The sequence below is a fragment of the Dasypus novemcinctus genome, unplaced genomic scaffold (genome assembly GCF_030445035.2).
Source record: "Dasypus novemcinctus isolate mDasNov1 unplaced genomic scaffold, mDasNov1.1.hap2 scaffold_157, whole genome shotgun sequence".
NCBI classification, from domain to species: Eukaryota; Metazoa; Chordata; class Mammalia; order Cingulata; family Dasypodidae; genus Dasypus; species Dasypus novemcinctus.
The window spans coordinates 99185-159553 of record NW_026688157.1 but is presented as its reverse complement, the minus strand read 5'-3'; the positions used below and the strand labels follow the sequence as shown (position 1 = coordinate 159553).

The 60369-nt window shown below is 58.9% G+C and overlaps 1 protein-coding gene across 4 annotated transcripts; it reads left to right on the top strand.

Annotated features, from left to right (window-relative positions):
• Positions 1-11003: 11003 nt before the first annotated feature.
• PRKCD (protein kinase C delta) lies at positions 11004-42369 on the top strand. Of its 4 annotated transcripts, none has more exons than XM_058292620.2 (19): positions 14955-15176; positions 18264-18375; positions 28977-29099; positions 30230-30429; positions 32447-32507; positions 32683-32845; positions 32947-32978; positions 34547-34632; positions 34890-35019; positions 35646-35746; positions 36307-36379; positions 36566-36663; positions 36756-36929; positions 37081-37172; positions 37689-37751; positions 38803-38941; positions 39072-39260; positions 39805-39933; positions 41670-42369. In XM_058292620.2, exons 3-19 carry the CDS (start codon positions 28985-28987, stop codon positions 41826-41828), a joined length of 2004 nt encoding a protein of 667 aa, XP_058148603.1. In that variant the 5' UTR covers positions 14955-15176; positions 18264-18375; positions 28977-28984; the 3' UTR covers positions 41829-42369. The 4 variants fall into 4 exon arrangements, with proteins under 4 accessions (XP_023446284.1, XP_058148601.1, XP_058148603.1 ...); XM_058292619.2 differs by having other exon boundaries at positions 36307-36403; XM_023590516.3 differs by lacking the exon at positions 14955-15176 and adding an exon at positions 11004-11025 and having other exon boundaries at positions 36307-36663.
• Positions 42370-60369: the final 18000 nt, after the last annotated feature.

Here is a 60369-nt window from a genome sequence, read left to right as displayed (position 1 = left end):
CTCTAGCCTGGGGGTGGCGGTGGCTTCCTGTTGGGGCTACTCTGTTGGCTGCCTTTTGATGCCCTCCGTGGCTTTCCCTCTCTTTCACCCTCTGGATAACCCATTCCCCACGTTCAATTCCCTCTGTCTGCAATACCTACAGCGAGCTCTCATTTCTTACCGGAAAATGCAAAGAGGAGAGGCCACCTGCTCAGCATCAAAGGGCTTGCCTGTAGCAGCCCGTCCTTTGCTTCCTTGGCCCTCCGTCCCTTGGGAGATCAGCTTCTCTCGTACTAGCTCTGTGCTTTTGGTCAGCTTCCCTCTTTGTGCAGGGCCAGTTGGGAATACTGTGAACATAAGGACAAGGACGCTCATCAAGTGGTTCTCACAAAAGTATTAGTGACTGCTACTTGGATCACCCAAAAGAAGGTAGAACTATATAGGGCCTGGCCAGGGGGCTCTGTAGCCACAGAGGTGAGGAAGCCTCTGGAAACTTTGCCAAAGCTGTCCCTAGTCCTGTCTCCCTCCAATTTCCTTCTAGTGCCCACCATAGGCCAAACCAAGCCACTCAAAAGTATGGAAGATACAGCCTGCTGGGGTGGGCCTCTCTGCCGTAGAGCAAGGGAAGGGCAAGAAATGATTCAAGGCCAATGAGCCCAGGATGCGCACCTTCCCCTCTGTTTATCATGGCCTGGGTGAGGGCAAGATGGTCTCTGAGGACACTTGCTCTCTGAAAGCCCATGGGTCTAGGACTCTTAGAGCACAGGCACAGACACCCCTGGGTTCTGATACCAGTTCTGATCCTGTATAGCCTTCTGGTCCCTCCCCTCTCCGGCCTTAGTGTGCCTATCATCTACTCTGGAGGGGTTGCCCAGGCTGGTCCAGGAGGGCCCTGGAAGAAGCCTGATTCCTCCTTCATTTCCAGACCATGGTTCTCCAGAAGCTGCTCCCAGGAAGCTGCTGACCTCTCCTTCCCCGCCCACCTGCTGTCTTGTCCATCCTGCTGTCCCTGGTGGAGCCCACTCAGGCCTGTGCTCTCTTTTCCCTGTCACTCAATTTTCATGAGTTTGAGAGCCCATCAGCCGTGGGCCCAGGTCCCAGCCTGCGGGGCAGGGGTCTACCTTCTGCCTGGGCTGAGCAGCGTTTTCCCCCCAGGAGACCAGGAGGCCCAGCCTGGCCCTGCCCCACCTCCCTGCCAGTGTCCGGAGCATCTCCTTTCTTCTTTCCCCAAAAGGAACAGAGCCGGCCAATTTCTAGAAAGATTACAAGGAAGTCAAGCTGAGCTCCTAGCCGAGCTCCTCCCCAACACCTCCGACAAGCTCCAGAACATCTTCTAGAATGATCCAAGAGAGGCGTAGACCAAGGGAGCCCACTGAGATACGGCCCACAGGCCTCTGCAGGCTCTCTGCTCCCAACTTCCTGAACAGGTTCAAATGCACCCACTTCCCACATTAAAACATTTTGAGTCACTTTAGGAACTGAGGTTTGCTGCAATTGACAGGTTGTCTTAATATTACACTTAGCAGTCATTTAATTAAACAAGTAGGTATTTCAAGCTTCCCATCTCTGACTCAGACCCTGTGCTGTGAGATTGCAATCTATCCATCAGAACATCATCCTGTTGTTAACCCCATTTTACAGGGATGGAGACAGAGAGGTCCAGTACCTGGACTCAGGCCACACAGCCTGTGAGCACTGGGGCCACTGTCTCTGCCAGCATCTCTCTTCCCAAACCCTGGATTCTTGCCTCTGCCCGTGGAGAACCCTGGAGACTGCCCTGGGGCAGGGGGTTCAGGCCAGGGGGCTCATGCCTCATGAGAAGAACTCAGAGCTGCCCAACGGCCTGGCCTGCTGGGACCCAGCCCTCCTCCTGGCCCATTAGGGGCTTGGCGCCAGCCACAGGACTCCTCCCAGGTGGGAGCTGCAGGGCACATGGTTTACCTGCCAGGAGCCCGGAGGTAGGAAAGCAAACACCATAAATCATCAGGAAGCCCGTGTCAATATTTTATAGCTGGGGCAATAAATAATGCAGCTCCCTGGACACACCGGCCCAGTTCATCTTTCCCACATCCAACACCCAGGATAGTCTGTCAGGGCTCCTCTTGTGTCTTGTATTTTTTAAACAAATGCTTGCAGTGACCCGGTGCTGGGCATCTTTGCATGCACCATCTCCACTGCCTGGTCTTCACTCAAGCTGCTTCCTCTGCCAGGAACACCCTCTCCCCTAAGCCTGGCTAATATTCATCCTCCTCCCCCACGAGTCACCTCTTCCAGGAAGCCTTCTTTGACTTCCTAGGTGGTGCCTGCGGCTCCTCTGGCCCCCACAGTCCCTGGGCTCCCCCTATCTGAGCTTCACTTACTCTGTGTGGTCATCTCCTGGTCACTTCAAGTCTCCCTTGAGCTGTCAGCTCCGAAAGAGCAGTCGTAGCCCTGGAGCTGAGTGCAGAGGTTGTAGAGTAGATGCTCAACAAATAATGTTGAGGGCCAGGATAAATTACCGTGCGTAATCCTTGAAATAAATCGGCAAGGTGGGGGGGGGGCGGAACTGAGGCCCAAGTGGCAGTACTGGGATTGACCTCAGCTTGTCTGTCCCCAAATCGAGAGTCAGGGCCCCTCTATTTTCACTCAAGGAGGTCCTTGGTCCCACCCAGTGGGTGCTGATCCACACTGACCGAATGGCCGGGATAAGCAGGGAGAAGTCAGGGTCTTGTCCTTGGCCTGGGAACGAGGGCCCTGTGAGCCCCTTGGGCACGGGAAGCCTGGGAAAGGGGCCCATGACCCCAGGCCCCAGAGCTGCTCGGAGAAGATGCCCCCCCAGGGAGGGCTCCGGTCCCAGATGGAGGAGCCTGCGGAGGGCGCTGCGCCATGGCAGCCCAGATGCCTTCCAGCCAAAGGCACGGCGACCCTTTGGGGACGGGCCGCCTCTCTAACCAGGCCACCGCGGCCGGCCTCGTAGGAACCTGAGACGAGAAGACAGATGATCCCGTCTGCCTTCTCCCCATCCTGTGTCAGGCGCTGAGAACGAGGACAGAGAAATCAGGGCACTGGCAGCGCTTGGTGGGACGGGACAAGGACAGCTGTGCACAGAGAGCCTTGGCCGGGACCCCGGCCGCAGGCCTCGGCCGGGGGTGGGCTTCCGAAGGGAGGGCAAATGGGGTTCGTCTCCTGCCGGCTCCAGGGGGTGGCCAACGCCTCCCTGGAGCTGTCTGGAGGAGGATTCTGAGCTGCGTCACCCCAGGCTAGGTGAGAGTGCGGTTTTCAATCAGCGATGTGTGCCACGGGCACAGAGAGCGGCACAGGGCAGCACCCTTGCTAGGAGCTTGCCGCCCTCTCCCTCCTCGGCGCTCAGCAGAGTAGGAATGCAGTGCCGTTTTGTGGATTGGTTAATAACAAGGTCATTGCGGAAGATGTTTGGAGTTATCATTGACTGTGAAGACAAGAGACGGGTGCCCGTGACCTCTTTACTCTTGCATCTGCAAGAGCCAGAAAGGGAACCGGGAAGAAGAGAAGGGAAGAGGATGAGAGGCAGCAATTGAGAAGTAGGCTAGACATCCGTAAGAACTTCCTGGCAGGGTGGAGTGACCCAGAGACCAGGAACAAGGGCAGTTACAGCTCTGCCCTGACTAATCAGCAGGAGTTTTCCCCGGCAAATTCCAAAGATAAATCTTGGCAGGGGTTCAAGTGGCCTGGCCTTGTGCTGCAGGAGGCTAGACAACCCCCCTGGGCCTGGGTCAGTGCAGGGGGCACAAGGCATTCTTGGGGGACCTCCTGTGTCCCGGCTGCCCACAGCTTCCCAAGGTGGGGAGGGGAAATAGCGCAGGGACTGGACAGGGACCAGCGGGAGGTTGAGAAAATCGAGGCAGACCCCACGGGGGAGGTGGCAGGGCTAAGGGGCCCGACTGTCAGACCGCCAGACTGGCTGTGACTACCCTGTGCACCCTCAGTCTCTCATACCCCCTTAGACCCTCACCCCAAGAGATGGCACCGGCAGGGTCTGCTCAACCCTTCCCCGCTGGAGAATAAGCCTCTGCAGGGGACTCTCCTTCCCCTGCCTGCCCCTGACGACTCCACCCAGGCCAGTTACCAGCCGGCCCCACCCTTGCTCCTGTGACTTGGGGGGCAGCCTGGCTCCGTGGCTGTGAACTCTGGCCTGGCTGAGAGTGGCCTAGGCTGGGAGGCCACCTCCCGGCTAAGTGACCACGGGCGTGTCATTTAACCCCCCCGATCCCCCAGCTTCCCCTGCTGTAAATGGGGCTAAGGACGGCATCCACACTGGAGGGGCTTTGGGGGGAGCCTGTGAGGTAGTGAATGTCAAGGGGTAGCTCAGGCTCCAGCAGGTAGTGAGCGCTTGATAGGCGGGGCTGGGAACTGCCGCTCTTGCTATGATTCTAATCTGAAACCAAGTTCCCATTCTCTGCACCCTCTGCCGAGCCTGGATTCCACCCAGACTCCCAGGGGACCCCTTCCAAGATTGGTAGGCCTGTAGGCTGGGGGCCAGCGCCCTGGGCCTGCGGAACCCGGGATGCTCTGGATGGGAAGGAATGGGGCGGAGCAAGAGGGGCAGGGCAAGGCTGCCTGCAGCCCTTGGGCCTGCCCAGCTCTGGCCTGTGGGCAGAGCCGGCCACCCCAGGCCACCTATAATTTCCTTCTGGCAGAGCCCTGCAGTTCTGGGCAGGGACACCAATTTTCAGGTTTTATTTTGATGCCCAGATGGTGCCCTTGGGCTGCCAGACAGAGGCCGGGCTGAGTTCCTCAGCCTCTGAGCCCCAATTCAGGGGTTCGGGATCCCATGCCCTGCACAGACCCCCCTGTGCCTAGGCCCTGGGGAGCCTGGAGCTGCTGGGCAAGTTGACAGGGAGCCCTCCAGGGCCTCTCGGACCCAGCATGGATCCCGAGCGTGGAGCACAGGGGCCTCTCTTTGCCTGGGGGCCTGGAACCTTCCATCGTTGTCCCTCAGCTGCCCAGGCCTTGGTCTTACGCAGGAAGATGCTGGCATGACTTGCATCAGGTTGGCTTGGCACAAGGGTGCCATAAGGGCAGGCCTGGAGCCTGAGCCACGCCTGGAGGCCACACGCCCCCACTTGCTCACACCTGGTCCTCCTCCAGCCCTCCCATGTGCCCCTGCACCCTCAGGCTCTCCCACCCCTGCCAGGTCTCTCCACGCACAAAACACACACATATCCATGCACACTCTCCTATGCCAGCACGATAATGAAGGACGTGATGGGGACATCTCACGCAGAGATCCCCCATCTCAAGGCAGCGAGAGAGGTGAGGACCCCGGGAGTTGGGCTCAAGGAGGGGGAAGGAGCCCACGGGCTGTGCGTGCGTCTGGACACTCAAGGGTGTTAGCACAGACAGGCCCGCCCTGAGCTGCTTAACCACACGCCGCCACGGCTGCAGCGGCTCCCGATTCTCTTGGGTGCACCTCGGCCGGCCGCGTCTGACCCTGTGGCACGGCTGGGATGTCTCTGCGGCCCACAGAGGGGCTTCCAGGGCAGGACCAGGGCAAGGCCCGCCAGCTCTCCTGGGTGCAGGGAGCCCCAGGGTGCCAAGCCCAGCCAGCCTGACTTCCACGGAGCTGCCCTCCTTGCCCCGTGCGTGTAGAGGCCCAGGGCACAGGGACAGCCACCAGACGTGCAGTCGAGAAAGGTGGCCGAGCGCTGCCTCTAGGCACAGAGGTGCCGCCATGGGCGAGCCAGTCTTCACGGGGCCCGCTGCATGCCCGGCCCTCACGGGCTGGGGATCTGGTATGGGGGTGGTGGGGAGGGGTTGGAGGGGAGAACAGGGCCCTCAAAGGGGTGACCCTGCAGCTGGGGAACAAAGACATAGAGGGTCTTCAGGCCCCAGGGGCCCCAAGGTCGCATCTCAGTACCGTGGCACTAGGGAGCCCAGAGACCCACAGGCAGAGGTTCCAGAATCGACTGTGAAGGGAAGAAGAGCTTTTGAGGCCAGCCGGGAGCTCCCCACACATCCCCACACCTGCGCCCGTGGCCTGCCGGCCAGAGTCCCAGCAACCCATCAGGAGGGCCGAGGCTGCCCGGCCTGCGGAGCGAAGGTCAGGAGGGCAAAGGTTGTGAAGTCTCCGTGGACACACACCCACGGGAGCCTCCCATGGAGGCAAGCCTGGTGCTCCCGGAGCAGGCTGTAATCAGCCTCCAGCTCCGCCTTGGGTGGGGGGAGCCGGGCATGCCGACAGGTGGGGAGTCTCCGGCTCTGAGTCTCCACCCTGCCCCGTCTGCGCCATTGCCAGCACAGGGCAGGTCACTCTGGGCCTTGCCCTTTGGACACCGGGAGACCCAGGAAGCACGAGTATGAACAATAAAGGCCGTTTCCTTCATTGATTCATACTCATTCCTGCCTCCAGGCCCTGCTCTTGCTGTTTCCTCTACTTGGATTGCCCTGCCTTTGGCTCGTCTACCCTCCAGTTTCTGCCTGGCAAACCCCTTTGCAAGGCTTCGCTTCCCATTATCTTCAGCCCAGGTCCAAGCACAGCCCAGCTCTTTGCATGGCATCCAAGGCCACTGAAAGTGTGAATCACCTACTGACCCCTTGGGTACCTGCCAGCAAGAAGCAGTGTCCTATGAGGCCCCACAGGCTTGCTTGATTATTCCCGGGGATTGGCCTTGGACATAGAAGTTCATTACTGCCCAGCCTTTGCTTGGGCTATTCCCTCTGCTGGGAATGCCTTCCCTGCCTTCCTACCACTACCCACTAATGATTCCTTCCTGCCCCCTTCCTGGCCCACCTCCAATGGCATCTCATCCTTGGCCCTAGCACAGGACCTAGCGCACAGTAGGTACAGGATGGAAAGAACATTGAGCGACACTACGTTTGGCTCTGCTGAACCCCTTAGCTGGTAACCTGGGCAAGTCACTTTGCCTCTAGAGATGTCAGTCCCCCCAAGGTTACACTGGGGAGTTGGAGGAGATGGTTTGGAGGGCTCTGAGCATTAAGTTCTAGGAGGCTCGGATTTTATGCACAGGGCTTCAGGCCATGGAAGCTTCCCTTTCCCACCCTGAAAGCAGAACTAGTAGCAATCTAGTGAGAGTGCTTTCTGTTCCAGGCACTGTGCTGGGCCCTGCTCTTCTCTACCTTCCAGAAGCCAGTAAGGGGCTACTGATATCCTCATTGGCAGGTGTGGCCAGAGAGGGGAGCTGACATGCCCAAAGCCCTACAGAGGCCAGCCCCAAATGGCCAGTCCCGAAGAAGGGCCAGCCCCAAACGGCCCTGGGAGGATCCCCAACCACAGGCCAGCGCCTCCAGTCCACAGCCCCTGCCCCTCAGCACGGTTGCTCCGTAGGGATAGGCCCTTTTGCTAATTCCCACCCCCAGCTCTCAGGAGGTGTAGGCTTAGGGACAGCTTCTGGGCTGCCCTGAGGCCTGGGAACCCCACAGGCACATGGAAGGGAAGAGGGTGCCCTGGAGGGCAGCCACTGGGGCATGTGGCAGCAGGGAGGCTCCAGCTCGACACCCCACCAGGCAGAGGGGAGCAGCCGCCTGACCTCCCAAATCTTGCTGGACTCTGTCCTCCTCCTTCGATGGGGACACAGGCCAAAGTCCAGGCTGCCTTCTGTGCCAGGCCCAAGCAGGCTTTGTGAAACATCAGGCTATCCAAGTTTCTCAAGAAGCTGTCCTGACCATGCCCCTGTTAGAACTGACTGCTGGGCAGCAGAGCTGGCACCCACTGCAGCGCCCATCCTTTGTCCAGGGAAGGGACTGGGACCCCCTGCAGGTTGCAGGGATCCAGGACATGTGGACAAGCCAGACCCTGGCTCTGGCCTCTGTCCCCTACCCCTCCCTGTGGACTCACGCAAGCCTCAGTTTCCCTCATCTGTAGGATGGGATCAGAATACCTGGTCCACCCAGGCATAGACAACTAGACAGCACTGTCTATTTCCTGAGAGATCTGTGCAGGCTTCTGGGTTGGGGAGTGAGTGGTCCTTGGCACTTTAGGAGAACTGCTGTGCCTCCTGGGAGGAAAAGGAATGGCCGGGTAGGGGTGTCCTGAGTAGGGGAGACTGCAGATGTCCAGGCAACAGACACAGCTGACCCGGCCAGGGCGGTGATCATGGGAAGAAATGAATGGACTGAGAAATCAGAAAGGGGAGACTGAAGTACCAAGGGGCATAGAGACCTACACAAGGTTTCCCAGTGGACTGGGACCTGGCAGGGGTGAGGACCTCTGGTGCAGGTGAGGCTGGGTGTGGGAGAGGGAGCAGGAGGCCGGAAGCCCTTTCACCCTCCCTTCCTCAGAGCAAAGCTCCAGCCACGGGAGGAAAAGCCCATGTGCTCCTCCTGCGTTCCACAGCCGTGCTGTGCACTCCCACGGGGCAACCCCACCCCGGCCCGTGGGTTGGCTGCCGCCCGCCGTCACAAAAGCCCGGGGCACGGTGGAGTCCTCTGTGGGGTCTTCTCCTCTACGGTGGGTGGTTGGGTGGAGGGGGCTGAGGAGCAGGAGGGAGACCTGGAGCTTTCTGCCACCCCCTTCCCTCTAAGCATCACACACACCTGTACACACCTGTGGTACCCAGGGGCACACAAACGCACCCCCCCAAACTCAGACTCAGCAGAACACTCCCACCACAGGCCCGTGTGCCCAGCACTCCAACCCACTCACGCTTCCCCCACGTTCCCTCCTCAACCTTCCAGCTCTCTCTTCAGAATGGCACCCCAAAGCCTAGGAACAACACCCCACAAAGAGTGGGAGTCACCCACTCACCCCAGAGGACAGAACAGCAGGTTGTCCTGCAACAGGAGGGAGTTAGGACAGACATGAGAAGGAACTTCCCGGGCATCCAGGTTGTGGAACCTGAGGACAGGTTGAAAGGCTCGCTCATCTTCCTTGCCAAGCCCCCAAGCTTGGTTCCATGTCCCCCCCTGCACTCGGGGAAGCCTGGCTAGGCTGGATGTCAGAATCTGCTGGCCTTGGGGGCCATGACGAGTGGACGGCTATAGGGGGCCACCTGAGAACTTAAGAGTCTGCACTACAGCTGTTGACCCAAATGCCTACCCCCCAACCAGAAATGCCCTGGGATCACAGCCTGGCACCCATGGGCCCTGTGGGACTGGCCTGGGGACTGGCTGTGCTCTGGTCCCAAGAGCTCACAGTTCCTGCTGCCCAGGCCTGCCCAGAGCCTGGCTGCCTGCCTGGCCGCTGCGGCTGGGATGGCCCAAGTCTGTGCCCGCAGATGTCGCTGGACGGAGGCAGGGCCGGGCGTGTGAAGGTGGAGGGTGGGCCGCAGCCTGGGGGCGAGACCCCTCTCACTAGGGAGGCTCCTTCCCTGCCAACCTCTGCTGGGGTTTGGGGCAGAGCTGGGCACAGGGTGCATCTGTGCCGGGGGAGATCACAGTCGGGGGACACAGACTCGACCAGCCCAGCCGCCGGTTCCTCATGCCAGGCCCAGGGCCGGACCCTCCGCTCCCACCATCCCAGTCCATCCTTAGAGCAGCCTGAGGGTGAGACTTGTACAGAGCAGGAAAGTGAGGCTCAAGGAGGACTGGCACACAGTCCAGCTCATCCCACTGAGCCTCGGCATCATGTGGGGTTTCCGGAGAGGCCCTGGGCCAGCACAGGAGGGGGTCATAGAAAGCATGACTCTGTGGCTAGGGCCGGGGACCTGGGAGGTCCCTGGAGGAGGACCATTTGCCTGGGGCCTTGCTAGATGATGGAAGGGTATTCCAGGGGCAAGGCACAGCCTTGGCAGAGGGAGGGGGCTAGATGCCCAAGTCCGCAAGGGAATGGTGGGTCTGTGGGTAGGTGTGTTCCCCAGAGGGGGGCCCCCCACGCCCTCCCCCTTCTCCTGGAGGACCTGGGGTGGAGGCTGCTGGCAGGACCGGTGCCTCCCTCAGGCTCTGCTAGTTCAACTGGCCTAACTACTTCTCTCCAGGCACTGCCCACTGCTGGTGCTCACAGTCCTGCCAAAAACTGTTGGCAAACCCCGGGTGAAGTCTGGATCTGGGGCCTCGGAGCCCGCGTCCCAGTCCCCAAGCACCCCGGTTGCGGTGCTCATTCTCCCCATGCCACACAGCCACCTCCTCCAGAAAGCACTGATTGCACATTCCCAAAAGAACAATTTCCAAGAGGCAAGAACAGGGTGCAGGGTAGGTCTGGGATGGGGATGAGGGGGGTACACAATTATGGGACATTTCTACTTTCCTTTATAAACTTGTCTTTATTTTCCCTATTTGCTTTAATGGAAATGCATTCGTTTCCATCAGAACAGCCAACATGTGTCGTCCCTTTAGGCAGTTTCTGACACCCCCCCCACCCCCCCCCCCACCCCCCGGCTTCTGCCTCTCCTTCTCCACCCGGTCCCTCTGTCCTCGGTCTTCTCAGAGGCTCCCAACCGCGGGCAAGCTGCGGGAGCTTGGACGGCCCTCGCGCCCGAGACCCCTGTTGCGCCCCCCGGGATTTGGGCGCGCTCAGGTCTCCCCGACTCTTCCGGACGCCGCCCGCCGCCGACGGGGGGAGGGGTGGGGAGGAGAGGGCGCCCCTCGCGCGGCCCAGGTGCGGGCGCCCGCCCCGCCGCCAGGTGGCTGCCCGACCCGGGAATAGAGCCGGACCTTTTATAGCCGGTCGCGCGTCACGCGCCCGGGCTGGCGCCTCCGCCCCCGGCTGGGAAAAGCTTCCCTGGGGCGGGGCGCGGGGCGCGGGGCGCGGGCCGGGGGAGGGTGGGGCCACGGGGCCTGTCTGCACCGGTGCGGGAGAGTCGTGCCTGCGGTGGCGTGTGCGCCGCGGCTCCTGGCGAGGGAGTGCGGCTGTCGGGGTGCGAAGGGGGGGGTCTGTGGGCGGCGCGGGGAGCCCAGGCGTGCCGGCGCTGCTCCCACACTCTCCACATCGCGGGGGGCCGCCACCCAGCCCAGGGGCACCCCCGTGCCCCCAGCTTTCAGCGGCCCAGCTGGGCTGGGTGAGCGGCTTCTGTGGAGGGAGACTGAGGCACTGGCAGGCGAGGAGACCGGTGAGGCCCAGCGCGTCTGGGTGTTCGAAACCGCCGGATCCCCCAGGCGTCAGGGCCTGATGTCAGACCTGGCACGTCAGAGCAGGTGGATACGGCGAGGGGGTGGGGAGGTGGGGGCAGCGGAGGAGGGTTGGGGGCTCCTTGGGATGCCAAGCTCTTGACCGAGACTGCCCCAAAACAACAATGCCCCTCCTCCTCCCCCGAGGGGTGGGCCCTGAGCTGCCAGTGGGGGCTGGGGAGGGCAGGGCCTAGATTCGGGCCACGGTGGGTGGGGGCGGTCAGAAGCTGCCCTGTGTAGCCCCAAGAAAGCCCCGAGCCCGCACTCTCTGAAAGCACCTTCTACCCCAAGTATTTCTCAGGTTTCACCCAGACACAGATGCATTGCGGAAGGAACTTGCAGACCACTAGCCTGACCTCACCAACTCCTTGTAGTTGGTAGCTTTGCTACTAGAGCCGCAGGAGCTTGGTCTCTTCAGCCCTGTCAAGTTCATGGGGTCCCTTTTCTTCTTATCACCTCCATTCCACCCATGAGGACCCCGAGGCACAGTTAAGGACAGAGCCAGGATGTGAACTTGGCCTCTCCAGCCCTCTGACCTGGCACTTCTCTGCCATGCAGCACTGCCCCTAGGCCATGCCTTCCCAGCCTGCCCTTGCCCTCCCCTGGCACCCACTGCCCCAGCCTGAAACCCCTGTCAATGGTGGTGTGAGGCACAGCTGGAGGCTGCACCATGTCCCAAGGGCCGCCCTTACCCGCGCTCCCCCGAGTGGAGCCCTCCCGGGTACTGCCATCCCCTGCAGCTGCGCAGGTACACCGTCCCAGCTGGCCTGGACTTCCTGCCCCAGAAGCATGAGCCCAGCCTCCCTTGGCTGGGCCAGGGCTCTGGGCGTGATGGGGACGGTGCTGGCAGCCAGAGCTTCAGGGTCAGGGATGGGGGCGACAGACAGGCAGAGACAAAGAGAGGAAGCAAGAAGCAGAGAGCGAGCGAGGGGCAGTAAGGGGCCAAAGAGACAGAGGCCAGGGCAAGGACTGACTCCTGGCAGGGAGCAGGCGGGGACCCTGGTCTGCCCACAGCTGGGTGGGCGCCAGGGACAGAGGGAGGGCCAGGCCTTTTCCAGGCTCTTTGGCTGAATCCTGGACTTCCCAGGGAGGGGCGTGGAGGCTGCCCAGTGTTCATGGCCTCCGGATTAGACAGAGGCAGGGGTCAGGCTGTCTCTCTGCAGAGGAACAGCCCAGTGGGTGCTGGGGTGGGAGTCTGGACACTGCCCAGGGCTACACCCGACAGACCCGTTGCGCTGGCTGTAAACCTGGAGGAGGAGGAATGGAAAGTACCACTTCTGGCAGCTGCTCTGGGCCCAGCCCTGGGGGGGGGGGGGGAACGACACACTTATGTCCCCCTGAGGCCCTTCTGAGGCTGACAACCCGCGACTTGGCACAATGACCACAGCCATAACCCTGGTCCAGGCCCTCACTGGGTGCCCACCCTGGCTGAGGCTCTGCTTACATCGTCTCACTTAACCCTTCCTCAGCCCCTGAGATGGGTTTGTCATCAGCGCTTTTGACAGGGAGGACTTAGATTCAGAGAGAAGCAGTCACCGGCCCAGAGTCACACGCTGGCAAGTGGCACAGCCAAGGCTTGCTCCCCGGCTTCAACAGGCACTTTTTAGGTAAGTGCCAGGCAGGTTAGAGAGGGTACAGGAGCAGGCTCATCTGGACCCTGCCCGGGCCCACTCTGTGTGGCACTCAGGGGCAGCAGATCCAGGGTGCAGGGTGGCTCCAGCCAAACTTGGCCTGAATTCCCTGGACTCCACACAAGCCTGATCCCACGCAGGCCCCTGGATGCAGGGCCTGTCCCCGGAGAGAAGCACAGCTGTAGCCCTCCTTGACCCTGGCCGTGGCATAGCTTGCACAGTTTCTGCACCTCTGTACTTTCTCTGGGTGCATTACACTTTCCCTTGGAGTCTCCAGGAGAAGAAGAGCAGCTGAGGCCAGTGTGTGCTCTCAGACCCTAAGATCATGATTCTGCACGATCTTGGTGTCTAGCCTAAATCCCTCTTGCTCTTGGAACACCAGCCAAGCCCTAAAACAGTGCTTCTCGGCAAGGGGCGATTTTGCCCCCTGGAGGACATTAGGTAATGTCTGGAGCCATTTTGTTTGTCACAACTTGGGATGTGTGGCGTGTGGTGTGTGTACTACTGACATCTAGCGGGTAGCGGTCAGAGATGTGGCTAACCCTCCTACACTGCACAGGACAGCCCCCACAACAAAGGATTACCTGGCTCAAAGACCCGTAGTGCCGACATTAAGAACCACTGATGCAAAGGAAAGCATAGGCTTTGGAGATGGAGCAGACCTGGGTTTGAATCCTGCCTCTGCCACTTAAGAGCTGGGCACTCTTTGTCAAGTGGCTTCCCCTGTCTCTGAGCCTCAGTTTGCTCATCACTAAAACGGGTGTTACTAACTCACAGGGTCTCGGACTGGTCAGACCACACACACCCAGCACTGAGCCCAGGGCGGGGCACTGGGGAAGTCCCCATCAGTGTTAGCCATTGCTCATCTTCTCCCTTTCCAAGGTGAGCTGCGTGGCATGGGAGCAAAGGTCTGGTGGCTGCACCTGGAGCTCCCCAAGGGGGAGCCTGGTCTTGACCTTGTTTCCAAGTTGAGTCCCCCCTCCTGGGTGCAGAGCACCCCCTCTGCCCCCAGCTTGAGAAGAGTCATTACAGTATTTCTGTCTGTAGCCCTGACCTCCTCTCCCACCACCTGCCACCTCACACACAGGATTTGGGATCCCCCAGCCCTGGGACCTCCCCAGACAACCCTCCCCCCTACTCCCATAGCCCAGCAATTGCATCCATCTGCCCAGACTCCAAGCCAGGGACCCCCTCTTAAGGAGCGTGGCAGCCCCTCCCCCCAGGAGTCCCTCTGCCTCCCATCCACCCTCTCCCACTCCCCTGCAGCCCCTCCATCCCTCTCCTTTCTACCCCAGCCCCTCTGCCCCGTCCACTCTCCTCCAGCCCCTCTGTCCATGCATCTTCCCCAGGGTCCCCATGATTCTGTTACTGTACCCTACGAAAGAGCCTCCTCCACCTTCCCACTGCTCCGTGAGAGGACAAAAGTTTAGGCCATGGCTGGCTGCCTCTGCAGGGGCTCCTTGCCCCCTCAGGCCTCCTCAAGCACTGCCCACCCCCACCCCCACCCCCACCCCCGTTTCCATCCCTTAGGCCTCAGTTGGGAATTGCTGTGCCGACCCTCCCCTCCCTCTAGTTTTTCCCCCTGGATGCCTGAAACCCTCTTCTTTGCCTCTTGGGGAGTGACGTTTTTTGGGTGCGCACTGGACTAACAGCTTTCCGAGCTTTGGGAGCAGAGGAATGAATCCCCCTGGGCCCCACTCCGGTCCCCAGGGGAGCCGTCAGTGAGCGATGAAAGAATGATGTGGGCAACTGGGATCCAAGTCTGGCAAGGAAGCTCGGACCCCGCCGGGAACGCTGGGGAGGACTCGCAGGGGGCGGCAGGAAAGTGGCAGACAGGGGCACCCGGACAGCGGCTGCTCCCAGCCCCGCCCGCCGAACAGCTAGACGCCCCCGCCCTGGAGGCGCCCCAGCTCCGTCTCGGGGGCAGGGTTGACCAGCAGGCCCCGCCGCGGCCGCGCTCCAGCCAACAGGAAGAGACGGAGCGAGGCGGGGCGCGGGCGGGTGGGGAGTCCCGGGCGTGGGGAGTCGGGGAACCCCCGCCGGCGCGTACGGCGGGGTGGGGGCTGGTACGCGGGGTGACCCCGCCCGGGCCCGGCGCCCTCCTCCGTAAGGCCCCTCTGGGGGTCGCGCGCTGCCGGCGGGCGGGGTGGAACGTGCGGGGGAGGCTGAGGCGGGCGCTGGAGGGACCCACCCGCCGCGGGGCCGGGACCTGAGCCCGGCGGGGAGCCGGCGGGGGCGGGGCCTGCGGGGGGCGGGGCCTGCGGGGGCGGGGCCGCCGGCACCTGGGTGAGGTCGCGCCGCCCCGCCCCCCTGCACTTCCGTGTGCGGCGGCGCGGGAGCTGGAGCTAGAGCTGGAGCCTGCGGGAGCGGGGAGCCGCCGTCCGACCCCTGCCCCCGGCCTCCGCGCCGAGAGCCCGGCCCTACCCATCGGCCTCCGGATCCGCGCCAGCCGGGACCCGCACCGATCCCCGCCGCACGAGCCCCGGGGCCTCCCGGGAGCAGGACGCCCCCCGCCGCGCCCCCCGGCGCCGAGCCCCGCGCCCGGAGGTGAGTGAGGGCCCGGCCCGGGCGGGAGCGGGGCGACCCGGGCGCGCCCGCCCTCTCCCCCGTCCCCGCCTCCAGTTCCCCTTTCGGAAACCTAGAAACTGAGCCGCGGCCGGAGAAAGTCCCGCGCGCGCGGCGACCCGCTGGGGCGGCCGTCCCGCCGCCGGTCTGTCCGTCCCTCCGTCAGACGGTGGGGGCCGAAGCCCTCCTGTCCAGCTCTCCCAGGCCCCTCTGCCGGCCTGTTCCCCCGCTCCTCGAGTGTCCGTCCGTCTCTCCCCACTCTCGCTGGGGCCCTCCATCCGTCCGTCTCCACCCCGCTGCGGCCGTCCGGCCGGCTCTCCCTAGTCCCCGTCGGTCTGTCAGGCCCTCCGCGGGCCCCATCGCCCCTCCCGGGCCCCCGTGGTCCTGTCCTCCCCTGGCCCGGCCCCGGCCGGCGCCCGCCGCCCCCTCCGCGGCCCCTGCCCGTCCCGACGCCTCTGCTTTTCCACCCCGCGCCCGAGGCCAGGCCGCCCGCGGGGCCTCTCCTCCCGCCTGGGTCCCTGCCCGGCTGCGCAGGGCCACCTCCGGGTCGCTCTCCTTTCAGTCTCGGCGACTCTCCGTCTCCCAAGCTGTCTCTGGCCTGAGCGGGGCTCCGGCCTCCATCCCCTTCCGGCCCCGCCCCTCCGCCCCTTCCCCTCCGCCCCCTCCCCTCTGCCCCCCTCCCCTCCGCAGCCCCCTCCTCCGGTGGCCCTTGCCTGGCCTTCTGTTCCCAGCCCAGCCCCGCCCCTGCCCAGGCGCCGCCAGCCCCTCTTGGCCTGGTGAGGGGAGGGGGCGGAAGGGGCTGGGGGCGCCCTCCTGGCCCAGGGAGAGGCGGGAGGTGAGCCGGGTCAGAAATGCCATCACTTCCCCAACTTGTGGGGGGAGGGGAGAGCCCCACGGAGCCCCCGCTTAAGGCTGGTGGTCGGGAGTTGATAAGTGTGGTGGGGTCCCCTTCCGTCGTCCCCATGCCGAGGTGCCTGTGTCTCGGCATGTGGGGGACTGTGTTTATGTCTCGCATGTTCTTTGTCACTGTGTCTGGGAGGTGTCCCTTTTTAATGTGTGAATAGCCTGTGTGTGTCTGATTGTGTATGTGTCCTTTGCAACTGTGTATCAAGTTTTGATGTGCTCTTTGTCACAAGACTCCTCTGTTGGAGTGTGTGTCCCCGTGTGTCTGGAGGGTATTGTTTGGCCTGGTTGTGCCATGGTGACCCACTGGTCGTGACTGCATTTGAACTGTGAATTGTGGGAGCTCCGGTGTTGGGGTGCCCGTCCACCAGCCCCGTGTCTGTATGAGTGTGTGTGCGTGTGCATATGTGACCCTTCCCCTCCCTCTGCCATGAGCTGCTGGGACCAGGCTGACCTGTCACCGAGGGAGGGAACTGGTCCCTTGGGTTTCCTCCTTCCTGCTGTGGACTGTGCCGGGGTGGGGCAGGCAAGCCGGCAGAGGGCGGCTGGATGACCTCTGTGTGTGTGTGTGTGTGTGTGTGTGTGTGTGTGAGAGAGATGGGGAGCCGTTTGGATTGCTGTACCTGCCTGCGCAGTAGTGCGAGGGATCCGGCGTGTGACAGACGTGAGGGTGAGGCGGTGGAGTGGGGCTACCGTGTGAGTGTGTGACTGGTGGGAGACTCACAGTCTGACTGTATGAAACTGCAAATATGTGTGCTTGGGGTGTGACTGTGTCTGGGGAACCGAGAGTGCCTGAGCGTGGGTGTTGGTGCAGGAGGGGGTGTGACAAGGTGTGTCCCCCAGATGACAGTGCTGGGGGGGTGGGGAGCGAGAGTCCCAGCGTGTGCGCTAGCACGCGGGAGGGCGCGCGGTGTGGGCGTGCACACGGTGTGCCCCGAGCCCAGCCCTGGCTCCTTCCTCCGTCAACGTTTATCAGAGGGAAAGCCTGGGGGTTCGCAGTGTGGCGAAGCCAAGCGGTCCCGCTAAGGCTCAGCGTCCTTATCTGCAGTGTGGAGGGGGCTACTGGGAGGGCTGGAGAGCCTGTGGCAAGCTTTCACCCTTAACGGAGCGCCGGGACACACTGAGTCGCATTTGTTGGCTGCCCCTCCCCCACCCGGATTTCTGGTCCTCTTTCTCCTGGGAGCTGGAGATGGTCTCCAGCCCAGCTTCCTCCTGCCGTGTCCTTACCCCCTCCCCCCCATTCTCTCCACCACCACCCCCACTGCTTGTGGGGGGCAGGAGGGCCTGACAGCCCCCAGCTCCCGGCCCATTCAGCCCACAGAGCAACCTTCTCCCCTGGACTTGGCAACAGGGATGGGGAGAGGGGGTGGGGTGGGGTGTGTGACTGCAGGTCATCGACACCCCTGAATGGTATAGCTAATTGAAGTTTAAGTCAAACTTAGAAATGATTCAACGTACAGACAAAAAGATAAAATTTGAGGATGCCTCGGCCCCAAGGGAGTGGCGGTGGGGGTTGCCCGCTGGGGAAGGACTCCTGTGGAGGCTTGGCCCGGCCTGCAGAAAAAGCACTCAGGCCTTGCAGCCAGGACACCCAGGCTGCCTTGCTGCCTTTGCCATTTGTTCCTTTGGGGACATTGCCAGGCCTCAGTTTTTTTCAGCTGTATAATGGGCGCGATAATGTGAGAATCTCCTGAACTTTAAGGCAGAAGGCATAAAAAAGTGCCACCCTTCATTTGGCACTCCCAATGTGAGTCCGGCGCAGGACTGGGCCCATCATACCATCGGAGCCTCGGCACCACCCAGGGAGGGGTCACTAGAGTCTCCCTGTTTTAAAGATGAGAAAACCGGAGGCTCAGAAGAGTGGTCTGAGGCAGAGTGGTGGCGCCGATTGCACCCTGGTTGTCCCAAACCCACAGAGCAACCTCTGCAGCCTGAGAGTTAGGAGTGGCTTCCCATGTGTACTTGTTGGTCTCCCCTGCGACCTGGAAATGCCTGAGGGTGGGGACACGGGGTTCCCTTCCTACACCCCATTCCACAGAAGAGAAAGCCGAGTCCAGGGAGGCTTGAGGTCTCAGAGCTGGGCAAGGCTAAGCTGCGTGGTCCGGCTGGTGGGAGAGCCTGACTGGCGGCGCCTCCCGGCTCAGCGGTTCTCTCCTGTCCCCGCAGGTTTGCTGGGAACTGGCCTGGGCAAGGCAGTGGGCCTGCTTCTCCTGGTGGCTGTTCCGTGACAGCGGCGGCAGGAGCCACGACTGAGGCAGGCGGGAGCCGGGCGCTGCAGGTAAGACCGGATCCTCGTAGGTGGTTGGACAGATGGACAGTGCACAGGAGCAGCTTTCCTCCCTGGGCTCCTGCCTTTTGCCACGGGATGGTGGGTGGGGGAGCATGTGGGGTTCTTGCTGCCAGGAAGGATCTGGGGGTGGTGGAAAGAGGCAGCGACTTGCCCTGCCCACGAGGGGCTTCCTACTGGGACCCTGGCTTCTGGCCTTTCACTCAGAGGCCTGGCGCCCACTGATGGTTTGGGACAAGGAGAGGTGGCATTTAGGGGTGGACGTACCAGCTTTTCCGTGGTTTGTCTCAGGCTGTCCACATGGTCTCAGAGGGAAACTGAGATTCACCCTGCACCCCAGGGTGGCTCGGGGACGGAGTTGGCAATTGAATTGGGTCTCCCAGTTCCTGGGCCTCCCAGCTCTTGGCACAACTGAGCTCTTTTCCGTGCCCAGTCCTCCCGCCACCCCCCCAGCCTCTCTGGGGCCCAAGGGAGGACTTTAAATCCTCTTCCTCCCCGCCTCTGGGCAGAATTTCGAATTCTTTGGAAGCCTACTGTGTCCCCAGGCCCCTCGTAAAGCTAGAAGTTCCTGCCTTTGGGGCCAGCCTTGCCAGCTTCAGCCCCCATTGCCCTGAAGCCCTGTGAGTTACCCACCGAGCATCCAGACCCCTGAGAGCACGATTCTGGGGAGGGGTTGTGCCGAGGGCACTTGGACCCTGAGGGGTGGCGGGGGTGGGGGAGTTGGGGAGATGGGTTTTCTCAGGGTGTTCTCCGTGATTAACCCCCACTCCCACCCCCACTGGCAGTCAGACACCTACATGCCTGGGGACTGACTCTGAATAGACTGTGGGGTCTGGGCTCCCTGGACCTGACTCTGGTGAGGGGTTGGGGGGCCAGGAGATGAGGACCCTCCCTCATGGGGTGGGGTGGAGGCGGGACAAGGCCAGGGTCTCCACTGGACCTTCTCTTTATTTAGCATCCCCTCAAACCTGGTGGGCAGGAGGTGACATGCCCTTGGTTTGCTGCCTGAGGTCGGGGTCCCAGCCCCTCCCAGCTCTGGGCCTCAGACCCCAAGTTCAGTTCATTAGCCTTGGAGCCATCCCCCTTCAAACTCCCAAACAGTACCCACCCAGCCCTCCTAGACTTACATGTGCCCCCAGACCCACGAGTGCCTGGGAGGGGAGAGGGCCACGCCTGCCTGCCCACGTCACACATGCCCACACGTACACAGGCGTTCAGAGCCAGTCACCCACGGGCTCGCTCAGATGTGCCCACGCCGCTCGCCTGCCACTCACATGCCTGTCCGCACACCCCACGCACAGCCCGTTCTGGGGCCGGGAAGAGGATCCCCGGGCAGTGTCACAGCCCAGGCCGGCGGCCTGTCCCTGGACCCGAGGGTCAGGTTGGAGGCATGGCGGTGACAGGGCCGGGAGGTGGCCCTGCTGCCTGCCTGGCCCCAGGGCCCTGGGCTGACCAGGGCTTGGCATGGAGCGGGGATGAAGGAAGCCAGGGTCAGCTGTGCCGGCACCGTTTGTGGCGGCTGCCGCAGAGGAGGAAGTGGGCTGCTTGTGGTCCCGGGGCGGAGGTGCTCGGCAGGCGGGCGGGGGTCCCGTCGGCTGCTCTGCCCACCGCGGCGTCTGTACCTGGTGCGGGTGGGATCGTCGGGCCCTGGGGACTGGGAGGTTGGCAGGGCACTCTTTTCCTGGCAGGGTCTGTCCACTTTCCCAGGCCGGGCCCAGGGGAGAGGCCCGTCCATCTCGGGCATTTCCGGAGGCTCACTTCCTCCAGGCTGCCCAGGAAGTGGTTTCGGAGTGGAACTGGCCAGCCCTCTGTCCCTGGCTTGTCCCGCCCCCACCTTGCCTGCTGGGGAGAGCAGCATCTGGCCAGCTGGCTAGGCCGACTGGACAGGGGTGAGGGGCCGAGATCTTGAGGGACCCCTGGGGGTCCAGCAGCCCTGGTTCCTCCCTGGCTCCCAGCCTGCACACTCAGGTTCAGAGCTTGACCTCCGGGGGGCTGGCCCCTTGTGAGTGGCGACAGCTGGGCCGTGTCTCTGGAGATTAGGCAGCTCCAAGCAGCTGTATGAGCCTGGGCAAGTAGCCTTGACTCTCAACATCTCAATTTCTCCATCCGGCAAATGGGGTAATAATAGCTTCCACTTTTGCGGGGTTTTTTGCAGTAGGAAATAGCAGATAATGGATGCAAAGTAGCTAGCAAGTGCCTGGCACATTGCACATATTTATTGAGTAGAAGCAGTCACTACCTAAAGCCCTTAGGGCTCCGTTCATGGTAACTGTTCAAAGTAGGTCCTGTGGTACTGACATGGGGCATTATTTTCTGATGGGCTGGGGACTGGCCCAGTGTCACAGGGCCCGCGGCTGCAGAGCTCATCCCCCCTCGGTTCTAATTCATCAGTTCAATAGGTTCCCCGGCTGAGGAAGGCGGCCCAGGGTGGAGCAGCCGTGCCCACTCCGGCAGTGCAGCCCCCTCCTGCTCCTCTCCCCCTCACTCCCTTTCAAGGGGAGAAAAATAGATCTCCTAACAAAAGGATGCGGGGCCGGGAATGGCAGCTCCAGCCGGCCCCCGCCCCCAGGCCTCCCCTCGGCACCCCGCCCCTGCGCTGACCCCCTGCAGGACATTGGGCTCGGAGCAGCCAAGGCTGAGGGGGAGGAGGTGATGGTGAGGCCTCCTGGCAGCCTGCTCCCCTGTGGACCCCTGAAATCAGCCTTTGGGCTGGGCAGAAGGGGCAGGAATTTGGGGCTGGTGGAGACTGGGGGGGTGGAGGGAAGAAGTCTCCCTACACACGTGTGCACACACTCACGTGCTTCCTTGCAGATGGCAGCAGGTGCAGGGGCCTGCCTGCCTCAGGGATGTGCAGAAGGGCAGCCCAGCGAGCTGTGGCCTTTGCTACGTGGGCCAAGAGTCTGGGGTCTTGGGCATGGAAGAGTGGTCGTGACGGGGGTGCAGGAGGCAGGGGCCAAAGGCCAGAGGGCTGGAGATGAGTGCGTGAGGGCGTTCTGGCAGTGTGGGAGCAGGACCGCCGCGGTCATCGACCGGGCCTGGACATGGCTCTGTGCTCAACACACACTGGCTCTGCGCCCTCGAGCCAGAACTGCCCCGTGGCCGCTCCAGGAGTGGCCATCTGACCCCTGAGAGGGCAGGCAGAGGTGCCTCTGCAGGAAAAGGAACTTGGCTTTCAGGGAGAAGCGGAAGGGGTCATTGTGGCAGCAGCCGAGATCAGAGAGGTAGTGGGGGCACGCCAGGTGGGGCCTCAAAGGCCGGGTAGGAGTCAGAGGGGCAGCGGGAAGACGGGATGTTGGGCCAGGTGTGATGAGATCTGCGTTACTGCCTTAAACGACCCCTCTGGTGGCTGGGGCAGAGGGACTGCGAGGCGAGAGGAGAGGAGAGAGTAGTGAGAAGGCTGGCGCACAGCCCAGGAGGGCGATGGCCAGGATGGGTGCAGGGGCTGGGGAGAAGACAGGGTTTCGGGGAAGGCCCCAGAGGCAGAAGTCATGGCGTCCCTGTGTGGGCAGGAGGGGGAGGATGGAAAACGCCTCCCCGGTGTCCGGCCGGTGGGCATGGGAGCTGCTAGGACCAGCAGGCCTGCCTTGCACCTGTTGATGCCCCTCTGTTCTTGTGGTGAGGTTGGGGGCGCAGGTGGGCCTGGGAGCCTGGTGCTCTGGAGGGTCTGGGCTGAAAGTGGGGACCTGAGAGTCAGCAGGTGGCAGCTGAAGCCTGGGTGCTGGGGTGGACCGTGCCTGGGAGAAGGCTACCGGCCATCCCACGAAGGTCCCTGCCAAGGTGCCCATGAGGGCAGGCTTGCGGTGGCTGGGCCACTGTTTGCACAACAGCCCCGGAAGCTTTGGATCATGTCTTTGGCCATGTTGGGTAAACAGGTGTGGTGGAGCAGGCAGTGCCAGAGCCCAAGGCCGGGTCAAGTGTCCTGGCTTGGCCGCGGGGGCTGGGGGCTGGAGGGAGGTGGACCTCAGAGTCCTCAAGTGTCCGGGAGAAAGTCTAGAGGCTTGCCATCGTCCAGACAGGGAGACTGAGGCCCTGAGTGGGGCAGAGGCTGGTCTGGACACTGCCAGCTGGCCAGCTCGTCCTGCTGCCTTCGCCCAGCCTGGGTCTCTTTCCAGAGCAGGAGGCCAGAGCAGAGCACTCCAGGACTGGGGGGCTTGAGAGCCCCATTTCCCACCGGTTCAAGGACATTGGGGGCCCCTGGGACAGCTGGGGCTGGGGAGAGGGCCAGGCGTGAGGATGACAATGTGAGGGCAATGTGATGGCTTCCACGTGTCGTCGCTGTCCCCGTGCCCCACGGCAGGTGAGCTCGTTCCCATAGTAAAGGTGAGGACACCAGGGCAGCTTGGCCCAGCTCTCAGGGCACCCCGGTGAGACTGTCTCTGAAACGTGACCTGGTCTAGGTGCAGGCCCAAACTCTCCAGTTCCTTTGTGCTGCCCGCCATGGGGTGGCGACTTTCTCCCAATCTAGAAAGCGGGGAGGCGCCGTCAGAGGGCTGTCCACCTCCTGGGGACGGATGGCCACAGGCGTCGGCGGCCACCTCGCCTTCTCCGGAACACAAAGATTGCTATCAACACTCCGAAACGTCACGGGCTCCCTGTAGGAGGAGGCCTCTGCAGGTGCATGGAAAGCGGGGCCGAGGCCGTGGGCCCAGCTGCGGGAGATGGTGGGAGGGCTGTTCCTCTCGCCCCCACGCGCGTCCCCCGCCTTCCTGGAGGGTGGCCAGTTAGGGCAGTTCCGGGACTAGAGCCAGAGGGTCTCCCCCGCCTTTCCTCCCGCGGCCCCCGCGGGAGGGCCTGCCGCATTGGCTCCAGGCGTCTGGGCGGGCTGCTCGCCCCCTCTGCTCGTCTCTTTCTGCACAGTGTGGCGTCTCAGTGGCCGTCATGTGTGGGGCGCCAGGCATGGCTGCTCCCGCCCCCGCAGGTGTGAGCGCTCCCCGCCCCCAGGCCTGTGACCGCCACCCGTGACCCCTGGGCCTCGTCCTCAGCCTCCGTGGACTTCCCCTCCGAGCCCGGCGGGCGGGCGGGCGGGCGGGCGAGGCTGACCTACTCCTTCCCTTACGCACTTTGGACTTGGCTCTGGGTTAGAAGGGACTTTCTCTGCTTCCCCCTTCCCTGGGCAGGGAGGCCCAGGTGGCGACACCCAGCTGCCCTTCTCGCCCCCCCACCGCGTCCCCGCCCCAGTCGTCGCACCCCCGGGGGCTGCGTTTGGACCGCACTGGTGCTCGACCCACGCTGCCGGGGTCCTCCAGGCCCGTGGGGTTTACCTCTGCGCCTGCCTGGAGCGCTCTGGCCCCGCGGGGCGCCCTCTGTGCACGGGTCTGGGAGCGAGGCTCTCACCCGCTGGTGGCCGCGTGGGTGTCCTGGTCCTGTGTCCTGTGTGTGCCTGGACGTCCCAGCAGAAGAGAGGCGGTGGGCAGGGGTGGGGGGCTGCTTCCCCGAGGGCCGCTGAGCTGCAGAGAGCTGGGGGCGTGCCTGTGGCCGCAGCCGTGCCTGTGGCCGCAGCCGTCCCTGTGTGCGCCTGCGTTCTCCCGGGGCTCCCCACGCCTAACAGTGGGGGGGCTGCTGGGTGTGTCTGTGTGCACACGTGTGGTTATTCTGGGAGAGGCCCTGACACTCCCCCCGTCCCGCTTCTCACAGAGGCCCCTTGTCCTCACAGGGGTCTGCTCTCTTGGCTCTGCCGTAAAGGGGCCTTTGTCCCCCGCCCAGGGGCCCCGAGCCCTGCTGCGGTGGAGCCCAGGGCTTCCCCAGCCCTGGCCGACTGCGTGTCCCGGGGCCTGTGCCCGGTGCAGGGCGGGTCCCCAGGGGGTGCCGGTGGAGGTGGGTGTGGGCGACAAAGGCTGGGGCCCCAGGCCCTGCCTCCAGACCCCTGCGGACCCTCTGCTTGTGGCAGAGATGGGCGCCCACCTTCCCATTGTGGCCCTGCCCTGGCCACCCCCATCAGCGGGCCTCCCTGGCCCACCTGCTCCCAACTTCCCCTGCCTGGCCCTTCAGGGCCTCCAGCTCACTGGCTGGGAGCTCCACGAGGGCCGGGCCTGGCGCTTCTTGTCCCTGGGTGCCGGCCGCCCGGGCCTTCGGGGGCCCCCAGCCCCGCCCTGTCCTGTGCAGAGTCGTGGCACCACGTGTGCCTTTTCCTGGGAAGGGAGCCCCCGTCTTTCAGCGGAGTCCTACGGTGCTGCAACCCCAAAAAGGTAAAGCCCTGCTGCCCGGGCCCACCTCTGATTCCTTCTCTGATTTCCGGGGTCTGTGCTGGCCCCTGCAGCAGTGCCTCCTGGAGGGTGTGATGGGCAGCTTGGGCTGCGAGGGCCAAGCCAGAGGCAGGGACACTGCACGGACGGCAGAGCCAGGTCCTCGGCCAGAGAGCGAGCCCAGATGCTCTCACCGAGAGGCGCGTGGCAGGGGGCAGCTGGCTTCCCAGGGAGCGTGGAAGGATCCCCCAGGCCGGCCTTGGACTGCCCAGAGGGACACACAGAAGTCGAGGAGAGGCCCTTTCTGGCAGGGGGAGCAGCAGGTGCAGAAACGGGGCCTTGGACGTGAGGCACGTGCCCACAGGCAGCTGGAGGTGGGCTTGGGAGCCCGGCGTGCCAGCCCGAGGTCTGGGCCTCCTCCAGGGCCGAGGCAGCCCGGGGTCCTTGCTGTGGGGAGAAGGGACGCGGCGGGACGAGGGCTGCTGACGGTGGCTGAGACGGGAGGTGCTGCTGGGGAAGGACAGGGGCGAGGAAGAGCAGAGCTCTGGGGGCAGAGGCGTGTGGGGTGAGGCCGAGGCTGAGCGGAGCCCTGGGGGGGGGGGGTGCAGTGCCAGTCCTGAGAGGAGCAGGTGGGGGGCTTTAGGGAAATGGGCTGTAGCCTGAGGCCAGAGCCTCTGGGTCTCCCCCTGATGGGTCCTGGTAGAGCGGCCTGGGGAGGATCTTGCCGTACCCTCCCCCACTGCTTCTTCCAGCCCCCTGTTCCTCCTCCTGAGCCCAGTTCCTGGGTGGCGATGCCCCGTGGCCTCCTCACGTGGCTCCCTCTAGAAAGGCGCCCGGACTGCCAGCCTCCGGCCCAGCGACCACCCTCCTGCCTGCCCCGCCCGGCAGTTTCTGCCTCACCCCCATGCCCTTTCGAAGCTCTGCCGGGGCCAGCCCTGCTCCCTCCTGTTCGCGCTGCCTCTCGCTCCCCTTCACTCGCACTGCCCGGTCTCATCCTTCAAGGTCAGTGTGGTCCAGACTGACCATGAACTCCCCGAGGCAGGGTCCGCAGCCCGAGGAGCGCCTAGACCAGCTCTGCCCCTCTGTTTGCCACCTGCCTCCCGGTCTGGACTGGCAGAGGTGTCCCCTCCATGCGGTGGGCAGGGACCAGCCCTGACGCCGGGCAGCTGTGTGCGGGAGGGGGCTGCAGGCTCCTGGTGACCCACTTCCCGCCGTGTTCTCGTTGCCTTTGGGTGTTTATCTGTGCTGCTCCTGGAACATCTCTGCCTCCCCCTCTCCTTTGTCTCTCCACGTGGTGCACTGGAAAGGACCCGGACCAGTGCTACATCAGGCAGGCCTAGATCAAATTCTTCTTCTACCACTTACTGGCTGTGTGACTTGGGGCAAGTCACTTAGCCTCTCTGAACTTCAGTGTCTTCATCAGTAAAAAGCCGCCTGGGCCTGTGTAGGGATAAAGTGAGCTCCTGCAAGGTCAGGGCCTGGCATGGTTCATTGTCAGCCTCAGAAAAGGAGGGCCTTTCTTATAAGTGGGGTGCTGAGATTCACACCAGGCCCTTTGACTCTGAGTCCAGTGCTCTCTGCTTCCCAGGGCTGCCGTCCACTGTGGGACACAGCAGAATAGAGGCTGGTTGCCCACATGCAGCTGGGAAAGGCCTGGCTGGCCTCAGCTGGCTCCAGAAACTGGTCTGGAGGAGTGCCGTGTAGGGGTCCCGTCCCTGCCGCCCCCCACTCCCCCGGGACCTGCAGAGCGGCCTGAGGCTGGAGCTCGGCCGTTGGCCTGGTCCTGTTTGCGTGGGGGCTGTAAAGCGCTGGCACACCTTGCCTTGGTGCCCTTCCTTGCCCCCTGGCCTTCCTCCCACCGCTTAGCCCCTCTGCGAGGTAGGTGGGCAGCACTGCCCTGTGGTACAGAGGGGGAGCCTGGGGTCCAAGAGGCCCAGGCCCGCTGTCCAGGTCGTACACTGATGGAAGAGGGGCTCTGCCCACGGTGTTTTCACCGCCCTCCCAGCGTCTGCGTGGTACTCGGGGGCGGGGGCGGTGGTGGAACCTGGCTGGGGCCCGTGCCCTGGCTTTAGTCCTGGGAAGTTAGGTTTGGGTGATGTGGCCCTAGGGTTACTGCCGGGGAGCCCCGGGGCAGCCGTGCTGACCACGGACCCCTCCTCACGGCGCTGTGGCCTGGCTGTGCAGGTTTGGGGCCGGGACCCGAGCCTGCTGTGGTTGTGGTTTTCCTTCCAGTGGCTTCTAAGTGTGAACGGCAGCTGTTCCCACTGTGACCTTAGAGGGCGGCCCAGGCCCGGCGGGAGGCCGGGCCCCTGCTCGGCCGCACAGTCCTGGAGCTCCTACCCTGCCTAGCGCAGACCCCGTGTGCAGCTCCTCCTGCTGGCCAGGCCGCAGGGGGCACGGGGAGCTGGCCGCCAGGTGTTGGATGCAGTGGGGGGGATGTAAGCACCCTTTGTCACCCACGAGGGGCGAGGGGTGGGTGCCTCGAGCCAGAAGGAGTGGTAAGACCACCCCTCTCCAGGGCCTACCGGGTCGTCATCATGACAACCCTGCACCAAGGGAGGGGCCAGTTCGCATCTGGAAACTGAGGGAGACAGGCCCAGAGAGGCCAGGTGACCTGCCCTGAGTACCACAGCTGAGTGTTGGCCATGAGGCCGCACCCTGGCCCTCGTTTGGCCTCTTTCCCCTCGAGCCCAGGGTCCCTGCGGCGCACCTGCTCCTCCTGTCCCTGCCTCCTGCCCTCTGAAGCTTCATCCTCAGAGGGCCAGCCCCCGACTTTCACGCTCACCCTGATAGGAAGCACGAGGCTGGGCTGGGCCTGGGCCTGTGGGCACAGGCAAGGGGCAGGTGTGTGTCGGTCGGACCCTCTGCCGATGCTTCTGGACCCCCAGGGAGTGCTCACCCGGGCGCTCGAGGCCTGGGAAGCCCCAGCGAGGCAGTGGGCAGCAGGGGCTTGCTCACCCAGGCTCAGTACACGCCCACTGCCCGCTCAGGCCTTGCTCTCCACTACCGGTGGGCACACACCTGTCTGCAGCTGTGCGCAGTCACACTATCCTCACCGACACACAGTCAGCCTGCTCCAGGGAGGAGCCAGAGCTGCCCAGCTCCCACGCTCACTGCCCACCGGCCGCTCTCAGGCTGCAGGTCCTGCGGTCCGGCCTCGAGCCCCCACACCCGCTCTCGCCCCCAGGGCACAGGAGCCAGGCGTGGGCAGGGGACGTGGCGGGGGCTGCCCACCCGCTCCCTCCCATCGCCAGTCAGGCCCTCCGAGCTGGGCCACAGCCTGAGGCCAGTGTCCTTGAGCTCATCTGGGCTTGGTGCCCTCGGCAGGCCCAGCCCCTCTCTGGCCGCCTTACAGGGGAGCAGGGGAGCCCCGGGGCCGGGTGCCCGTTGTGTGTGCCTACATGCATGTGTGGGGGGGTGTCAGAGAGTGCCCTGTGTGTGGAGGGAGCGCACACAGGCGTGCACGATGGCACGAGCACCTGGACGGGAGCGTTCCCGGTTGAGGCTGATATCCGTGCAGGTGTGAGTGTGCACACGCGTGCTTGCGTGTGAGTGTCCTTCACAGATGGCAGCCAGGGTAGACCCCCAGGTCACCTCCCATAGCGGTCCTCGACTTGGGGAATGCCGAGGAATGGGCGCCGCAGGCCAGTCTGCGCGGCTGACAGAGCACATAGTGTTACGGTCGACGTGAAAATAGTTTTATGTTTGGGGAAAAAATTTAGTTTGGTAGTGCAAGTGCCCGTCCAGGCAGACAAGAGATGCTTGGCCCCGAGGGGCTCAGAGGGTCGGGCACACAGATGAGGCGGGGCCTCTGCCTGGCCTGGCTTCACACGCAGTGGGCTCTAAATTAGCTGAACCCCGGCTTTCGGCTCTGGCTTAGCCGAAGGGTGACAGTGTTCCTGTCTGAAAAGTGAGGGTGATCGTCTTGGCCCTTGGTTTGTCTGCCTGGGTGGTTATGAGCAAAAAAAGGGCTTGGGAAAACCAGAAGGGCTCTCGGAGTCCTGCCCACCGTGGCTGGCCACGACTGGCGTGCAGTGCCACCACCAACTGGGCCTGTAGGTGCCCAGCAGCTGGTCCAAGAGGGGCACTGAGTGACTCTCCAAAATTATGACTCTGGGGTAGATGGGCAGGGGTGCCCAACAAAGGGGACAGTCACCCCAGAGCCCAGCCACTGCCCAGTGGGCCCAGGGCCACCGCGCCATCTGGTCGTACCAGGGAAGCCGCAGATGCAGACCGACGTCGCACTTCTCAATTTTTAACACCTGCAACTAATACCAGTGCATTTTAAATGCCACGTGGGCCAAACCCTGCATACAAGCCCTAGGGGGACCCATGAGTGGCCCGGCGCCTCCCGGACTGTGCCCGCCGACACTGCCCCAGCTGCCCGGCCCACCCGCCCTGTGTCCGCAGGCCCCGCCATGGCGCCGTTCCTGCGCATCGCCTTCAACTCGTACGAGCTGGGCTCCCTGCAGGCCGAGGACGAGGAGAGCCAGCCCTTCTGCGCCGTGAAGATGAAGGAGGCGCTCAGCACAGGTAGGGCTGGAGGCGGGCCCCGGGGTGGGGACAGCCGTGGGGCTGGGGATCGGGGCCCAGCAGGGGCACCCCAGACCTCGGAGGGGTCCTCCTCCTCACCCGTGTCTCCCTGCCCAGACAGCTGCAGGCCGGCAAGGCCGCAGGACCCCACCTGTCTAAGCCGAGACCTCCCCAGGGCGGCTCCCCCACCCTTGCTTCTTTCACCCCCACATTTCTGCGTGTCCATCTGTGCCAGGCTCTCTGCTGGGTGCTGGGGATACGATTGTGCTCCGGGACCAGCCCCCACTGAGGGGTCAGCCCTGGGCAGGGGTCCTGGTGGGGGTTGCCCCACCTACTCCCTTCCCTCTGCTCTGGCTGCTGTCCTCTGAGGACTGACCTGGTCATGGGGCTCATAGGCAGGTGGCAGAGGTGACATTTCCTCAGGCAGTGAGTCCCAGGATGGGATACCCAGAGGAGATACCCATCTGAGCTGGAATCAGGGTGGGCTTCCTGGAGGAGGCAGGCATCTCATACCATTCCCTCTTGCCTCAGTCCTCACCTGGCGAACCTCTGCTCATGCCTCAGTTCTCGGCTGAGCCGCCCCTTCCTCCAGGAAGCCTTCCCAGATCTCCAGGCTGGCCAGGCCACCTGATGGTGGGCGGGTCTGGAAACTTAGGCCTTGCTCTCCTCAGTCTCATGGTTCATACCTGTCTCCCGCCAGGCCGGGGCTTGGGGGGCTGGACCCGGGGTCTTTTTTTCCTCCTGCCGTTGGTGCTCGCCTCCGGTACTGTGGCTGGCAGGCACGTTGGAAGCTCTCAGCACATGCTCCCCGAGCGAACATGTGCATGAAGGTGAAGTCTAGGTGGGCCTGGAGGACGAGGACCCTGGGAAGAGAGAACCGTGGGAGCGAAGGGCCGCGGGGGGCTGGCAGGGCGCCCAAGAGGGGCTGCGGGAGCGCCACGCGCTGCAGCGGGTCGCGGCCGAGATGCGGCTGGCGACGTCGGCAGAGCCCGGTGCCGGCGGCCGAGGAGCGGGAGCTCGGTTCCCTGGACGCCGGGGAGCCACAGGCGGCCCTCGGGGTGGGGGGGCGGCCCCGGGGTCCCGGGGAGGGAGAGAGGGCCCCGCCCAGCTCGCCGCCCGCCCCGCTGCAGAGCGCGGCAAGACGCTGGTACAGAAGAAGCCCACCATGTACCCCGAGTGGAAGTCCACCTTCGACGCCCACATCTACGAGGGCCGCGTCATCCAGATCGTGCTGATGCGCGCGGCCGAGGAGCCGGTGTCCGAGGTGACGGTGGGCGTGTCGGTGCTGGCCGAGCGCTGCAAGAAGAACAACGGCAAGGCCGAGTTCTGGGTGAGGGGCCGGGGGCCAGGGGCCGGGGGCCGGGCGCGGCGTGCGGGTGCGGAGGGCAGCTCCACGGCCGGTGGGGCCCGGGTTCAGATCCCGCTGTGTGCTTTCCCGGCTCCTCAGCCTCTCAGAGCCGCTGTTTCTGCACCTGTTGAAGGGAGCTCTGAGACTTGGGGTCGGTGGATCCCGGGAAGCGGGTAACTGGACGTAAAGGGCGCGGACCAGGGGCTGAGGAGGGCCAGCTGCGTTACTGCGCTGGCTTCCTTCCCTTTCAGTTTTTTCAAGAAAGGATATGCACGTAGTAAAACCTTCCAAACTGTGTAGGAGGGGGTTTCCCTGCCCCAGCACCTCCTCAGAGGCACCTGCTGTCCTTAGTTCTTTGTGGAATTGTCACTGATATTCCAGGCCTAGGCAGGCATTTGGAAGCACAATTATGATCTTAACAGCAAGAAGGTGGGAGAAGGGGAAGGCGGTCCTCTCCACCTGCAGCGAAACCAGGACTCTGCACACGCATGCATCTGGTGGCCGTGTGCCCCGGGACTCTGCACCCACACACCTGTGTGGCCGTGTGCCCCGGGACTCTGCACCCACACACCTGCGTGGCCGTGTGCCCCGGGACTCTGCACACACACACGCTTGCGTGGCCATGTGCCCTGGGACGCTGCACCCACACACCTGCGTGGCTTTGTGCCCCGGGACTCTGCATGCACACACCTGCATGGCTGTGTGCTCCGGGATTCTGTACACACCTGCGTGGCCATATGCTCTGGGATTCTGCACGCACACGCCTGCATGGCCATGTGCTCTGGGACTCTGCACACACACACTCCTGCGTGGCCGTGTGCTCCGGGATTCCGCACACGCCTGCGTGGCCATGTGCTCCGGGACTCTGCACGCACACACCTGCGTGGCCATGTGCTCCGGGACTCTACACGCACACACCTGCGTGGCCATGTGCTCCGGGACTCTGCACGCACACACCTGCGTGGCCATGTGCTCCGGGACTCTGCACGCACACACCTGCGTGGCCATGTGCTCCGGGACTGTGCAGCACACACCTGCGTGGCCATGTGCTCCGGGATTCTGCACGCACACACCTGCGTGGCCATGTGCTCCGGGACTGTGCAGCACACACCTGCGTGGCCATGTGCTCCGGGATTCTGCACGCACACACCTGCGTGGCCATATGCTCCGGGACTCTGCACGCACACACCTGCGTGGCCATGTGCTCCGGGATTCTGCACACACACTCCTGCGTGGCCATGTGCTCCGGGCAGCCACAGGAGGCCAGTGCTGGCAGAGCAGCCTCCTGCCGCCTGCGGTTCTGCGTGGCTCCACGTATGTTGAGCAGAGGGGCCTCAACAGCTGCAGGTCCTGTAACCCTTCAGTGGCTCTGGTCAGACTCCAGCAAAGGGTGGAGGGGCTGGGACGGGAGACGCTGGCGGAAGGCCACAGCCAGGCAGGCAGGGACTCAGAGGAGCTGCCACCCGTGCTCTCTCCATGCCCCCGAGGGAGAAGGGCTGGGGTCCTGGGGCTGGTGGGGAATAGAGGCTAAGGTGCATACTTCAGGACCATCCCGGCTGTGTGAAGAGGCTGGAAATGCAGGGGTGGGGGGCGGCAATCAAGGTGGGCTTCGTGGAAAAGGCTAGTTTTGAAAAATACAGAGAGCCAGCAAGGGTTGTGTTAGAGTGTGGGTCTGTGTGTCTCTGCGTGGGTCGGCGGGGGACAAGCTGCCTCCGTCCTTGGGCCCTTGAGGGGGCAGCGGGGCTGGGGGTGGGGGGTTTCCCTTCCCGCTCTTCCCGGGTCTTGGGGCCAGGCTGGGTGTGGGCTGCTGGATTCTTTCACTTCCCCAAATGTAATAATACCCCTGGCTGGGGGCGGGGCTCAGGGGTGGGGCCTGCCCGCAAGGGGCAGACAGCTGTCTGCCTGGGCTGCTGGGGCTCGTTCGGCCTCCCGGGCCAGCCATGGGGGCGGGGATGCTGGCCCGCACTGACCTCGTTGTCCCCCTGCTTGGCCCCCGCAGCTGGACCTGCAGCCCGAGGCCAAGGTGCTGATGTCGGTGCAGTATTTCCTGGAAGACATAGGTAAGAACCTCCCCACCTGGGCCGCAGGCTGCCAGCTTCTGAGGCCAAGGCCAGGGCCAGGCTGTAGGGGAATAGCCCCCATCCGTGGCGCGTCCAGGGCCGTCCCGGGAGACGACTTCAGGGGCGCGGCCCCTCTGGGGGCCTGGGGCTGACCGCACTGCGCCGTGGCCCCCAGATTGCAAGCAGTCTCTGCGTGGTGACGACGAGGCCATGTTCCCTACGATAAACCGCCGCGGAGCCATCAAGCAGGCCAAGATCCACTACATCAAGAATCACGAGTTCATCGCCACCTTCTTCGGGCAGCCCACCTTCTGTTCTGTGTGCAAGGAGTTTGTCTGGTGAGCTGGCCGCAGCCACTGCAGGCGGTCGTGGGGGGCATGGAGGGCCCCGCCATCCGGGCTCTCCCTCGCTCACCCTGCCTTGGGGATTTGCCTTTCAGGGGTCTCAACAAGCAAGGTTACAAGTGCAGACGTAAGTGCCTCCACAGACATTGGTGCCCACGTGCACGTGCCCCCCGGTGCCCGTGTGCGTTCACGGGAATACCTGTGGCCGTGGGTTGGGCCGTCGTGTCTGGACAAGGGACCCTGTGTAGCTGAGCCTCTGTCCCCGAGATTTCCCCCGTTAGATGCGTGTGCGTCTGGGTGTCAGTGGATGTACCCGGCGAGGGCCGGAGCTGGCCTCTCCTGTCACGAGAGCCGGTTCTGCATATCTTCCTGTATTAGCCAAAGGGGTGCTGATGCAAAATACCAGAAATCGGTTGTTTTTTATAAAGGGTATTTATTTGAGGTAGTTGCTTACAGATACCAGGCCATAAAGCATAAGTTACTTCCCCCACCAAAGTCTGTTTTCCCATGTTGGAGCAAGATGGCTGTTGACGTCTGCGAGGGCTCAGGCTTCCTGGGTTCCTCCCTTCCTCAGGCTTCTCTCTGGGCTCAGGGTTCCTCTCTTCCTGGGGCTGGCTTCTGTTTCCTCTGTGAGCTTATTTCCTGGGGCTCCAGCTTCAGCATAAAACTCTCAACATCAAAACCCCTCAACTCTGTCCTTTGCCGTGGCTTTTATCCATGAGTCCCCACTGTGACGTGGTCCAGTCAAAGCCCTAATCATAACTTAATCGTGCCCAGGTACAGACCAGATTACAAACTTAATCCAGTATCTATTTTTGGAATTCATAACCATATCAAACTGCTACACTTCCCACCTCTGCCCTCAGTGCCATCACCTTGGAGGTCTGAAATCGGCTGTGCTGGGAGTGTTTACACCACAGAAACCGACCAGGACTGCAAGGCAGGGTGTCCCCCCAGAGCACTGGTTATTACTCACTAGCACAGCCCTGATTGCACACATGGTCCCGTATAGATGGTGTGTCTCCGGGTACACATGTGCAAGGCCACCTTTCCCCCCAACGGTGTGCGCTCAAGGCAGTGTGGGGAAATGGTAACGAGCACGAGCTCTGGATCCACACTGCCTGCCTTTGAACCCCGGCTCCACCACTTCCCAGCCAGGAGGCCCTACCCTGGGCTCTGGGGAGACGGGAGTCCCTGTGGAGATCACACGAGATGCAAGATGTCAAGTCTTGTCACAAGGGCCCGGCGCGTGCCGAGCGCTCCGCGGTCACAGGCTGCTGCGTTGTTACACGCGCTGGCGTCTCTGAGCTGGGCTGTGTGTGTGCACGTGTGTGAGAGCTTAGGAGCCGGTTGCTGTCCAGGGGACGTAGAAGAGGGGAAGGGACAACCGCCCGGCTCCTCGCTGCCGCCCGCCCCTCCCCGCCCACCCGGAGGCCAGCTCTCCCCAGCCCCTGGGACCCTCCAGATGGGCCCGTCCTCCTGGCCCCCTCCTCTCCAGGGCCCCCGCGTGGGTTGGTGGGAGGAGAGAAAGTTCAAGCTCCGGGTCCGAGGCCTCTGGGAGGGCGAGAGTGTGGGCGGTCAAGGAGAACAGCGGCTTTGTGTGGAGGGCTGGACGGGGCCAGCGGGCGCCGGCTCACAGGCTCTGCCCCCTCTTTGCGCCCTCCCCCCCGTCCGCCGGGGCTGCGCCACCTCAAGAATGCAACGCTGCCATCCACAAGAAATGCATTGACAAGATTATCGGCCGGTGCACCGGCACAGCGGCCGACAGCCGGGACACCATGGTGAGGCCTGGCCCAGGACAGGGCCCTGGCACTGGGGCTTGGCCGGGCGGGAGGAAGCGGGTCTCCCCTGGCCCCTTCCCTGTGGGCTCCCCCCCCCCACCTCCCATCTTTCCTTGCCCTTCCTTGCCCCCTTGCCTTGGCTCCAGGGGTCTCTGGACTTGCCAGGCCCCAGTGGAGCTCCCTTGGGCTACACTGGGGGTCGAGGAAAGGCTGGCGCTGGCACGTGACGCTAGACCTGTGCCCTCCCCCCACCCCAGTTCCAGAAAGAGCGCTTCAAAATCGACATGCCGCACCGATTCAAGGTCTACAACTACATGAGCCCCACTTTCTGCGACCACTGCGGCAGCCTGCTCTGGGGGCTGGTGAAGCAGGGCCTGAAGTGTGAAGGTACACGACCCCCAGGCTCCCAGGGCGTGGAGGGGGGGTGCTGCCGGCAGCGCCCGGCGCCCCCGACCGCCAGCTGACGAACCCTGCCCTTGCGCCGTCCTGCGGGCGAGGCCTCCGTGCTGTCCCTTAGCCGCTGTGTCCCCACTGGACAGGTGGCCTCAGCCCTCGGAGCCTGTCTCCTCAAACGTCAACGGGGGCAGAGGACGGCCCAGAGAGGCCCCGTGAGGGGCACGGGGGCAGGAAGAGCGTAACGGGGGCCTGGCGCACGTAGGCTGGGCCAACGCCGGTGCCCGCTCTCACCACCCGCCCCCCACTTCATTTTGCTCCTGTCGTGTAGATGAGATGCGGAAGAGCCCTTGGGGTGCAGCGTTCTGCCCGGTTGTCCCAGATATTCTCGGGAGGGGGTGGGATCAGGTCCCATTTCTTCCCCCTTTCGGTTTCTTTAAATAATGAACTACTTGAGGAGCACACGATGCATTTTTCCCCCTAAAGATGAGCTTCACGTTCCTTTGTTCCTAAATACGGGCAGGCGGCCTGGCAGACCCCCTTGAACCCTCCTTTCTCCTGCTCTCTCCTCCGCCCTCCCCGCCCTGCGGGGGCCTGACGGCTGTCCCCGCACCCCCCAGACTGCGGCATGAACGTGCATCACAAGTGCCAGAAGAAAGTGGCCAACCTCTGCGGCATCAACCAGAAGCTCCTGGCCGAGGCGCTGACCCAGGTCAGCCAGGTAGGTGCCGCGGGGCCCCGGCTCCAGGGCAGGGGTGGGGGCTGCCCAGGACCCCGCCTCGAGAAGCTCTCCATGCAAGGACTAGGCAGCAGGCGGGTGAGCTTGTTGGGAGAAGATGGTCGGTCAGGCAGTTCTCTACTTGAGGGTGAATCTGGGGGCCTCGGGCTTGGTTGCCAGGACAGTCTGAACTAAGGCAGTGTGTGTGTGTGTGTTTTGTCCGTGTGTGTTTGGGTGTGGGTGGGGCTGGAGGGGTGCTGCCAGAGCTTAAGGCAAAATTCTAAAATCAATCAAAAATGAAGGGAACATCAATCTGTCAAGGAAGTCCTTGGGGGACTTTGCTTTCCAAAACTTGAGTTTGTAATCGATGCTCCCCAGACCACCGAGGCTCCCCGGGTGGCTGGAAGTGTGTGTATTTGTGTGTGTGTGTGTGCACGCAGCGTCTGGGAGCCCCGGGCTCTGACCCTGCTGTCCCGCACCGGTAATTGAGAGTGGAGTTGGGGTTGGGGGTCCTCCCGGGTGGGCTGGGGGTTCTGGGTGACCACCTGCCACTCCTTTCCCAGAGATCATCCCGCAGTTCTGACCTGGGGACTTCAGAGCCTGTTGGGATCTACCAGACCTTTGAGAAGAAACCAGGTGTTTCTGGGGATGACACTCTAGGTGAAGTTCTCCCATTAAAGCCCCCGCTCCCTGGTGGAGCCTCCCTCCCTCTGCCAAGTGAGCCCGTTCCTCTCAAGAGCCTCGTGCCCCAGCCTCCCCATAGGCCCCCCGAGAGGGGTGTCCTCCAGGCAGGCCCGAGGCTGAACCACCCTGTCTCGGCAGACACCGGGACCTACGGCAAGATCTGGGAGGGCAGCTCTGTGTGCAGGATCCAGAACTTCACCTTCCACAAGGTCCTGGGCAAAGGCAGCTTCGGGAAGGTGAGGGGCCAGCAGCCGGGGCTCCGGAGTCAGGGACCCCCGCGCCCGCCCGCTCCTGGCTTCTCCTGCTCAGCGGCCCTGCCCACCGCCAGGTGCTGCTGGCCGAGCTGAAGGGCAAAGGGCAGTTCTTCGCCATCAAGGCCCTCAAGAAGGACGTGGTTCTGATCGATGATGACGTGGAGTGCACCATGGTGGAGAAGCGGGTGCTGGCGCTCGCCTGGGACAATCCCTTCCTCACGCACCTCTACTGCACCTTCCAAACCAAGGTGCCCGCCCCCCCCACCACTGTCCCCCGGGGCTGCCTCTCCCTGTCCCCACCCCCGGCGGGGTCTGCTCCAGTGCCCCCTGGGCCAGGGAGCCTCCTGCCTGCCCCCCACCCACTCCTGTGCCTCTGCCCCCCGCCCGCCCCCACCCCAGGACCACCTGTTCTTCGTGATGGAGTTCCTCAATGGGGGAGACCTGATGTACCACATCCAGGACAAGGGCCGCTTCGAGCTCTATCGCGCCACGTGAGTGAGGGCCCCGTGGGGCAGGGACGTGGGGCTCAGAGCCTGCCTGGCTGCCCTCTCCTCTTCTGGGGGGTGGGGCGGGGGACTTGGGGGCAGCCTGGGCCGTCCCCACCATGCAGGAAGCCACAGGTAGTGATTGCACTTTGGCCAGACATGCCGAGCCCTGTCCCTTCCTTGGCCTCAGCTGGCACAGCCTCCCGGACGGTGCCCTGCACCTGCAGGACACTGGCGTGTGGCCCCCAGCCTGGCGCGGTGATGTGCCTCTCCCACAGTGTGTGTGTGCGCAGGTACCCGTGCATATCTATATAAACATAGAGGAGAAAATGGTCCCTTTTGCAGTTTTTCCTCCATAATTATCTGGATGCCTCGGCTGCTAGCCTCTGTTGCCTGACACGCATGTGCTCAGGTGTTCCGTGGCATCTGTCAGCCTGTCCCGCCCCTTGTGTTGGGGCGAGGGCACAGGGAGGAGCAGGGGCCCGGCGGCAGAAATCCCAGAACACTTTCTCTCTCGCCCAGGTTTTACGCATCTGAGATTATCTGTGGACTGCAGTTTTTACACAGCAAAGGGATCATTTACAGGTACCGGGTTAGGGGCATGTCGGGAGGAGAGGTTTCAGCCCCAGCGTGTCCCCCGAATGCTCTGAGTAGGGTTCAGCCCAGCTCGGGTGTTCACCAAGCCTCCCACTGCGGTAGTGGGACTCCCCGAGGCTCAACAGCTGAGGCCGGCACAGCTCCAGGGCTGGGAAGCCCCTGCGGGTACTCAGCTCGGAGGCCCCTGCGGTACTCAGAGCTGGGCAGGTACCCTTCCTTGGAGCGGTCATGTTTCTTGAAGCCCCATGGGAATGATCTAAACACCCACCAATAGCCACTGGTTCCATAAATGATTTTTCAGTAAGTTACGGTCCCATCCTGCATGGAACGCTGTGCGCCCATCCAAGGGGCCGACGTGGCACTCAGCATCCTGATGTGGGATGATGCCAAGATGCGCTGTCAAATGACAAACCTATGGGGAGCAGGGTGTATCGGATGTTAGGGTTCAGGTTTCAAAAGGTAGGGAGTGGGAAGCGGATGTGGCTCAAGTGATTGAGCTCCTGCCTACCGCATGGGAGGTTCGGCTCCCAGTGCCTCCTGAAACAATGAGGGGGTGGGGAGTGATAAATAAATAAAGCCTTAAATGGTAGAGAGTGAGATGTACATTGTAATTTGCTCATATGTGCCTCGAATTGCTTTTGGGGTACGTGGGTGCTTGGGATTGAGATTAGAGGAAGATGGAAACACTGCATGCCCTTCCCTAGTATACATGTTTTACCATATGGGTATGTTATGTACTCAAGTGACACATTACGTAAAAATAGACATGGTCCCTGCCCTTGTGGACACTTGAGCCCAGGGCCACTTCTGCCACTGGCTGGCTGGGTGGCCCTGGACCAGTGACATGTGCTCTCTGAGCCTCGTTAGCACACAATGGGCAATTTGCAGGAAGCACCTGTTCGCAGCCCCTTTCTCCTCCTGCTTGCTCTTCCTTGCACCCTCGGGGAGACTCTTAGACTAAAGGGCTGGGGATGGGACCAGGGGTGCCATGTGGGTAGGGAGGCACCCTGGAGACTCCTTTCCTGTCTTCTCCCCTCAGGGACCTCAAACTGGACAATGTGATGCTGGACCAGCAGGGCCACATAAAGATTGCCGACTTCGGGATGTGTAAGGAGAACATATTCGGGGAGAATAAGGCCAGCACCTTCTGTGGGACCCCTGACTACATCGCCCCCGAGGTGAGCCTAGCATTCTCCTGGTGCTCAGCCAGGTGGGACAGGGGAGGCTTCCCCAGGGCAGTGGTGTCCAAGCCGGGACCCTCTGGGCTGCGGCCCTGTTGCTCCCGCTGACCCACCGCTCCCATCCCAGATCCTGAAGGGCCTGAAGTACACGTTCTCCGTGGACTGGTGGTCCTTCGGGGTCCTTCTCTATGAGATGCTCATCGGCCAGTCCCCATTCCATGGTGACGATGAGGACGAGCTCTTCGAGTCCATCCGGGTGGACACGCCCCACTACCCCCGCTGGATCACCAAGGAGTCCAAGGACATCCTGGAGAAGGTGGGGCCCTGGGCCGGGGAGGAGGCAGCTTCCTATCTCCAGAATGGAGTTGCGGGTGTTGCTTCCTGGCCGTGTCCCCAGCAGCTGCCGTCTGAGCACCACACCGCGTCGGCCCAGCAGGGTGGTGAGGGGCTTGGGGTCAGGAGGCCGGCGGACCTGCCCATGGCTAGCTGGGGGCTGTGGGCAGCTCATTGAACCTTGCTGAGTCTTGGGCTCTTTGGCTGCAAAATGGGGATTATGAGAGAACCTGCCTCCCAGAGTTATTGGGAAGAGCAAGTAAACAAAGGAAGTTCGGTTCTGGGCCAGGCAGATAGTAAATGCTTGGTAAAACGGGCAAAACTTGGTAAAAACTTGTGCGCTTTTATGCGCAAGTGCTGCCAGCAGGGAGGCCCGGCCTGTGGTCTCCAGGGGCCTAGGAGCGCAGCAGGCCGCAGAGGTCTCCCTCAGCTCCCGAGGTGGACGGTGGCTTCACTGCGCCGGGCCGGAGCCTGCCGGCGTGTGCCGAAGCTCCTCGGTGCTAACCGGGGCCTCTGCTGGGCTGCAGCTGTTTCAGAGGGAGCCCACCAGGAGGCTGGGAATGACCGGGAACATCAGAGCCCACCCCTTCTTCAAGACCATCAACTGGACGCTGCTGGAGAAGCGGCAGGTGGAACCACCCTTCAAGCCCAAAGTGGTACGTGGGCCTGTCGGGCAGGGGCGGCACTGCTTCTGGGTGGGGTTCTGCTCCTCGGCCCCGTCTCTCGCCAGGGTCCCTCCCTTCTTCCCGCAAACCTTCCCTGCTCTCCTCTGGCGCATTGAGTCACAGCCTCTGCCCTTGTCTTCTCACTCCGCCTCCACTCGGTTAGTCCTTTGGCTAATACTGGCCGTTCTGCAGATCCGGCCGCCGCGCTGTGTGCAGGGGTGCAGGGACAGTGCTTTGAGAATCAGAGTTAAGGCTGCGTTCCCTCCCTCTGTCCACCCCTCCTCTGTCCATCCATCCATCTAATCCATTTCCCAATAAATGCCGAGTGTCCGTTGGATGGGGGGCACTGTTCTGGGCTGCCCGGTGAAGTGGGAGACCCAAAGCTGGGGGCGCCCTCGGCTGGATGGAGAGATGGGACGCTTGTGTGAGGAGGACCGTCTGCGCTACAAGAGGCACTGAGGGGTGTCGCAGGGCCCGTGATGGGTTGCCATTGGGGTCTTTCTGCAAGTGCCCAGGATGCAGGGGACAGGGTGGGGTCTGGGAGGTCCCCTCGGAAGAAGTGGGATGTGAGTGGGGCTGGCGATCAGGACGAGGAGAGCTGGGAGGCACCTGGGAGGAGGCGGCGAGGCGTGCAAAGGCCCAGAATCCAGGGAGGCCCGAGGAGCCAGCGGGAGAGCAGCGAGGTGGAGGCCAGAGCTGGAGCCCCTCGAGCACCTAAGAAGCTGCCCGCCTCCCCCTCACCCAGGGTCTCAGTCTCCCTCCCTTTCTCCCCTTGGCTTCCCCTCCCCCGCCAGGGCACGGCTTTCAGCCTGCCGAGCACCTTTTCCTGCACCACGGGGGGCTCCTGGGCTGGGCACGCAGCTGACTGCACGTGCGAAACAGGCAGCATGGCTGTAGGAAATCACACAACCCACTTTCTGTCTCTCACTTTGGAGAGGGAAAGGGAAAAAATTATTTGTCTACACTCAGAAAAACAGGGCAGGTGTGATCAGCAGCAGCAGCTGAGAGTGGGGAGTGGTGGGGCCTGCGGCGAGCTGTTCAATGGGGGCTCTTGGCACCAAGAGCGGACATGTGAGGAAGAGGCCGATTTCCAAAAGGAGCAAAAAATCTGGGTTTTCCTGTTAAATTCCCTTCAAACCCCGTGCAAGCCAAAATGAATGTACCTGCCAACGGAGTGTGGCCTGGGGGCCACCAGTTTGAAACCTCCCTCTCTTTGCAGCTCAGTAGAGGATCAGCAAACTTTTCCTGTAACTGGCCTGATAGTAAATATTTTAGGTTTTGCAGGCCAGATGGTCTCAGAGTAATCATCAATGATACGTGGGTGAATGGTCATGGTTGTGTGCTAATAAAACTTTATTTATGGACACTGAAATTTGAATTTCATTCCATTTTCTCGTCACGAGTTATTATTTTTTCCAACCCTTTAAAAATATGAAAACCTTTCTGAGCTTCTGGGCCTCACAAAAACGGGCGGGGTTTGGCCCGGGACAGGTGTCCCGGCGCTTGCTCACCCAGGCCGGCCCGGCGTCCCTGCTCGCTCTCCTTGGCCTCTTGGGGGAACAGCCGGCCCTTCCCTCTTGGGGCTCCTCCCAGGCAGCTGGGCGAGGCCCCCCGTTCTGTCCTTGATGAGGGTGGGTCTGGTGTGGCCCAGCCAACCAGGGGCTCTGGCCTTGGGGACCGGCCTCTGTGTCCCGGCCCCGCTCACCCACCCCTGCCTCTGTCCACAGAAGTCGCCCGGGGACTATGCCAACTTCGACCAGGAGTTCCTGAACGAGAAGCCGCGCCTGTCCTACAGCGACAAGACCCTCATCGATTCCATGGACCAGACAGCCTTCGCCGGCTTCTCCTTTGTGGACCCCAAGTTCCAGCACCTCCTGGGAAAGTGAGGTGCCCCGCCATGCCTGCCGCCCTGCCCCAGCCAGGGAGCCTGGAGCAGCCCGCGCCGGCCCCCCCCCCCCCCCCGGCCCAGGCAGGGGCCAGCCCGGCCCCGCCACCCCGTCCACGCCCGCCCCCTCCTCCACGATCCGCAACCGCGTGATTGTTGTGATTTCTGCTGCTGTCCCTGTCCCGTCCCCCCGGAGGGGCCGCCGCCCCTGCCTGGCTGGGCTTTTATGGTACTTCCTCTGTGAACTGTTGTGAATTTGCTTTTCCTCTGCCCTCAGAGGGAAATTGTAAATCCTGTGTTTCATTACTTGAATGTAGTTATCTATTGAAAATATATATTATATATATATACGTATATATATATAATAGGCTGTATATATTGCTCAGTAGAGAAAAAGACACGTTGTGGGGGGGGGGGACTGGTGATGTGTGGATCTTTTTTTAAAAAAATATATCTATGACCAGAAAAAAAAAAAAAGGCGCACAAGCTGTTTGAGCCACCAGGTTCTTTTATTTGTCTGTCTGAATAAACAAGGAATGGTACCGGCCTGGCTGGGGATGCGTTTGTCCCAGGCAGCGAGTGGCAGCTGCTCACTTCATCCGGCTTGGCCCGGCAGGTGCTAAGTGAGCTGGAGGCTGTAGACACAGACCCCTGGGCCTTCATGCAAATGTGCTTGTATTTATGGGTTTCCTCTGGGCCTCCGGCTCTGGGCCTCAGGCCTCAGGCTCTTCTGGGTGGCAGCAGGGAGCCCCGGATGTCTGCAGGGGAGAAGGTGCAGCCCATCAGCCGTTCCCAGGAGAGCGAGCTCCCAGGAGAGCGAGCGCAGCAGCTACCAGGGCAGAGGCGGGAGGCCTGGTTAGGACAGGCCCCGGCCGGGAGGCTGCTCTAGAGCCAGGAGGAGGCCAGGCAGGAGGGGGGACCCCTGCCCAGGCTCTGGCAGGCCTGGGTTCAGAGCCCGCCATAGCCGAAGGTCGTGGCCATGTCCCTCTGCCATTTGAAGCCTCAGTCTCCTCCTGTAAAGTGGGGACAGGGCAAGGAGAGGATCGAGGTCACTACACCTCCCTGCTATTATCCCCTTTTTGCCCCCAGAGGGCTTTGCACCCAAGTTCTAGAATCTGTTTGCCAGGAACTCTTGCTCCTCTGGGAGCAAGGTGGGAGAAGAAGGTGAGAAGATGCCGGGAGGCTGGGCCGTGGGCGAGGGGCACGTTCCCGGGCGCCCGTTGGGCCTCCAAGGGGTGGGTGGCGGCTGGCGGCCTCCGCCAGCCTGACTGGGCGGCCCTGCCACCCCCCGTACATGGCCACTCCCCACCTCCTCCAAACCCCCGAGCCTCCCTCCTCCCCTGCTTCCTGTTTCTTCCCCTCCTCGCTCTCTCCCTCTCCCTCTTTGCCATTCCTGCCCTGCTCTCTGGAGCCCAGGTCTCCAGGCCCAGGCCAGCCCTCCGGCGCGGCCTCTTGGTCCCTGGAGGTGGGCGAGGCGCTGCCGCTGTCTGGTTGGCTGGCCCTGACGGCCGGCAGCTGATTTCCAGCAAGTACATTTTTCTGGGCTGAGGTACAAGTTTCCACAGCTGAGTGGGCGGGCTGGGGTAGAGCCGGCGCTGGCCGTGGGACAGGGCTGTGGGGACCCCCGCCCGGCTCGGGCTGCGGGGCCGGCCTGTCGGAGGGGGTTGGCGAGCTCTTCCCCAGAGAACACGTATCCCCCTGCCCTCTGCGCCCACTGTCCTCTCAGCAAACGGGCTGAATCCCTGCCCCGCGCTGGGCCAGCCGGGCGCCCGGGAGTACAGAGAAGGTCCCAGCTGTGGTGTTTGTGAGTGGGAGAAAGCCTGGCAAGAGCTGTGACGGTCGTGCCCAGGGGAGGTACCTGGGGACCCCTGTGCCCACCCCTCCTCAATACACACCGGCCCCAAGAAGCCCGCCCTTTGGGGCCGTGCCAAGGGGCTTTAAAAGAACAAGGTGTTTGCATTTAGAGTGTCTAGTGGTCCTGCAGCTCCAAGGCAGAGCCTTGCATCGGGAGCCCCAGCCTCCCCCCGTGGAATGGGGAAACAGGTAGTTGATCAGCCAGCGGGAGGCGGCAGACACAACGTGGTGCCCGGATTGGGAGCCTAAGATTCAAGTCCCACGTTGCTACTCCTATACCATGCAACCTTCACAAGATCCTGCATCTGGGCCTTGGGACCTCATCTGTAAAACCCCTGCCGCCTCATGGAACTTCCAGCGCTGGGCAGCTCCTTGCAGGACCGGCGCTGGGGGCTCCCCGGTGCCGGGCACAGCCCAGGAAAAAAATGGGGGCTGAGCCTGAGGTGCCCACCCCCAGCAGCCTGAGATGGGGGAGCCGCTGCTGGGGGTGCCACCCCACTGCCTGGAAGGCTGTGCGGCTCCAGGCCTGTTCCCAACCGTTGGGTGGGTGCCCGGACCGACCGGGGGCCTCAGGAAAGGCCTCTCCTGGCTGGGCCACGAGCTGCACGGGGGCTGGGACCTGAGCGTCTGGAAGCTGGCAGGGCTCTCCCTGCAAGGGGGTGTGAAACGGAGGGAGCAGTTGGCACTGCCCCCACAGCAAGGGCTGCAGGGAGCCCAGGGGGACCCAGGGCCCCGTGACGTGCCGGGTCCTGAGCTCGGAGCTGAGCGGAGGAGCATTTAGCCCTGGGGTCGAATCCTCGGTGAGTGACTTGACCGCCGGGAGTCCCCGTGCCCGGCTGTAGAATTGGGATGACCAGGATCCTGCTGGTGAGCTCCAGTGTTGTCTGTGAGTGCATCTCTCGGGCCAGCGCACGAGAGGGGCTGGCCTCATAGCCGCCACCGCGGCCCCGCTCGGGAGAAGCGTGCTCAGGCGGGACACTGGGCCTGTGACCACCCATCGCCATCCCCAGGCCTCCAGGCTGAACTGCCCCGGGCAACCCGGCTGCTTCTACTACGGCTTAAAATGTGCCCACCCCATGACCCGGCACTGTCCCTTCTTGGGCAGAGCTACCCAGCGGAGTCTCGCACTCGGAGGCTGGCCCAGGCTGCCCCCCATTGCATGGGTTAGTCGGGGAAAATGACCAGTAGCCAGGGAGCGGTGGTGCAGGGCCAAGAGATCAGCAGAAAGAGCAAGTGAGAGTCAGAGGTTGAGCGAGTCCCAGCGGAGCCTTCCGTGAAGGCCTGGGCCGCCTGGGAGCTCAGGGCCCGGCTGCCGAGAGGAAAGATGAGTGCGTGGTGGGTGGCCGAGGGAGTGCCTCACTGGGCTGCCAGACCCCAAGACCCTCCAAGAGGGCAGCGCTTGAGTCCAGTGTGTGGCGCAGGCTGCGAAGTGACACCTGCGCTGGGCCACCGTCCTACCTGGTGGGTCTCCGCCTGCAGCTCCACGCCCAGGGCGCCAGGTCTAATTAAACCGTGACTTCTGGAAGGGGCCTGGGCGTCAGTGTTGTTAACGCTTCCCATTGGCCCGATGTGCACAAGGATTAAAAGCCAGTTGGGAGCAGTCCAGGAAATCTGTATTTGGCCTGGGAGTCCTGGTGAGGCAGGCAATCCCCGGACCTCTGGGAAGCACTGCTCTGAAAAGCAACGTCATTTGCCAGTATGGCCCAGCCGGTGTGCAGGGGAGGCCCCGAGCCCTCCCCAGGGCCCCGCCCACGTTTTTCTGCTTCATTCCACTTCCCCAAGGAGTGAGGCCGGGGCCCGTGCCTGCCTCCAGCGCCCTCTGGTGGCCGCCGGCTCACAGGCACTGCAGAGGGCGCGGACCCCGGAGCAGCGTTCTGCGGTGGGAGCCCCCTCTCAGCCCAGGTACTGTGCTGGCTCTTAACTCACCACTTAAAACCTGGCAGGACCATCCCAGTAAGGAGGCTCAGAGAAACATTTGCAGGGACTCTGAGACACGGCTAGACTCTCTGGCTCCATGTCCTGCCCTCTCCTGGGCGTTTGGTAAGAGGGTCTCTGGGCGGTCCCAGATCTCAAACCCATTATCTATTCCAACATTACAGTCACATTTCCTCAATTTATTCCCCATTAGGCTGGGAAATCCAGTGCAGAGAGGTGGCCCAGGAAGTAAAGGTGTGTCCGACCTTCACCAGAGGGGAGGGGCCAGTGGTGCTCCAGGACCCCTGTCACTGCCCTGGGCCTCGTCCTTGCCGGGGTGGGGAGCAGGGGACAGGGCTGCACCTCTGAAGCCTGCGTGGCCCCCTCCAGGCTGGCTTCCTGCTGGAGGACGGACCCCTCCTGCCCCAGGGAGCTGGCCTGTGCTTCCTCTGAGCCTGGCCACCCGCCCAGGCACCTTCTTTCCTTGGGCTGGGAGCTGGCCCAAGCGCGAGCACAGGGCCCAGGAGCAAAGAAGGAAAGGGGGAGAACGGAAGGGCCTGGATGGAAGCCAGGTCCACGTCAGTGCCCGCCAGGGCCAGGCCAGTCCTCTTAGAGTCCCCATCGCAGGAGTCCAGCCCTTGCCGGATTTTTTTTTTTTAAAGATTTAATTTTTATTTAGTTCTGTCCCCTTCTCTGACCACCCCGCCCCCCCAAGTTGTCTGCTCTCTGTGTCCATTTTCTGTGTGTTCTTCTGTGTCTACTTGTATTCTTGTCAGTGGCACCGGCAATCTGTGTCTCTCTTTGTTGCGTCATCTTGCTGAGTCAGCGTGTGTGCGGCGCCTCTCCTGGGCAGGCTGTGCTTTTTTTGCGTGGTGTGGCTCTCCTTTTGGGGCGCACTCCTCGTGCGTGGTGCTCCCCTACACGGGGGACACCCATACGTGGCAGGGCACTCCTTGCACACATCAGCACTGCATGTGGGCCAGCTCACCACACGGGTCAGGAGGCCCGGGGTTTGAACCCTGGACCTTCCTTGTGGTAGGCCGATGCTCTATCCATTGGGCCAAATCCACTTCCCCTTGTCGGAGATTGAAATCTTCGGAACTGTGATGGCAGTCTCCGAATGGAGCTTCTTAGTGCGCCCTAGAAGGCCCCCAGTTTCTCCTCTTTCCCTGCTGTAAAAGACATCACCCGAAGGCCCTGGTGTTGGCTCAGCTCCTTAGATAGTGCGCGAGGCCTAAAAACCCTGTCAAGAGATATTTTTATGTTCCTTCTGAGAGGGGCATTTAGCTTTCCACTAGTTTCACCTGTGCTGGTGAACGCTCGTGCTGGGCGGAGTGGGCAGTACTGGGCTCTGTTCCGGAATTCCTACCTTCCTTCATGAAGCAGGTGCCTGCTGTCAGCGCGGGCCGACAGTTTGTGACGGTGACACTCTGTGCTTTGTGCTTTACCTGCGCCATCGCCTGCAATGAAATCTCCCAACAACCCCATGAAGAAATGACTCTTATTTTCCTCTTTTTTGCAAATGAGCAAAGGGAGGATCGCAGAGGCCAAGGGAATTGCCCAAGGTCCCCCCTGGACTGGGGGCTCCTCCAGGGTTTGTGAGTTGGTTTCCCCGTGAGGACTCTGCAAGTCCAAGCACAGCCTGCCGCAGCCTCCTTGGCTTGCTCGGGGACTGTCATGGAGAGAAGGAGTAGGTCCTCTGTTGTCCTCAGGAGGAGGGAAGGCGGGCCAGGTGGTGGGCATCAGAGGGCAGCTAGGATGGGATGCAGGCAGATTGACTTAGAGCTGGAGACACCCTTGGAGGTCACAGTGGGGAAACTGAGGCCACAAAGGGGAAGGGGCTGGGCCGGGGTCATCCAAGAAGGCAGTGGCAGGGATGCAGGAGGACCCTCGGAGAGGGTGGCCAACACTCCTGTGCCCGCTGGGGACTTGCATTGTGCCGGGCACACAACAGGTGGCAGTAAACGGAGGCAAGTGAGCGCCAGTGAGCCAAGAGGAATGGTGTCTGCTGAGCGCTTACTGCGCCCTTGGCACACCTCTCCCTGCTGTGGGGAGAGGTAAGGGGAAGGAGTAGGGCAGAGCTGGTGGGCTGCCAGAACTGCTTCGGGGAATTAGCAGCGCAGAAAGGTGGCCCAGGTCCTGCTGCCCTCGGAAGTCAAGGTCCGGCTGGTGGGAGAGTGGGGCCCCACCCCGGTAGAGGTGGGAACCCCACGCCCACTAGGCACCCGCCACCGGGAGTACGGGCAAGTCCTCTCCAGCCACTTCCTGGGTTTTAAAGCTCAAGAACAAGTCAATTAGACACATTTGGTGCCAATAATGAGTTTTAAAAGAAAGCACTTCACAAAATACCCACATTGCATTGAAACTGATTTAATTAGCTTAATTGTTCTTGAATGCCCTATTTGGAAACAGGCAGGTTAGGAAGAGGAGGAGATTGTCTTTCAACTGGCTCAGGCTTGTCGATGGCTTGATATCAAATGCCCCAGTTTATAATGGGCCCATGGCAAGTGCAGGGCCGATGATGAAACTGTAGGACTCTGGGCTCAGAGTCGGTTCTGGGTCTGCACCTTCCTGTCCCGCCCTGAGCAGGTCACAGCCTCTCTGAGCCTCAGTTTCTTCATCTGTAGCATGTACATAATGGTACCTGCTTGACCCGTCGTCGTGACCCAATGCATGGGAAACTTAGCAGCACCTGGCACACAGTCAGTGCTCAGGTGACACCAAGGTACTATCCTTATCCTTTACTGCAGGAACATTTTACATCCATCACATGTCTACCTCGTAACAATATCATAGGCAGAAGGTATGGCTGGGCCCAGGCTTAGTAGCATCCAGGCACTCTGTAGAACAGGGATCACAGTCTTCCTGGGGTGGAAATAGAGTGATGAGTGAGTTCTCATCCCAGGAGCAGGGTCCTTCCTTCCCTCCTCACCTGGGGCCTTGGGACATCTGCAAGCTCCAGGCCTGGAAAATAAGTGCCAAAGCTTGACATGAACAGCAAGTGGGTCTCTTGTGGTTTTAAACTACGAAAAAGAAAAAAAGCGAAATTTGAATATCATGTGTCCCAGTTCTTGATTAGCACAGATAAAAAGTCAAAAGATACGGAAGGCGGAAATTACCGCTGTCAAAATTCCACTATCAGTTTCAGCAGCAGAGAATGATTGATCCCCGTGGCGTGGCCCCTTCCATATCCCCTTCCGTTTGGCCTTACAACCCACCCTGAAATCTCTCCCTTGACCCTCATGACCTGCCCCAGCATGCTCCAGAGGCAGAGGTGGAGAACCTTCTAGAGGCCTCAAATGTATCGCTGGTGGTTACCTCCAGAGTGAGGAGCTGCAGGTTCTGTCGATATTGTTCGATCAGCTGCTAAGGGCAGACTCCACGCTGGAGGCTCACCCAGTGCATTTGAGCTCGTGACCCCAAAACGAGGGCTGGACTCGCTCATTCGTTCTAATTGCACCTGCCAGGCACAGTGCTAGACAGTGGGGAAACGGGTACAGACAAGGAGCAAGCCCCACAGTCCAGTGGGGAGACAGTTCCAGTACATGGGGTGCAGGGCTGAGGGGCTGAGGGGCTGGGGCAGCATAGGAGAGGCTGGCTTCCTTCAGGGGCCAGGCAGGGGCTCTGGAGGAGGAGCGTCTAGTCTGAGGAGGTCCCACCACCAGAATGGCAAAACTTTCTAACGTGATAATACCACGTGTTGGTGAAATGCAGAGCAATGGGTCCCTTATTCTCAAAGGGGAGAATGTAAATGGATCCCATCCCCCCAGGTGATTGGGCCACAGCTGCTTCCTGAGAACTTACTTTTGATGCTGGATCCCCGGGAGACAGCCGAGCCATTTGCCTGAGAATTTACAGCTGGCCTTGTGGAGAGAGCAGAGCAGCCAAGCCTGGAAAGAGACCAGCCCTATGCCAGCCTACAGCTGAGGTCAGAAGAAGCTGGGACCACAGAGCCTGAAGAGAAAGAGGAAGGCTGGACCCTGGCAGATGTTGGCAGCCATCTTGCTCCAACACATGGCAACAGACTTTGGTGAGGGAAGTAACTTACTGGTTATGGCCTTGTGACTGTAAGCTTCTACCCCAAACAAATATCCTTTATAAAAGCCACTGGATCTCTGGCACTTGGCATCCGTATCGCTTTGGCTGACTAATACGATCAGGAACCCCGGGCAATTTCACACAGTGGACTACTGCTTCATCCCCCTGGACTGCTGTGGAGAGCTATCTGCTCAACCTCAGGAGAATCTCAACGCGCCGCACAGGGGAAGCGGGCAGGGTGATGCCCTGGCGTAAAGCCTGGAGCGCACGAAGCAGCACTCACGGGGTCCAGGATGCAAACTCCTGTACCAAAGCACCCAGGAACACCCACGCGGAGGGAAACACTACCAGGACGCTGGCGACCGCTGAGGGGGACAGAGGTCTGTGGTCCAGGGGGCTTGACTGTCATCTGAAATGCTTTACTTAAAGAAAAAATCTGAAAAAGAAACAAAAATTTAAAAAACAATGAAAAAGATATACCCGAAACCTATTAAGGAAAAGCAGTTGCATTTCATAGAGCCTGGCAGAGGGTCTGTGGAGGCTTCTTTTTTCATTCTCTGTACTTGCCTCTACGTTTGAAATGCTTCATAACTATAAAAGTGTTTTTAAAGAACAGGCGTCCTGTCTCTTGACCTGAGTGTGGGTTACCCAGGTACCACTTTATAATCATTTGCTACACTCTATGTGTTCTATGTGCTTCTCTTTAGGGAGGTGACAGGTCAGAGTTTTTTTAAGTTAAAGAGAACGAGTAGGCGAGAAGCTGGGATCTGGGCAGCCATCCTGGGCAGAGGATTCAGCGTGAGCAGGGCAGAGCTGGGTCCCCCCCAGGCCGTGTGCAGTGGGGCTCTCTGCTCCCCATGGGGGTGCCAGGTCTGACGCAGTCCTAAGCCTGCAGGAGGCTGCGTGGCAAGTGAGCTGCCAGGGAGGGGCCGCCAGCCAGCAGCGGGCTGAGGGCCTCATAGAATGGAAGAAGGCCTGCTTGGCTGCCGGGCCTGCAGGTGGGGGCTGCAGGAGCCCGGCATCTCTTTTTTTTTTTTTTTTTTTAAGATTTATTTATTTTCCCCCCTTCCCCTCCTCCCACCCTGCTGTTTTTGCTGTCTGTGTTGTCTTCTCTTCTTATTTTCTCTCCTCTAGGATTCATCGGGATTCGATCCTGGAGACCTCTGATGGGGAGAGAGGCTCCCTGTCAATTGCACCACCTCAGTTCCTGGTTTCTGCTGCACTCCACCTTGACTCTCCCCTTGTCTCTCTTTTGATGTATCATCATCCTGCTGCGTGACTCACTTGCCCGGGGAACTGGCCTCACCACGTGGGCACTCGCACAGGCACTCGTGTGGGCACTGGCTCACCGTGCAGGCACTCGCGCGGGCACTGGCTCGAAGCACGGGCACGCTTTCTCTTCTTCTTTTTCACCAGGAGGCCCCAGGGATCAAACCTAGGCCCTCCTGTATGGTAGGCGGAAGCTTTATCACTTGAGCCACATCCGCTTCCCCCAGCATCTCTTGTTGGGGGCAGCGGCTGCACCTTGGGGCGCTCATGGTGGTGACAGCCCGACAGCCCCCCTGGGGCGAGGAGAATGGTTTGGGCCGCGGGTGGAGGCTCAGAGGAGCAGGTCCCACTGCTGCTCTCTTAATGAGCTCAGCAGGCTTTTCCAGGGGTCTTGGGAAGGTTTGGAGAAGAAGCAGCCCCGGGGAGGTGGGGGTGGAGAAGAAAAAAACAAGCTTCAAGAGAAGAGGAGAAAATGTCTCGAATCCTCTGGCATCCTTTCTGCATCATGGCGGGGATGGAGACCCAGCGTGGCTGGACCGCGCTATCCCCCGGCCTTGTGCGTGGACGGGGAGGAGCGGGCACTGGCGTGGGGTGCTGGGGCTTATCTGACAAGTAAGCTCATGAACACTTTTAACATAGTGGAAAGTATGGCGAGTCTTTCTGCCCCAGGTGTAAAGGTAAAAGATACAGCTGCAGCCAGGGGCCCCCACCCTCCTGCCCCGCCTCGTTTCCTCCCCCACCCTCCCGGGGGATCAGGGCCTGCTCTGAGAGTCTGCAGTTCTCCTCCATAGCCCAGAGGGGTCTGAATAGAATCTAGAGAATATGTGTGCATGTTTTAAAGCTTCTTTTAACAGTATCTGTGCTCTAAGGATCCATCTGCCACTTGATTCCCCCCACACTAGTTTTTAAAATTGATCTTTGCCAAGCCCTGTAGCTCAAGTTCATTCCTAAAAAAGAAGAGCTTTATTTAGTTTACTGAGACATATTCACATGCCATACAATTTACCCATTTAAAGTATACAATTCAATTTTAGCATATTCATAGAGTTGTGCAACCACCACTATAATCAATTTTTAAAACAATTTCATCACTCTGAAAAGAAACTCCATACCCCTTAGCCATCACCCTCTAACCCCCTGTATTAGTAAGCCAAAGGGGTGCTGCAACCAAGTACCAGAACTCTGTCGGCGTTTATAAAGGGTATTGATTTGGGGTAGAAGCTTATAGTCACACGGCCCTAAAAAGTCCAACTCGAGATACCGTAAGAGGTACTTCCTCACCCAAAGTCTGTTGCCATGTATTGAGGCAAAATGGCAGGCAATGTATGCGAGGGTTCAGCCTTCCTCCTTTCTCTTCAGGCTCTGTGGTCCCAGCTTCCTGCAATCTCAGCTGTAGGCTGGCATAGGGCTCGTCTCTCTTCCTCTGGGGCTCGTTTCTTCCCGGGCTCAGCTGCTCTGGTCTCTTCACAAGGTCAGTTGTAAACTCTCAGGCTCATCTCTCTTCCTGGGGCTGCAGGAGGTGTATCTACTTCCATGTGTTCTTGATTGAGCGTCTGTTCCTATAGCCTAAGGGTGGGCAGCTGGGACTCAACCCTGCATGCCCTAATTACACGGTTGAATCAAAACCCTAATCTTAACATAATTTAATCAAAGGTATCTCAGCTGAATCTAATACAGTCAAAGGGTATCATGCCCAGAGGAACAGACCACTTTACAAACATAATCAAATTTCTCTTTTTGGAATCCATAAATAATCAAAATAAATCGAAATGCCACACCCCCTTATCCACCCCAGTCCTAGTCTGTCTCTACAGATTTGCCAGTGAGGGACATTTCATTTAAGTGAACTATACAGTATGTGGCCCTTTGTGACTGGTCAGTGCATTCCCTTTCATAGTCATATAGTATTCTATCATGTAAATTTAACATAATTCATTTACCCAAATAAATGTTATGGAACTCCATATCTTTTTTTTTTTTTTTTTTTTTTGAGGTAATAAGGGCTGGGGATTGAACCCAAGAACTTGTATATGGGAAGCCAGCACTCAACCCCTGAGCCACACTGGCTTTCCTGAGTTGGTTTTATCATTCATTTTGTTTGTTGTCTGATTTTGTTTTCAGTTCCAGGAACTGAACCCAGGATCTCCCATGTGGGAGGTATGCCCGCAAATGCTTGAGCCACATCTGCTCCTGGAATTCCACTTTTTTAAAAAGGTTTTATCTATTTGTTTATTTATTTCTCACCTCACCCCCATCCTCATTGTTTATGCTCACTGTCTGCTCTCTGTTTCTGTTCGTTGTGTGCTCATCTTTTTTTTAGGAGGTACTGGAAACTGAACCTCTTGAGCTACCTCTGCTCCCTGGAATTCCACTTTTAGCCAAGGAGGAGCACTAGGGACTGGATTTACCTTCCTGCATGAAAAAAAAAATTAAAAGCCAGACAAAATATATGAAATAATAGTTCTCAAGGCACTGGACACCTGGCAATGAAGGATAGTGATCTCTGTGGGAACCAAGGTGTTGAGCCCTGTTTACCCCAGTTTTACTGCATGGAGACAGTTTCCAGACCATGACACAGAAAGAGAACTCAGGCGGAACCCCGCGCACTCCCTGAGCTGAGGAAACAGGCTGCTGGAGAGGAATGAGCTGCAGAGAGAGACAAGTCAGAATATCTGCAAAGGATGCCCCTCTTGTATTCAGCTCAGAATTGATCAGCTCATGCCTGTGAGGAAACTACCCAAGGCTGGGGAAAGACCCATCCAAACGGATTAGAGGGAACTATCCTCAGAACTCACATGGGGCTGGGAACAGCGTCTATTCCCACCAGCCGTTCTGGAAAACCTCATAATTCAGGGTCATTGGGTAGAGTTCTCAGGGAGGTTTTTGCTCAATAACAGGGAAAAGTAGCCTTAGACCAAACACTGCTCTGGTACTGCATAACAAAGCTTAGATGCGAGGCCCAAAAGGATCAAACTGTTTCCCAGTAATTTAAACAAATCCTAGAACAAAGCTCAAGAATATTTATGGGAATATAAAAAATATCCAGCACCCAATAAGACAAAATTCATACCTAGCATCCAATAAAAATTACCAGGAATGAAAAGAAATAGAAATATTCATCAGTTAAAATTAACCCATAACTGATTCATATATTAGAATTAGTGGACAAAGATTACAGTTATTGGGAAACGGACTTGGCCCAGTGGTTAGGGCGTCCGTCTACCACATGGGAGGTCCCCAGATCAAACCCCGGGCCTCCTTGACCCGTGTGGAGCTGGCCCATGCGCAGTGCTGATGCATGCAAGGACTGCCCTGCCATGCAGGGGTGTCCCCGCGTAGGGGAGCCCCACGCGCAAGGAGTGCACCCCGTAAGGAGAGCCGCCCAGCGCGAAAGAAAGTGCAGCCTGCCCAGGAATGGCGCTGCCCACACTTCCCGTGCTGCTGACGACAACAGAAGTGGACAAAGAAATAAGACGCAGCAAATAGACACAGAAAACAGACAACCGGGGGAGGGGGGAGTTAAATAAATAAATCTTGAAAAAAAAAAAGGTTACAGTTATTATAACTGTATTCTATGTGTTCAAATGTTAACTAGAGATAAGGAAGATTATATGTATATATTTAAAATGATCCAAATCACACTTAAAAAGATGAAAACTGCAATGTCTGAGATGAAAAATACACTGGATGGGATTAACAGCAGATTAGACATTGCAGATGAAAAATTAGCTAACTTGAAGAGATAGCAATGGAAACTATCCAAAATTAAACCCAGAGGAAAAAAAGAATTAAAATAAATGAACAGAGCATCACTGAGTTGTGGTATATTATTTCAAGCATCTAATATACATGTTAATTGAAATCCCTGCAGGGGGTAGGGTGGGACAGAAAAGAATATATGAAGAAATAATGGCAGAAATTTTCCCAAATTTGATCAACACTGAAGACTCACAGATCCAAGATGCTCAATGAACCTCAAGCACAAGAAACACAAGGAAAACTATACCAAAGTGCATAATAATTAAAATGCTAAACCAGTGATAAAGAGAAAATCTTAAAAAGCATCTAAAAAAAGTTATGTTACATACAAAGGAACAAAGATAAGGATGACAACAAATTTCTCTTTAGAAGCAATGCAAGTGAGAAGACAATAGAGCAGTATCTTTAAAGTACCAAAAGAAAATGCCAACCCAGGCTTCTATGCCCAATGAAAATATCTTTCAAAAACAAAGGTATAGACAACCAACAGAATGGGAGAAAATATTTGGAAACATATAACCGATAAAGGCTTAATATTCAGAATATTTATTTTATTTTTTGACTTTTTTTTACACTTTTTAAATTTAAGTTAATAGATCACAAAGAACGTTACATTAAAAAACATAAAAAAATATAAAAAACATAAAAGGTTTCCATATACCCCACTCCCCACCCCCCCACCCCATCATTTTTGTAAATGGTACTTTTTTTGAAGATATATACATCACAAAAATGTTACATTAAAAAATATGAGGTTCCCGTATACCCCCACCCTCCCACCAGAATATTTATTTCAAAAGCCTCCTACAGCTCCACAATAAAAAGACAAACAATCCAATTTAAAAATGGGCAATGGGGACCCGATGTGACTCAGCGGTTGAGCACCAGCTTCCCATACCCAAGGTCCCAGTTTCAATCCCCAGCCCTGGTACCTAAAAAAAAGGCAGTGGTCTTAAATATTAATTTCTCCAGTAAGATACACAAATAGCCAATAAGCACATGAAAAGATGCTTAGCATCATTGGCCCCCAGGGAAATGTAAATAAAAAACAATGAGGGAAACGGATGCGGCTCAACCTACGGACTCCCATCTACCATATAGGAGGTCCAGGGTTCGATACTCAGGGCCTCCTGGTGAGGGCAAGCTGACCTATGCAGAGTGCTAGCCCTGCGCAGGAGTGCTGCCTGGCATGGGAATGTTGCCCCATGGGGGAAAGCTGCCCCACACAAAAGTGCCGGTTGACGCGGAGAGCAGGTGCAACAAGATGATGCAACAAGAGACACAGAGGAGAGAAAATAAGAAGAAAGATGCAGCAGAACACGGAGATGTGGTGGCACAAGAGAGTAATTGCCTCTCTCCCACTCCAGAAGGTCCCAGGATTGGTTCCCAGAGCCACCTAATGAGAATACAAGCAGACACAGAAGAACACACAGCGGATGGACACAGAGAGCAGATGACAGAGGGAATGGGGGGGAGGGGAATAAATAAATAAAAATAAATCTTAAAAAAAAAAACACGATGAGATACCACCTCACTCCCACTAGAATGACTATTATTTAAGAAATGGAAAATAACAAGTGCTGGCCAAGATGTGGAAAAACAGAAATTTAGGACATCGTTGATGGGAATGTAAAATTGTGCAGCCACCATGGAAAACGATTTGGCGGGCCCTCAGAACGTTAAACATAAAACTACTATATTACCCAGTAACTCACTTTTAGGTATATACCCCAAAAGAATGGGAAGTAGGGACTCAAACAGATACTTGGTACACTAATGTTCATAGCAAGATTTTTTGAAATTGCCCAAAGATGGAAGCAACCCAAAACTCCATAGATGAATGGATAAACAAAATGTGATATGTACATACAATGGAATGAAGTTTGAAACATGATGTACATGGATGAAGTACATTGAAGACATCATGTTGAATAAAATGTCAGACACAAAAGGACAGATATTGTATGGTTCCACTTATTTGAATTAGCTATACCATGCAAAATCATTGAAAAAAAGTAGAGTATAGGTTGCCAGAGGCAGAGAATCGGGGGTAGAGAGAATGGGGTGTTACCGTGTAATGGGTGCAGGGCTTCTGTTTGGTGATGGGAAAGTGCAGGTAATGGATGGCGGTAAGGGTAACACAACACTGTGAATGTGATTATTCCCACTGAATGGTATATGGTTGAAATGGGAAAGTTTATGTTGTATATATGTTTCCATAATTTTTTAAAAGGAGTGGCTAAAAAGAGACAATGAATTTAAACTTAGTGCATAGTCTAGACTGGATCTAATATGGAGGCAAAAAGACTCAAAAAAGACATTGAGACACATGAAAAAATTGGAATATAGACTGGTAAGATTATGTAAATATTAAATTTCTTGAACTTGATAATTGCACTGATGGTAAGTGAATTCACCTCCAGCATCTATTTAAAGTGTTAAAGAAAGTCCTTCAGGCAGAAAGAAAATTATTCCAGATGGGAATATGGGTCTACACAAAGGAGCGAAGAGCGCCACGTGGGTGGCTGTTACAGTGTTAAAACCTCAGTGAACTGTGATCTAAAATTGCAAAAGAAGACAAATGAGTGCCAGAGGTCATGTGATCTAGCATTCCACTGTGAAAGTTAAGTGGCGTTGCTGGTATAAAAGCAGACACAGGCAGTAAAACTGTTTCTGGACAGATAATGAAATGCAGGAAATCTTCAGCAGTGCATTTGTGCATGAAACTTTCTCAACCAAGATAACGAAGTTTTCTCACATTAATGGCATTATCACTTTCTAGTCATTTCTCAATTACTCACTCTAATGAACAGTCATTTATATGGCACCTTCCTTGTACAAAACACCCGTGCCCAGCTATGTGGAGAAAATAAAGATGAACCAGAAAATGCCCAGGCTTTAAGGACTTTACAGTCAACAACAATCACCATAATAAAAGGTCATAAATGCATTTGCTATAAGAAAGGAAAAAATACAGACGAGGAAGGGAGGGATTTCTCCCAACCAGAGATCTAAGGAAACCTATTTCCTAGGTGGCCTGGCTCATAAGCACGAGCATTTAGAAACATTTAGTTAAGAAAAGCTTTGTGGCAACTTCTGAGAAAAAAGCATGCTTTTTCAAGTAGTGCTTCCATAATTTGTTAAGTTGCCCTTTATTTTATTTTTTGAAGTTGAGGTAAAATTTACTAATTAAATTAAACATACATATGTATATATATTTTTGCTTCCTTTATTCCCATCTTCTGTTACTTCACTGCATCTGAAACTGGAAAAAGAGAGAGAGAAGGAGGAAGAGAGAGGGGAGAGAACACAGAGGATGGTGAAGAGGAGGATGGAGGACAGCAGTTCATCACTACCAAGATATCTAGATGGGCTGGCTCCAGGGGTGGCTGGGAGAGGGTGAGTGGCCTTGGAAATTATGACTCATTTTGGGCTTGAGTGCTGATTTCTCAGATGTAGGGGGAGATGTGCCAACACTTATCTGCCTTTTTTATTATAGTCACCCTAGTTGGTATGAAGTAATCTCATTGTGGTTTTGATTTGCATTACCACAATGACTAATGATGTTGAACATCTTTTCATATGCTTTTTGGTCATCTTTATAACTTCCGTGAAGAAATATCTATTCAGATCCTTTGCCTATCTTTTTTTTTTTTTTAAGATTTATTATTTATTTATTTATTTATTTATTACCCCCTTGCAGCTTGCTTTTTCTTTGCTGTCTCTTCTCTGTGTCCATTGTCCATTCGCTGCCCTTTTTTCCTGTATCTGCTTGTCTCCCTTTTGTTGCGTCATCTTGCTGCGCCAGCTCTCTGCGGCGCATGTCCTTGCCTATCTTTTAATTGAATTATTTGTCTTTTTATTATTTAGTTGTAAGAGTTCTTTATAATTCTAGATACACATCTCTTATGATTTGTATCTAGAATTATGATTTGAAAATGTTTTCTCCCATTCTGTGAGTTGTTTTTTCACTTTCTTGATCATGTTCTTTGAAGCACAAGTTTTTAATTTTGATGTAGTCCTATTTATTTGTTCTGGTGTTGCTTGTGCTTTTGGTGTCACACGTAAGAATCCATTGCCTAATCCAAGTTTATGATGATTTACCCTTATGTTTTCCTCTAAGAGTTTACAGTTTTATCTCTTACATTTATGTCTTTGATGCATTTTGAGTTGGTTTTCATATATGGTGTGACGTAAGGGTCTAGCTTCATTCTTTTTGCATGTACCTATCCAGTTGTCTTAATACCATTTGTTGAAAAGTCTGTTCTTTCCTTCATTAAATGATCTACTGTCAAAAAAGAAAAGAAAAGAAAAGAAAAAGGGTACTTGCTGACTTGACTTGCTGGTCTCAAGCAGAAAATGCAAAGAAAAAATACCCATGATGTATTGCTAGATTTATAGAACATGAAAAAGTAAAGCTTATGACACCACTAACACAAAGGCTGGAAGGGGAGAAAAGAAAGTATACTACTGTAAAATTCTAATACAATATAAGAGGTGATATAATATCATTTGAAGGTAGTCTGTGAGAAGTCAAAGATGCACACTGTAATCTCTAAAGAAATCACTAAATTAACACAACAGAGTATTATAATTAATAAGACAACAAAGGAGATCAAATAGAATTATAAGAAATACTCAATCTAAAAAGGCAGAAGAGGAAAAGGGAAAAAAGAACAGATGAGACAAAGGACAGAAATGGTAGATGGTAGTTTTAAACCCAACCATATCAATAATCACATTAAACATATTGATCAAAACATAGAATTGGGAAACAGACTTTGGCCCAGTGGTTAGGGCGTCCGTCTACCACATGGGAGGTCCGCGGTTCAAGCCCCGGGCCTCCTTGACCCGTGTGGAGCTGGCCCATGCGCAGTGCTGATGCGAGCAAGGAGTGCCGTGCTACACAGGGGTGTCCCCCGCGTAGGGGAGCCCCACGCGCAAGGAGTGCACCCATAAGGAGAGCCGCCCTGCGCGAAGGAGGGACCAGCCTGCCCAGGAATGGCGCCGCCCACACTTCCCGTGCCGCTGACGACAACAGAAGCAGCCAAAGAAACAAGACGCAGCAAAAAGACACAGAAAACAGACAACTGGGGGAGGGGAATTAAATTAAAAAAAAAAAATCTTAAAAAAAACAAAAAACATAGAATTAAAAGATGTAGACTGTCAGACTTGATTAAAAAAGAAGCAAAACTCACCCAACTATATACTTTCTTCAAGAAATCTACTTTACATAGGGTGGAAGTGGTCCAAAAGCTGAATTGACGAAATATCCACAAAAATAAACCCTAGTGAGTAAGTGAATTGCAGGGTTCAGACATAATATAGAGTTTGCGGATCTGACTTCCCCCATAGGGCTGGCACCCAGCTGCGGGCATCCCTGAGGGCTGTGCTACACTGTGGGGCTCCTAGGCTTCCTGTTAACCAGATTTGAGGTTGCCAGGTCTGAATCCCCTAAACTCTGGTGGCCCACACCCCAGAGTCTCACACCTCTTGAGTTTTCAATATCTCAGACTTTCCACCCCTGAATCCATCACGCCCTGAGGTCCATCTGAGGTCCTTGAATGCCCTAGCCTTCATCGTTTGCATTTTTTCTTTACCATTTCATTTTGTTTTGTTTTTATTTTCATTTTATCTTATTTTTTACTTTTTTTAATGTCCAAATTGCTAATATTGCATTATCCCCTAGTCTTTTCTCCCAGCGTATC

Coding starts and splice junctions, on each gene's coding strand:
- PRKCD (XM_023590516.3), top strand. CDS start 28,985: ATGGCGCCGTTCCTGCGCATCGCCTTCAACTCGTACGAGCTGGGCTCC. Junction 32,846..32,946: donor GTGTGCAAGGAGTTTGTCTG/GTGAGCTGGCCG, acceptor TTTGCCTTTCAG/GGGTCTCAACAAGCAAGGTT. Junction 38,942..39,071: donor CTGACTACATCGCCCCCGAG/GTGAGCCTAGCA, acceptor CTCCCATCCCAG/ATCCTGAAGGGCCTGAAGTA.